This window comes from Pimephales promelas, chromosome 2 (genome assembly GCF_988280905.1).
Source record: "Pimephales promelas chromosome 2, fPimPro1.hap1.1, whole genome shotgun sequence".
NCBI classification, from domain to species: domain Eukaryota; kingdom Metazoa; phylum Chordata; class Actinopteri; order Cypriniformes; family Leuciscidae; genus Pimephales; species Pimephales promelas.
Genome location: NC_142770.1, coordinates 10061686 through 10117165, shown reverse-complemented (window position 1 = coordinate 10117165; position 55480 = coordinate 10061686). Strand labels below are relative to the sequence as shown.

At 37.9% G+C, this 55480-nt stretch overlaps 1 long non-coding RNA gene across 1 annotated transcript; it reads left to right on the top strand.

Annotated features, from left to right (window-relative positions):
- Nucleotides 1-27892: 27892 nt before the first annotated feature.
- On the top strand, nt 27893-55060 carry LOC120486280 (uncharacterized). The gene is made up of 4 exons (XR_005624158.2): nt 27893-28332; nt 43259-43400; nt 54363-54832; nt 54946-55060. It is a non-coding gene; the product is annotated as an uncharacterized LOC120486280 (long non-coding RNA).
- Nucleotides 55061-55480: the final 420 nt, after the last annotated feature.

The window sequence follows — 55480 nt, the reverse complement described above, 5'->3', positions numbered from 1 at the left end:
TACTATTCACTTTCATAAGATAAATGTTGATTCATACAATCTTCTGATCATTTTCCAGCGAAGATGACAGCATTTTAACTTGGAAATGTGACGAAACATGTTGACAGTGATGTTTTAGACCATACATAAAATGGTCATTTTGATTGCGTCATGGACGCACCAGTGAGTGGTGTGGGATTTTTTGCTAATAAAATGGTCATGGCAGAAAATAAAATAGCATGAGAATGTTATGTCTGGGTTCTTTGTGAGCTTTTATTACGTTTTAGGCATGCGAGGCAAGGTGATGTAAGCATTTTCAGAAGTTTCAGTGTGGATGACCAATTTGTGGAAAATGGTTAAAAACATCAACCCACGTTTTCAAATATATCCAGATTAATGTGGATGTAACCTTAGCATGTGTAACACTCAAAAACATCTTGATTCCTGTGGTTTGACTCGATGCACAATGAGTAACAAGTGTGTGAAAGGTGCTTCTGCCCAAGTCAGAAGGTTCATGCAGCTGCGTACCACTTTGGTATCACACACCTGCCACTGCTTACAAAGAATCAGGTCAGTGTTAGCTGCATGCACCGTTGCGGTTTTAGCAGAAGTGCTAACTCAAGTGCTAATGTTGTGGTAACCCCTTGTAAAACAAAAGAACAAGTGTGCATCTGTGCATAAATGTGGTCTGGAAGCCAAACATTGGTACACTTTACCCTGAATTAGGGTGTGGAACTTAACCAGCTCAGTTTCGAAGGGTAACCTGTGATCCGTGGACATCTAGAGTGCAACAGTTTGATAATAAAACTTTCTAGATGTTGTTTTAGGATTGCTCAATTGGGAAATAGCCCTTTGTCCTTTCATTCAACTTTGAAGACAGATACTCTTCGCATGACAAACTTCCCCTTCCAAGAAACTCAGAGAGTTCCTGCTTGATGGAAAATGTGAATCTGATGATGGTTTCAGACAGAATTTCAAGCCTTGTGTGTTGATGCCGTCCAATTCTACATTCCCCCAAACCAACTACCTCAAAAACCCAGAAGGAAATAGTTTTCATTACATTCTTTACAATTAAATCAGTTACTTCAAGTGGCCCTGACCTTTTTACTGTGTTGCCTTGAGGTACACCTCATTATATTTTTAGGAATGTCATTTTAGCGCATGTAAAACGTACGTGCACCACATGTTAGAAATGCTTTGAATAAGAACTGTTGGTAACACTTTAGTTTAGAGTCCAATTCTTAGTGTTAAGTAGTTGGTTATTAGCATAAATGTGATATTGGCTGTTTATTAGTACTTTTAAAGCACATATAAATGCATGACCATATTCTGCATCCCATAATCCTGCCCAATACCCAAACTTAACATAACTAACTAATAAGCAGTAATTAAAGGAGTAGTTCACTTTTAAAAAAAACTTTTGCTGATAATTTACTCACCCCCATGTCATCCAAGATGTCCATGTCTTTCTTTCTTTCTTCAGTCGAAAAGAAATGAAGGTTTTTGATGAAAGCATTGCAGGATTTTCTCCATATAATGGACTTCACTGGGAACCAAACGGTTCAAGGTCCAAATGAGAGTTTCAGTGCAGCTTCGAAGGGCTTTAAACGACACCATACGATGAATAAGGGTCAAGACTCGAAAAAAAGATTTGTTCAATTTGATGAACGAGTTTGAACAGGAGAGTCACGAACGCGCATCACAGAACAGAGCAAGGCGAGCATTTGTGCTTATAGAACGTAAACTTTTTTATTTATTTTTTAAATGACCGATCGTTTCGCTATATAAGACCCTTATTCATCGTCTGGAATCGTTTCCTTTGAACAGTTTGCAGTTTGCACTGAAACTCTCATTTGGACCTTGAACCGTTTGGTTCCCAATGAAGTCCATTATATGGATGTTTTCATCAAAAACCTTCATTTCTTTTCGACTGAAGAAAGAATGACATGGAGTTTTTTTTTTTTTTTTAAACTGAACTACTCCTTTAATGGTTCGTTAATAGTGAGAATTGGACACTAATCTAAAAGTATGACCAAAACGTTACTTTCAGAGCAATTAAAGCATTAAGTTCCATGTTTTTTGCTCCTCTTAAAAACGGTTGCTCATTGATGATTGGCCATGCAATGCTTGTTTTAGCATGATTTAAAGCAATGTCTGTAGATCCGGTTGTCTAGGAAGTGAAAAGTTAAGAAATAGGCATAGGACTTTACAATAACATGTACGTAACTACAGAAATGGCATTTAACACAGATTTAGAATATAAATATTCTAGTTAATTGAAGTTGAAAAAACAATAAATTGATGCAAAGGAAAGAATGTTGTATACGACGACGTCTGGAATATGGTGATGCAACCACAGATGAGACACCCTTAAAAAGACAGGTGTGAAATACCTCATAAAGCTTTCACACAGCTCCCCCCACTTGTAAAAGGCAACAAAACAGGTGGAAAATACCACACAGTGTTAAGCAGGTGGACAGCTATGACACAAGAGGAAAGAATTGGGCACTGGTGTAAACAGATTTTAAGAGAAGAATTGCCTCATCAGATCCATAAACTGGTGATCTCCCAGACCACAAACTGATCAAATCACAGGAACTACTTTGATGGCAGTCCATGAACGAGTGGATACAGTTCCCATGAGTCTTTTGAGTCTCTTGCCTGCATAACCCACATCAGTATTATCTTTATTTATTTTTCCAAACACCCCTTTTGATGTGTCTTTGCTATGGAAAAGCTGACGCATAGCCACAATCTGAGGATTTATTCTGGATACTTTGCATGCTTCCAAAGGCCTGTCAACAATGATGTGATTGAATAAAGTATTTAATGTAACTTAAGCGTGTTATGTAGCCATTTTGACTGATTTTTTTCATAACCATACACTGAAAAAAAGCCTTAAATTCTAAAGTACAATCAACTTGTATCATTTGAGTCATTTCAACCCAAATTACATTATACTGACTTTAAAATTAGTTGAATCTTGTATAGCTTATAAAAATAAGTTGACTTGACTTATTTTGACAAAGTTAAAACTAGGGCTGTCAGTTAAACGCGCTATTAACGGCATTTACGCAAACCCATTTTAACGGCGTCAATTTTTTAACGCGCGATTAACAGCCTTTTTGGTCTAGCAAACTTTGTATTGTGATCTCTGTCAACTACTTCACTTCAGTTCTCGCACATACGTCGTGGAAATCTAAGGAAGTATCGTTTCAGGCCAACAATGAAGAAAAGGAATAGTCGAATAAAGTCGTTATTTTTGTTTGTTTTTTCGCACAAAAAGTATTCTCGTCGCTTGATAAACTTATAGTTGAGCCACTGTAGTCACATGGGATATTTAAACATTTTCGTCATTGACTTTCTGGGCCGTCAAGAGCCAGTCCCTTAGGCAGCCAAAGTGGTAGTGAGACAGCTCTCAAATTTAATCAAAAATATCTTCATTTGTGTTCCGAAGATGAACGAAGGTCTTACGGGGTTGGTACAGCATGGGGGTGAATAATTAATGACTTAATTTTCATTTTTGGGTGAACTAACCCTTTAACTATGACATTAATACGATTGATCGCGAGTTAACTATGACATTAATGCGATTAATCGTGAATTAACTATGAAATTAATGCGATTAATCGCGAGTTAACTATGACATTAATGCGATTAATCGCGAGTTAACTATGACATTAATGCGATTAATTGCGAGTTAGCTATGACATTAATGCGATTAATCACGAGTTAACTATGACATTAATGCGATTAATCACGAGTTAACTATGACATTAATGCGATTTATCTTGAGTTAACTATGCCATTAATGCGATTAATCACGAGTTAACTATGCCATTAATGCGATTAATCACGAGTTAACTATGACATTAATGCGATTAATCGCGAGTTAACTATGACATTAATGCGATTAATCGCGAGTTAACTATGACATTAATGCAATTAATCGCGAGTTAACTATGACATTAATTCGATTAATCGCATGTTAACTATGACATTAATGCGATTAATCGCGAGTTAACTATGACATTAATGCGATTAATCGCGAGTTAACTATGACATTAATGCGATTAATCGCGAGTTAACTATGACATTAATGCGATTAATCACGAGTTAACTATGACATTAATGCGATTAATCGCGAGTTAACTATGACATTAATGTGATTAATCGCGAGTTAACTATGACATTAATGCGATTAATATTTTAATCGTTTGACAGCACTAGTTAAAACATGTGTTGTCATAACGTATTGATCATATATCATTTTTTACAGTGTAGCCCTGGCAGTGGTTGAAACAATTACTATACGGGATTTATGAAGTATTTCAAAACAGTATATTTGTACTACAAATATGAATACTAACTTGAATGTGGCTTAATGCATTATTAGAGAGTGCTATTCTTTTTTTTTACATTCTTACTATCTTTGTCTGACAGATGATAAAACGTGCAGAAATCTTATAAACCTCCTTGAATGAGGGGCTGGAGCCAAATCTTGAGATCACAATGCCATGGCGATTTTACCTGGACTCGTTTGAAGGTAAGCAAACACACATTTTCTCTGGGAAATTGTGATTTGGTTTTGCAGCAAAGATTGGTCACTAGCCCCCTCTTATATCTTATACTCTTATACAAGCCCAGTCGTATTTGCCTGGAAATTTAAGCATGCAAAAATCATGTTTGTTTTACTTCCATGTCACAAAGCTAGCTACCCTTCTCGACAGGCTAAGCTAGGTTTAAGCTGAGCCAGGCTAGTAAAAATTCCTGGGTGCAGGTGTGCAGCAATAAACTAAAAGGGCAAAGCCTATTTTCCACTGCTTTTCCACTACGGCAAACCAACCGTCACTCTCACCAGTAACCATGACTCACACAACTCTCTCAGACAACACTGTAACTTTTCAGCGTTGAGCCGCAGAAACAGGTGTCACAGTAGCCGATGACAAATGCCGTATGTCATTCCTATCAGTAACCACAACACTTACAAAATTCTGTGACTGCTCAATGTGACAAAATAATAGTAGCTCATGGAAAGATATCCATATGTCCAGCAATCACTTGATCGTCATTGTGAAGAAAGACATTTTCCACACAGAAAAACTGTTGCTAACACGCCCAGCGGATTTCATAGACTTCATGGTTTATAGAGAAGCATAAAATGAACTACATAAATCAAATAGCTTTTTGAACTAAATTAGCTTCAACTGTTGGTGTTTGCATTTAGCCTGGGTAGGAATTGGCACATACTGCCATGGAGCGCCAGTAGCCATGTTTTGATTACGGAAACGTTGATAGTTGTTGTTGTAGGCACGCCGTTTGCAGCAACAGGCGCCAAGTAATTGTAACGTGCATTTTCAATAAAAGCTGCTTGTGTGCTCCTGATTTCTCACGATCTATATTTGTATAAGTGTTTTAAGTCAACCCCCGATAAGACGAGCGCTGGATTTCCCAGCACTGATAAAGCATTCCAGGCGTAATCGTGACTCTTAGTAGCTTGCTAATGAAGGGATTTCAAAGCTCATTGCTGGTGTTGTATTTACAATCACTCTCTTGTTGAAAAGCCTTGTGTATACACATTTCACTGTGACGCCTTGAGCTTTTTCTAAGCGCTCTTTGATTGATACCAAGTCTTCCTCACTCTCTACTTCCGAACAAAAACATTTGTGGTGCCATTTGATGAAAATACGTGCTAATTTGGTCGACAAAGTACAAGGAAAAGGCTAATGTTATGTGTGAAATCACTGTTAGTAAAAGCTATATATATCTTCCTAATACCTTATTGTACCTATGTACAACTAAGGTACTAATATCACTGACATGTCTTTATCAGACAGGTGATTTTTTATTTTTTTTTGGATGGTATACTAGTATGTATCCATATTGTACTTGAGATGAAAAAAGTTCATATTTTTTACCTGTTTGGGGCCGGTACCTTAAAAAGTACCCTTGTGTACCTCTAAAATGGTTCTCTCGGGTGCATATTAGTACTTTATATGCACCAATAAAGTAATAACATGCGGTAACACTTAATGCAGATTATATTTGTTTAAATAAACATTGGCTGATTTCATTTTCCTATTTCGGAAACACTTTATTTTAAAGGCCCCTTTTGAACACTCAGTTACTTTGCAACTAGAAGTCAACCAACTTTTATTAGAGTATTAGTAAACCGTCTGCTCAATATCTGCTTTGTGTTGGTCCTCCAAAATACATTATACTGACTATGAGTAAGTTTGCAAGTGAATGTCAACTTATTCTAAACCTAACCCTACAAGTCTACTAATAACACTCGAGATGGTGCAACGTTACTTAAAGTCAACAGAAATGTGTTGAAAAGGTTTGGATGGTATACTAGTAGTTCTCCTTCACATCTTTTGCTTAGGAATTTGAGAAAAGACCAGATTTAGTTTTCGATGAGCAATAAAAGGTCTTGTGCAACACCAACTCTGTGACTGATTTGTCGCCTGTAAGCCTTTTGCAAAATCCCTTTGCATTACTCAGTTCCCACTTTACCAGGGAACTTCTACTACCAACTACCTCATCCAAACTCTGCCGCACTGACTCTAAGCAAGTCTGCTTATATAGCCTCTCCCAAAATAGCTGCGCCCTCATTGGTGGAAAAGCACGTTCTCACTGAATCACTTTGGACCAATTAGAGAGTAGCACTTCCTGTTCTGCGAAAGATGTTTCCTGTTGATAGCCAGGCGCCGAGGGACAAGACATTGGCCGTGTTTTGCTGACCTTTGTGAGGTCTGTAGAAACACTGTTGGTGATAGCAGTGAGCCGTGTGCAGGAACACATGGCTCCGTCAGCTGCGTGAGAGCCAATGTTTTGGTCCGAGTGTAAACACACGCGCTGATGAGGTGCCTCGACTGTAAGCACATGTGTCTACGCTGGCTTCCCGGTGGCTCGCTATGACACTAATGATACATCAAGGTCTTTTCTATTTGAGCTAGTAATGCATTAGCAAATGATTACAAGGACTAAACAGCGTGTGGTTGTATACAATGGAGAGTTTGATTAATTTATTTGTTGGATCTTGATTCCCAAACTTGCTCAAATTTTCCGAAGAGTCTCCAATTAAGGGTTGACGACGCAAGGTTCAAATTTGATGGTTTCATTCGTGATGTTTTTGTACATTTTGTGCGTTAACATCCATTTATTACCTAGAAATTAAAAAGTGTTTAGAAGCTTAGGGTTGTTGATCCAAGGTCTTCAAAAAGGATTGATTTCGAAATGGGTTTTCTAGTTTCACAGCACCAGACACATGGCGTCCCTTTGGGTAGCGATCTACACTCGGCTTTTTCAATGTCATCCAGAGCCAAGCACAAGACGTCCAGGATTCAGGAAACAGAATAGTATCCTGAGACGGATCTCTTGGGGAAAGTTCTCCGCTGTGAAAACATTGCATTTCCTTGTTCTTAAAACAGACAAAATGAATGGCTTAAGCCAACAATGCAACTTTCACAGCACTTTAAAGGGGAACTGCCACTTACAAAGTGCACTTCACACATGCTGAAATGCATGGTCAACTGCGTGGCCTTGTTCACTGGATGTATTAAGCAAGCTTGAGGATTTATAGGATCGCGACAAGCTGTTGAACTGGTTATTTAATATTAGTAAACATTACAATGGCCACTGCCCCTAATATTTATTTTTAAAAAAGCAGATTATATTTTTTTTAAATGTAAACATTGGTTGACAGTTCTGAGCTGTTGATTTTTATTTCAGTAAATGGTCCCTTTTGCACATTCTGTTGACTTTAAGTAACTTTGCAACAACATGTCAACTAACTCTCATTAGAGTATTAGTAAACCGTTTACTTAATATCTGCTGACACTTTATTCTGATGGTCCTCCAACTGACATAACTTTGCAAGTGCATGTCAACTTCTAACCCTAACCCTACCTGTCTACTAGTATTCTACTAACACTCAAAGGAGAGTTAGGCTCAATCCCAATTCATCCATTGGCCCTACCCCTTATTTTCGAATGTACCCCTTGGCCCTTAAAACAGAGTTGCAAGGGCTAAAGGCCAATTTATACTTATGCGTCGAGGGTACGCTGCAGTGTACGGTGTAGGCGATGCCGTCGTGATCATTTATACTTCTGCGTTTAGGTCTTGGTTGCTCTGCAGTACTGCTCCGAAACGCTAGTTGGCGGCGGAGGGTTTTAATGTTCCACTGTGTTTAGATTCCTCGCGGCTAGGTTACTACAAGCAATGACGACTGAAAGAGCGAATCATGTTGAAGTTGGAGCTTATTGAGGTGGAAAAACAGTTAATTTTAGTGAAATCACTAAAACTAAAAGGCAAAAACGAGAGAAGTAGTCGGATGAGATGGTACGTGCGGAAATGCATAGGAGGAAATACGATGCTACCAAGCCGACCAATCACAGATCTTGCGGTCTGCATCGTCGCGACGTGTAGTTAAATTTTTGAGGAGGTGCGCGTCAGGCTACGGCGAAGGGTACGTGGTATTGTACGCGTCTGTGCGTATGCTACGCCGTACCTACTGCGCGCACCCTAAGCAGAAGTATAAATTGGCCTTAAAGGGTTAAAATCGTCATCAGTCGTCGTCGGCGATGGCCTGCCGTTACAGAGTTTTTACAGGATTTCTCCATGACAACAACTTACAATCAGCGCAGCTGCTCTTGACTTTGAGGAAACATGATGATTATAACATCCCTTCCTCAAAATGTATGTCTTTTCTGATTCGAAAAGGTAATTTATTATACAATTTCTTAATTTAAATGACTATAGTATTATTATAAGAGTAAATAAAGTGCATGGTGGTGTCATCTGGTGCTAAATTTACATTTTTAACCGTTTGCGAAGCCATCTCGCTGGTGATGCGAGATGCATTCTGTGAACTTTCTCGTAGCCCTCTGTTAGCAGTGTGCTTCTGAAAAATCTCCGTTTCCAGGGCTATGTAGCCCTACCCCTTCACCCTACCCCTCGATCTCAACAAGAATCGGGACTCCCTACCCCTAGACGTGAACGCGCAAAACGGAGTGGTAGGGGCAAGGGGTGAATTGGGATTGAGCCTTAAGGCCAATTTATACTTCTGCATAGGGTGCGCGCAGTAGGTACGGCGTAGCATACGCACAGATGCGTACAATACCGCGTACCCTTCGCCGTAGCCTGACGTGCACCTCCTCAAAAATGTAACTACACGTCGCGATGACGCGGACCACAAGATCGGTGATTGGTCGGCTTGGTAGCATCGCATTTCCTCCTACACTTTTCCGCATGTACCATCTCCTCCGACGTCTTCTCTCATTTCTGCCTTTCAGTTTTAGTAATTTCACTAAAATTAACTGTTTTTCCACCTCAATGAGCTCCAACTCCAACATGATCTGCTCTCTTTCAGGCTTGTAGTAACCTAGCCGCAACTCAAGGAATCTAAACAGTGGAACATTAAAACCCTCTGCTGCCAACTAGCGTTTCGGAGCAGTACTGCAGAGCAACAAAGACCTGAACGCAGAAGTATAAATGCTCACAAAGGCGTCGGCTACATGCAGAAGTATAAATTGGCCTTTAGTAGACATGATGTCAACAGAATGTGTTAAGGGACCATCAAAATAAAGTGAAACTTTAAAAATGACATTTAAATTGTTTTCAGGAGAAAGCACGTCAATTTCAGTATTTGTTAACTGCCATTGCACATTGACTCAAATTCGTGTCTGAAATTTTCGCACGTTAAAAAATAAATACGACCTCACGTTATGTCAATCACGCTTGCACACTGCCCCCAAAACTTTTGTCCGTCACAAAAAAAATCGAATCAGGTCATTTTCTGCATTTTTCGCATCCGTAGCGAGCAGTTTTTATGGTGTTTGGAAAATTCAGAGCCACCGAATCACGAATACGAAAAAACGCATTTGAAAATTTCGTACTCAGTGTGCAATGGCCTTTAAAGGAGGATTATCTTTGGTATTTTAGCATTGTATACCATAATATAGCATCATAATACTTGCTTTTATACCGTGACATTGTTTAGTTCTTTGGAAGGTATTGATTTAATCTGAAAGTTCGCATTATTGTTCCATATTACTGTACATGGTGGACTTTATGAAGATGAAACGCACATAAATCATTTTCAAAATTTCATCGGCCTGTCATCAAATATACCTCACTTGTTTATCCTGTCTATGATGGCAACAAAAAAGAGTTTTTATTAATGTTAGTAATGATTCACTTATGACTCATTTATGACTGTTGAACTCATCAAACTCTAAAGCTTTTCAGGTTTGAGAAATATTTTTGTTGTTTCCAAAATGAACACACACACATACGTACATAGTTTCACACGCAACTATCACTTGTATCCTAAGCATGTATGCAATGTGCTAATGGCTTCAAAAATGACTACATGAATATTCTGCATAATATTCATGCAGCAGTTTGTGTGTTGTAACTGTACCTGCAAATGAGGCGAATATTAATGAAATGGTCTCCTTTTGCCGCGGTTTGACGTGGGATTGCGTGAAGCAATGACATGCCGCCTTTGTATGCCTTTGACATGCATGCCTCTGTTCTGAAATGAAGCCAAATTAGCGTTAGTCATTGAAGACGGCAGAGCATTCCCGAAAAAGCTACGTTAAGCACAATAGGCCTTCCTTTTTTATCATGCTCACAGGAATCACACACAGAGGCCTTTTCTTTTTGCTCAAACAATGGCTGATTGGCTTGACGTTCTCACATTGTGTCGAGTGTTCATTGAACTCGGGCGGTGAGGTAATATCCTCAGCACAGCAGCACGTTTGATGTTTGTTGCATTGAAACCGAGACTGAGCATTGACATCATGGCTAACTTTGGCTTGCGGTACAATACTTGGTTTTCTAGAGAGCTTACGTGGTGGAATATCATATAATTGGCCGTAACTGTGGCATCCATGTGCAAATTAACCTTTGATAGCACTAGTACACAAACCCACACCACTACTAAAAGTGACAGATGGTAAGTGAAGTATTGAAATAGGCCTTTGAGAAGGAAGGATTGCTATATTGTAAACATACCTGTACTGTTGACCCACACTACATAAAGGCACTTTGGACGGGTACATGTGCCCATAAAAGAGTCCTTTGTGTCAAAAACAAAAGCTTCAGAGCTTTTCTTGCACCTTTACCTACAGCTTTACAGTTATTTGTTAAGATTAATGACTGTAGAAGAAAAGAGTTGTGTTTACCGTAGTTGTGTCCTGCTAAATGGCTAAAAAAAAAGTTTCAGGTTGGGGACAGTATGATATTTTCTTTAGTGTTTTCTAAAAGAAGTCTCTTATGCTCACCAAAGGTACGTTTACAGTATTTGATCAAACGGAATGTTGTAAAATATCATTACCATTTAAAATAACTGTATTTTGAATTCTGATTTGGTGCTTAAGAAACATTTCTTACTATTGTCAATGTTGGGAAACAGTTGCACTGCTTATATTTGTGTGGAATCCATGACACCTTTTTTCAGGATTGCTTGAATTTGAAATGGAAAACATTTGTATCATAAACGAATTTGCTGTCCCTAATGATGAAAAAAAAAATGTATATATACATTTTACAGCATTGTCAGTCTATTTAGCCTGTTACTTAATCTGTCTTGCAACGTTAGTCCTTAAATAACCTAAACTATATAAGACATCCTGTAGTGTACCTTAGGACCGGTTTGGTGAATGCACTTCAAGGCATTCCAGGTAAACACAGAGTACAGGACTAGAATGTAGTAATTATTTTGTTGACAGTTATTCTTAGAATGTTGGAACATTGTTATTCCAACAGATTGTCCTGTCCCAAACTCTTACCATTGGTTTCTCCACTTCCTCTATTATTCTAAGAAAAAATATATGCATCTTTCAACCTGAAGACATACTGTACTTGTACATTAAGACAGGTTTGGACAATGTAGTAGGAATTTCAGATAATCACAGCGTGTGTGCAGGATCAGAATGTATCTGTGCCTTATGTTACTCTAAGCTAACCATCTAGCTTTACCATCTTCTAGGACTTTTATTTTAAAAAATTCAAAAATACAATGTTTTGGAGCATTGTCAGTCCAACGGATTGTCCTGTCCCACTCTCATGCCATCGATTTCTCCGTTCCCATCAATCTTTTTTCATTTTGCAGAATCTTACAACCTGGTTTTCTGGTCTTATGCTGCGTTCACGTGCTATGGAAAATAGAATTTTTTCCACTGGTATTTACCGTGTTGCTTTCAAGTGCTTTTGTTGTCGAGATGTGGTAAAAAGATGGAGATCCAGACCTATTTTAGATTGCTTAAGTCATCTGCAACAGCAAAAAAATGATTTATCAAAACTCAAAAGGTAAATAATATGCTGTATATTTTCTTGATCATGAATAGTACATATTTTTACCATTCACGACTCTCGCGGTGCTCTCCGCCATTTTGAAAAGATCAAAGGTTATTTCATCTCGGCAACTCGTCCATCAAAATATTCTACGAGTTGCCCAGTGGAAAATACCACATGAGGGGGTGTTCATGTGCATTTTCCATGTCGGCTTTTGGTATTTACCATAATTACCATAGCACATGAACGCGGCATTAGCTTTTGCCCAAAACCCCTTAAGCCAACCAAACCTCTTCTTAAACCAAATTTCAAAGTGAACTATCCCTTTAAGCTACTTTTTGACCTTTATTAAAAAACATTGACATTGTAGAACATTGTCAGTCCATTTATCCTGTGAACATCTTGCATCTTTAGTTCTCAAATAACCAAGCCTAAATAAGACGCACTGTACTGAACATTCAAACAAGCTTGGTGAATGCACTTCCAGGCATCAGGTAATTACAGAGGATGGGATAAGAAGGTATCAATTATTTTTTATGGGTGTTTGATCTCAGAATTTTTACGTTTTGGAGCATTGTCAGTCCAACAGATTAATTTGTCCACTTTCTCCAATGTTTGTCCATTTTTCTAAAAAAAAAAAAAAAAGCCTAAGATGGCTTTCGGGCTTTTTAAAACCAGTCAACCAGACCAGCTGTCAAGATCAACTATGAGTTAAACTGATCTTAGGTGGTTTCAAGATACCTTTGGATCTTTGTTTTCAAAAACGTTGACGTTTTTCAGCATTGTCAGTCATTTACCATGTGCTCATTGCCATGTGAATATCTTTCATTTTTAACCCTGCATAACCTAAAGACACACTGTGCTGTACATTAGCACAGGTTTGGAGAATGTAGTTCTTAGAATTCTAGATAATCTACAGGATCACAATGTGATATTGGCCAATCTATGTTACTCTAAGTGGCCATCTTGTAGGACAATTATTTGGGAATGATTCTGTCCATTTAGAAACAAACCAAACCTGAAAAGAATTAGTTTGAAGAATCTTTTTCACTTATAAAAACCCTTTAGTGAGATGGAAAGTTTCCATGAATATTAAAGTTCTTCATTGAACCATCAATGCCAATAAAGAACCTTTATTTTCAAGAATGTAGGCATTTTTAAAGGGTTAGTTATCCCAAAAATGAAAATTATCCCATAAGCTATATGTGTATAGGACTTTCTTCTTTCTTGCTTCGGGTCAGAGGTCACTCCGCCGCTGGAACTAGAGTTGTGTACAGAAAACCAGGGATTATAGTTTATGAAGTTATAAATATGGATATTTTTCTTATAAAAACACATCGCTTCACTTCAGAAGGCCTTTATTAACCTCTGGAGCCGTGTGATTACTTATTTGATAGATGTGGTTTTTTGGGTTTCAAAATCTCATGCAGTATTCACTCCCATTATGAAGAGCCAGGATATAAAAATTAAAAAAAAACTCTGTGTTTGAGTGGAAAAAGAAAGTCACACACACCTAGGGTGGCTTGAGGGTGAGTAAATTATGGGATATTTTTAATTTTTGGGTGAACTAACCCTTCAAGCTACTTGCTTTGTCAAAATATTTGACAAAACAGTCTGTTTTGCACCTAAGACACACATACTTTACTGTACATTGGGACCAGTTTGGTGAATTCAGTTCCAGTTTTTTTTGTAATTTTAATAATTTCAGGTAACGTAAGTGCTCTATTAATGAGAATCGCATAGTTTTCCTTCATCTGCCATCAGTCCTTCAGCTCACACATCGGTTTGCTCCGTCTCCAAAATGTTCGTACGCATGGGTCAGTGTTTGCGTGCAGGTGCGCTCATTTTCGAGATGAGTTTGTTTTTATAAATCACAACTTATGCGTCGGAAGTGACTCAAGCCTCTTTCAGGGCCTGCTTTGTGTGTACGCAACAAGGCCCCAGGTCATCACAGCAAGATTAAAATGTATATTGTAAGTAATTATTTTTTGGACTTATATTCTCAGAATTTTGACATTTGTGGAGCATTGTAATTCCAACAGATTGTTTACTCCCAAACGTTGGTTCCTCCATGTCCTCCAATGTTTGTCTATTATGCTGAAAAAAAGAAACCACCATCCTAAGATGGTAGTCTTAGCTTTTGCCCAAAGCCTTAAAACCAGCAAAAAGAAAACAGCCAAAATTTATCTTCAGTGGTTTTAAGCTAATTTTTTACACTTTAATTCTCAAAAACATTGACTTTTTGCAGTGTCGTGAGTCTGTTTAGCCTATGCACATTATATCTTGTGTCTTTAGACCTCAAATAATATAACCTAAATAAGCAGACTGATCTCATGAAATGGTGTATGTATGACAAGCCAATTCATTTTTGCTGTACTATCAACACGCATACACTCTCAGAAAAAAGGTACAAAAGCTGTCACTGGGGCTGTACCTTTTCAAAAGATAAACTTTTGTCCATTGTAGGTGCTAATAGGTACATTTTAGGTGCTAATATGTACATTTTAGGTGCTGAAATGTACATTTTAGGTGGTAATATTTATATTTTAGGTGGTAATATGTATATTTTATCTACAAATATGTAAATTGTAGGTGCTAATATGTCCATTTGATGAGCTAATATGTCCATTTTAGGTGGTAATATGTACATTTTAGGTGCAAATATGTACCACTTAGGTACCAATATGCAGCCTTTGGGTACAAAAGTGTACCTTTTGAAAAGGTACAGCCCCAGTGACAGCTTTTGCACCTTTTTTCCTGAGAGTGTAATCGCTTTTCACCGTGTTTATGAACGCCGTTGACTTAACGTTACATTACTGTATATATAAATACATGACCTACCCCAACCCCGTCCCTAAACCGACCCGTCACTGGGGTTAATAGCATTTATGAGTCTTCCCCAACCATCCTAGGAAAAAAAAAAATGAGATCTACATTTTGCTTTGTTTCGCTCGGACATTTAACGGCCTTGTACATACAAGCAGAATCACGAACGGAGTACACGTGGATAGCTCAAAATGTGTATAGAATACACGGCACTTGACTTGAAAGTGGTGTGTATGTTGAAACAAAAATCATGATGTCATGTTGCAATAAGACATACTGCACTGTGCATTAGGACAGGTTTGATGAATGATGGCATTCCAGTTCATGTCGGCATATAGGATCAGAATATCTCTCAACCTTAAATACCCTAAAGACACACTGTACTGTAGACCGTTTTGGAGAATGTAATTCTATAAATTCCAGGTTATTACAGAGTACAGGATATCCATTACAGAACAGATAGTACAAATCCATCGTACACTCGTTTTAAAAAAATGAATCTGAAAGGGTACATTAGAAGCCTTTTTGGTTCCCCAACGAACCGAAGCTTTTGCACAATGGAAAGTCTCCATGGATATTAAAGGTTCTTCACTGACCCATCAATGCCAATGAAGAACCTTTATTTTCAAGAACCTAAGTAGCTTTTTTTAACCTAATGACCTTTATTATTTAAATCATTGACATTTTCCAGCGTCGCCAGTCTGTTTACGTCACAGATCTTGTGTCTGTAAACCTTAAATAACCCGACCTAAATAAGACATACTGTACTGTATGTTAGGACAGGTTTGGTGAGTGCAGTGCCAAGAACTGTAGTTCGAGTCTTCTTATAGGATCAGAATGTATCCGTGCTTTGAACTGTTTGTTCTAATAACGTGTAATTGGCTGATCTGTGTTATGCGCCTGCGGCGCTTGCGACTGCTCCACGTGAAGACACTCGATGAGTTCCTTGAAAGTACGAGGTGAACCTGAACACGTTTGTGTTCTATTCCTGTACTAGTCCGACAACTACAGTGCGACTTGATCGTGATTAAAGACCACGTCGGTCAATAAAACGATCAAAACTCAATCAATGCTGCCAAAGCCATATCGAGTTCTTAATATCTAACTTGCTGCATGGCAACCACGTGTTTGTTTGGGTTTTGATCTGAAGCACAATCAATAAGGGAAAGAAAGGAGCGATGGACTGCGAGCTTTGAGCCTGGAAATGTATTTCACCATCCCTGCCGCATTCCTTCAGATCGTTTGATGGGAACCACTCACTGGGAGAAAAAAGAGGCTCTTACTTGCAAGTGTTTGCTGAATGAGTCATTTGCGGTGTAAGTACATATTTGTAAAAGGTCTCATAATGACAACAGTGCGAGTGACCGGCTGAACAGGAAGCCCAGCAGGAACCTTTGCACAAACAGAGTAGCCGTTTTTTTTTTTTTTTAAATATGCTGACCTGATGGCAGGAGGAAAATAATTTTTTTTCAAGTTTATAAGTTAATATTTAAGATTTTGCACTCTTTCTATGGTCACATAGACATTTGTGATTTAGATGAAAATTATATAATAATAATAATTAATAATAATAAAAAGAGCTGCTGTACAGCTGTTTGCATCGTTGAACCATTTCCTGTTGTCACTGTAAAGCATTTCCACTTGTTCTCAGATTTTTAAGGTAGCATTCGAAGACTCCCAGTCGTTCTCACTAACGCCTTGAGGTGAAAAACAACATTCCTTGCTGTCAAATGTCCCTGGGATTCATTTTCACAAGTTTAGGAATAACTTATGTGCCTTGGAAATGGCATTTGGGGTCTTTGTGTTTAACCGAGACCGTTCAAACAGGTCTACGCAACTGGCGGATGTGTGAAGGTCACCGCGAGGGTAGGAGCCCAATGGGCCGCACGTGTTTACCTACTCATCAACAACAAAAGGCAACCATTGCGAGCTTAACCGTGCATGCTAGTTTAATGGAGTGTGCAAAGGATACACTTTTGTCTGACTACAGCCGTCATCAACTGTAAACGCTGTTTTTGCCTTAAATTATAGTGTTATGGCTATGCCAAGTCAACAATTTTGCTACGCAAAGTCTTTGAGGTGTAGTTACAGGCCATAAAACGTAAGACGCAGCTAGGTTTATTGTGTTGGAGCCGAAACGCTTATTCCTTTTGCGCATTAACATGGACCCAGGGTGTGTTCGGACTTATTTTTTTTCCCTCACGTCTTTGTTTATATGATCCCCCCCCCCCCCCCCCCAAAATCTCACGACTGTTTTCGTAGGTGGTTATATTTATAAGCACCCGGCGCAAGCCTTCTAAAAGCACTAATGGAATGAATGTGTTTACATTGTCATAATACATCAGTAAATGGTCCATCCGTGTGCACAGTGCCCACGTGTCGAGTGTGAGTTACCTGTTTTGACTCAAGTTGGGCACTAGATCAACTGAATGGATGACGTATGAGGTCTTATCACCTAGACGAATGTCTGGAGCACATAGTAGTCGAATATTTATGGAAGAAGCCTCCGCGGCTTGTCTTTGAGTGTCTCCGGAGTGCAACCCCGCAGTTAATCTTTGTTTAAGCCCCCGAACGAGTTTCAACCATCTACTTATAAAAACCCACTTTGTCCCTGGCAGTTTATTAGCGCTTTTGGGAGCCGTGGAAAAACTGTGATGTACCTGTAAATTTGATAGCCCACAGGATGAAAAGGAAAATGATTGGAAATTAGCCTAAAGTTGCAGTTAATTTTCCCATAAAAGAACACTGTTAAGCATTTTATGGGGTTTAGCTGTAAAATATGGCTCCCGGTTCTTCCAAGACTTTGAATTCAAAGAACGTCGTGTTTTACACTTGTGTTTGCTGTGTAAATAATTTAATGCTCTGTGAAACATTTTTAGATCCCCGAATGAGTGATTGAGCTGGAAGTGGATTACGGTGCTGATATGCGATACGGAGATGCAGTTGCAAATGCGTCTAACAAGGTTTGAACGATGCTTCACATTTAAACCTATTCGATTTCAAGTTCCAATGCTTTTAGATGCTTTAGACCACCAGGACTTTACTAGATTTTCCCCCCTCAGACACACATGACATGTCTTCAAATTCTGGTAAACCCCTTTGCTTTAATCATCCTACCACGCTTAACCGCACTTAAGGGTTTAACGTTCTGTAGAAACGCTCAGCCGTGGATGTCGCAGTTGGTGTTTTGATCGCTTCATAAAACAAAACGCAGAAACTCGCGAAGAAGATTGGTCTTCTTCCATCTGCTTGTTCTGACAATCTCATTGAGTTTCGCTAATAGCGCCCAGGTAGAGTAAACGTGTAAATGTGTTAGAGGCCGTGTGTGTAAACAAGATTATTCAAATGTCAAAAAGAGATCCAACACCCTGTTAGATAGTGAGCTTGGTTTGTTTACCCTCCTTTGTTTGTCTTGGTCATTTAAGAAAGATATTGCATCGAGCAAATATGGCTCAATTACAGTTTCACGACCACTCGATGAAAAGTGTGTCAAGAAACTACATGTTGTGTTGTTTAATTGAAAAAAAGGAAAACTCATGTCGTTCCAAACTTACTTTCTTGTGTGAAACGGAAAAGAAAATATTTCGAAGAATGTTCCGGCTGCTCTTTTCCATGCATTTACAATGAATGGAGGCTGAGGTTTTAAAGCTTCAAGCATGCAAAAATATAATAAAAATTGTCCACGTTTATAGTACTTTTATGCATACAATAAAGTACTAAAGCCAGACAATTTAAAGGAATAGTTCACTTAAAAAAAAACTTTTGCTGATAATTTACTCACCCCCATGTCATCCAAGATGTCCACGTCTTTCTTTCTTCAGTTGAAAAGAAATTAAGGTTTTTGATGAAAACATTCCAGGATTTTCTCCATATAATGGACTTCATTGGGAACCAAATGGTTTTGTGCAGCTTTAAAGGGCTTTAAACGACATTAGATGATGAATAAGGGTCTTATCTAGGAAAAAGATTTGTTCATTTTGATGAACAAGACTGAACAGGAGTCACGAACGCTCATCACAGAACAGAGCAAGGCGAGCATTTGTGCTTATAAAACTTAAACTTTTTTGTTTATTTTTTAAATGGCCGATCATTTCGCTTGATAAAACCCTTATTCGTCGTCTGGAATCGTTTAAAGCCCTTTGAACAGTTTGCAATGAAACTGTCTTTTGGACCTTGAACCGTTTGGTTACCAGTAAAGTCCATTATATGGAGAAAATCCTGAAATGTTTTCATCAAAAACCTTAATTTATTTTTGACTGAAGAAAGAAAGACATGGACATCTTGGATGATATGGGGGTGAGTAAATTATCAGCAAAAGTTTTTTTGAAAGTGAACTACTCCTTTAAGATGTCGTCATTGAAAATTTCTGTGTGTTCATGAGAGAAGTAACGTCCAATTCTTGAATGAGTCGTTTGATTCGTTTATCCTTCAAACTAATTTGTTCTTAAGTTCAGCTCACTGAATCAATGATCGGTTAAATCGGATAGTGTTAAATATAGCGACTCAAAAATGAGCCTCGAGTCTTTTGAATTTTTTCAATGTATCAGTTTGATAAGATTCAGTTCAGAAAATGTTCTAAACGATTCACTTGATTCAGTTGCAAAATGAGAATATTATAATATATGGATAACTTTATTGCTGCTTTTGCATATTTTTTTTAAGCTTACACATATTTTTTTTAATTTTTATTTAGTTAATTCCATGGAAAAGGGCAACAACTACAATTCAAGGTATCTTGTTTAGTTTTTTTCACAAAAGAAAGAAAGACATACAGGTTTGGTAAGACATGTAAGTACATAACAGAACTTTTAGGTGAGCTATCCCTTTAAAACGTATTAAAAAGACAATTTTTCACAAAAGAAAGTAAGACATGCAGGTTTGGTACGACATGTAAGTAAATGATAACAGAACTTTTAGGTGAGCTATCCCTTTAAAACATATTAAAACGACAATTTTTCACACAAAAAAAGGTAAGATATACAGATTTGGTACGACATGTAAGTAAATGATAACAGAACTTTTAGGTGTGCTATCCATTTAAAACGTATTAAAACGACACTCAACATGAGTCAAAATAAGCGCAAAGTGAGCAGTAGGTATTTGTAGACTCTTCTTTTTCTCATCAGAGGTAATGCTTGTCATTTTGTTGTTTTCAGGCCATCCTTTTCGCATAGTTGAACATCTTATTCGTGAATGTAAAGTTCAAAAGATCACCAAGCACATAATCACGACTGTTATGTCTATCTCGGAGATGTTTTGTTCTCAGAACTGAGCGCTAAGCAAACATTTCCATTCAATTGATCTGTTGCGGTGCATTCTCTGTCAGTTCGACTTGTTACTTTCAGCCGCAACTTTGGTGGGCTCCCGAAGCGCACGCACGCATGCAAACACACACACACACACACCGTCCTCTGTTTCTCTTTCAAGTCAGGTGTAGACGCATAATTATGTGCTTCATTCTGGCCTTTAATACAGGCTCAATTTTCAGAGTTGAAATGGACGTTCAGAAGCTGTTAGTGCTTTTACCGTTTGCATCTGCGAGAGGGGTTGAAAAAGCAACTTGACCCGGGGTAAAACAGACAGTCATCTGACAGGAACAAAGACCAGGTAGACAATATGCCATGATTAGATGACTTTTGTCAAATATTTTGAATAGTGTGCAATCTTTCATCAGATTTACAGTCCAATAAAAATGGATGTGCTGAATAAATATTCTTAAATAACCACAAAAAAGGTGCAAATCTGTCAGTCATCGTAGTCTTGGAAAACATCAAGTCTCTCATGAAGTGCTGTTAAGTAACTTTAGGTGGTTTTACAAAATGTTGCTGATATTGCTTTCATAAGGATAATGCATTCAGACAAGATCGACGTCATTCATGCACATGGTACGTATTTTATCTCCAAGCATTTGTCGATTTGTCTTAATCTAGTTTCTAAATCTCCTGCTAATACTATGCTTTCAATAAACCTCAGTATTCATCCATGAACCTGGTTTTTTGATGGTTTGGCTTAACAAATATCAGGCGTCAATATTTTATGACCAACATACCGTAAAAAAAAAAGCATTACTTGGAAACCCTGCATTTTAAAGGCATAGCTAAGAAACTATTTGTTTTGACTTGATTTTAGTAGTTTCTGAGCCATTTTTTCTTTTGTTAGGGAGTTCTCATGTAGCAGTAAAAGAAAACTCCAGGATTATGAATGTGACGACGCTGTTGGAAGGGGTTGAGTTTCATGGGAATGAGGACAACTAAGGCGCCTGACCCAGTACACATAATCTCAACCAATATAGTATAACCAATAGTTTACTTTAACCAAATTAGCTTGAGTTTTAAATCAAGCTAACATATGACAGCCTGTTCTGTTGTTAATAAACACACAACTTGTTCTTTCAGTGTGTTGAACGCCGTCCCAGATGCAGAGATCCTGTAATAATCATATTGACTGAAAATTTACCCTGAGGGGAAGTTTAGTTGCATGGGAACACAGTGATCCCATGCACGACGTGTCCCTGGTTTGGTCTCGAATGAACATCGGAGAAAGTACACTGGAGTTGTTAAGAATAAAAAACGAACTTAGGTTGAAGCAATTACAGTTGGGGAAATGTGCACGAAAAGCACACTCAGAGGCATCAAAGACGTCTCAGCAGTAGCGCAAAGTTCAAACACCTGTCTTTGAGCATTTGTGCAAGGGTGTACATGTAGTAAAATAGCGTAATTATGACTTATCATTTGTAATCTCACATAAAAGAGTATTGGTTTTGTGATATTAGTAGAGCAGGGGCTGAAGGCGCTAAAACTACAAGTCAGTTTCCTTTTCATGTGGTCAGCAGTGGTTGTTGTACCTTTCGAGTGCCTTGATAACTGTGGGAAACATGTTAGCCTGCAAGAGATGAAAATGATGTTAGCTAGCGTGTGAAAACCTCCTTTCCTTGCCGGTCCAACGATCTGCGCCAACTATATTCGCATATACATGAGCGACTTCCTTTAGCACAGCATTAAGGTCTGCTGATCGATCACGCGGCCCCGTTTGCTCCGCAATGTGGTTATGATTAGCGAGATCAGCGACAGAACCTGGGGGTCGGTATCTACCTTGGAGCCTCTCCTGATGCCCACCTGCACTCACAAGGCAATGTTTTGCTGATGGGGAAGAAAAATTCCCCAAGCTTCTCCATTTCTGCCCCTGTAGATCTTGGCCCGTCAGCAGCTAGGGTGAGCAGGATTTGAATGCTAATGCTAAGGCCTGGGGAGAACAGAGAAGGAGATGGGTTATTGTTGCATGTTCAGGTTAAGACAATAAACTGAAGAAAGACGAGAGAGCAGGCAGCGCATTCCTGCTGCTGTAAGCTCCGGCAGTTTCCCACAGGCTCCCACTGAAAACCTGCGGAGGGGAAAATATTTAGCTTGGAGGTTCACACGGCAGCAAAGGCAGGCCAAGCTAAACCGCACGTATGATGACTACGGTTGGGAAGGTGGAGGCGGAGACGCCGACAGACGGTTGCTACGGTACGCGAGAAAGTCTGGAGCCTGACCTGACATTCCGGCCGCACTGTCAGCATGTCGACTGGAGTAACTTAATAAGTTACGGTGAAACCCTAGTAAGCCGGTTTTCCGCACAAAAATGGCCAAAAAGTTGACCAGAATTGAGTTGTTACAGGAAAATGAAGGTCAACAGGGTGAATCACAGGAGTTTGGGTATTTGGTTTTGGTTGATTTCCCTGTACACGTTCACAGCTGTTTCACAAGGTTTTAGCTACTGTGCACTCAGGACAAAATTGCAAAAATGTTACTGTTTTTAGGATACGGCAGCTTGTCACAAGGGCAGTGCTCTTGAAACACATCTTTGCGCCTTATTTACCCCTAAAGAATTCATTGTAGTACCTTAAGTAGAGATCATAGACTGTAAAAAATAGGTAGAGATCAATATACATCAGCCATCATATCGGTATCAGGTCTCAGCAGAACCGGAAGAGAATACAATGCTGAATAAAGTCGAAGTTTTTGTTATTTTTGAACCAAAATGTATTTTCGATGCTTCAAAAATTTTGTCACATGGACTACTTTGATGATGTCTTTATTACCTTTCTGGACAAGGACAGTATACCGTACACATTTTCAATGGAGGGACAGAAAACTCTCGGACTAAATCTAAAATATCTTAAACTGTGTTTCGAAGACGAATGGAGGTCTTACGGGCTTGAAACGACATTTTTGGGAGAGTCATTAATGACATAATTTTCATTTTTGGGGGAACTAACCCTTTAAGGGTATGTATTAATACTCTAAGGTACTGAAATGCACTTTTTAGGAGTAGATAAGGTACAAAATTGTCATTTTAGAGTACACTGATTGACAAGCTGTTGTACTCCTAAAGGCACAACTTTTACTGTAAAAAATATTTTCAAGATTTGTTATCACAACATTTTTGCTCTTGTCAAATCAACTTAAATGATTTCTTTAGTTGAGATAACTTATTATTTTGAGTTAAGTGTCCTTTTTAAGGGTACTGCCTGAGTGACAAGCTGTTGTACTCCTAAAGGCACAATTTTTACTGTAAAAAAATATTTTCAAGATTTGTTATCACAACATTTTTGCTTTTGTCAAATCAACTTAAATAATTTCTTTAGTTGAGATAACTTATTATTTTGAGTTTCTGATGATTAAATTAATCTCCTTCATTGTATTAACTCACTTTTTCCAGTTCAATCAACCAGGCAACCAGGTTCATTATTATTTTAAGTTAAACCAACAATATTTTGTTTACAGTGTGAGCGTTTAAGGGACAAAAACAGGTTGAGTCAATTGGACGTTCTTTTATAGAGTCAACCGGTTCAGTGCTCCAGTTCTGGTCCATCGTATTTCAAGAACCCAAAATACTGGCTTGTCTTTAGTTCTTGGAAACTCAGATATTTGGAGGGGAAATGATTTGTAAGTGAACTGAAAGCTTGTTGGCGGTCAGGTGCGGGGTCGCTGGAGTCTACGATCCATGACTCCCCCCTTAACCTTGGCAGATAAATTAGGTTTATGTGGATCCGGGGTTCTTCAAAGAATCCTAATGGAGATTAGCAAGCAAGAGTTTGACCTGGTTAATTACCCCTACAACTACTGCAGGTATAAATGCAACCCCCCTTTTCTTTTTGTCCACCCCCGACGCATTGATAACATCTCCCTCCGTCATGGGCCTTCAGACTAGCTTTAACATTGTACCGCTTCCCTAAAGAAGGCATTCAGACAGGCTGGAGACAGCGCTCACTAAAAATGCCTCTGTAGAGCAGAAGCCTTCTTTTATTAAGCTAATTACACCTTGTGGAATAAGGAGGCATGGTGGAAAGTGCACCCAGCTGCTAATAAACTCAGCGCCCTGACATCTTTAAACACCCAAATGCTATGTTTATCCTTTTTCTTTAATTTATACACTAAAAGAAGTAATGCAGAAAGGATTTAGCATTAGAAAACAAGCCAATTGCAGATTGTCGCGACCAGTCTGAAAGTCCAACACTATGCGAGACTGTTAAGGTATAAATAAATAAATAAAAAATCCTATACTGGACAACTTTTCTTTTGAAAATTGTTTTTGAATATCAGCCGCTCTGCTTTCTACATCAAACACTAGCAACATTCACTAGTGAATAATTTAAAACAAGGCCAAGAATGTGCATTGAGAAAGTAAATGGAGAACAATTTATATTATCACTATAACATTTAACAATTCTACAATTCAACTTTACTTCTCCCTGTTCCATTCTTTAGATTCACACTCTTAGAAGAAAAGGTTCTATATAGAACCTTAAAAGGTTCTATCAGTGCTATGTATTTGGAACCCCTGAAAGGTTCTATACACTCTAAAAAAGGGTTCCTCTGGGTTCTATATAGAACCCTGGGGTTCCATACTTGGACAATAGAACCTTTTACCAAAAAAAATAAAAAATGGTTACGTCTGGAGATGTTGCATCAGTGTCTCTTGGAGATTGACTAGCTTTGCAAAGCTCATTGCAAAAGATTTAATGAGAAGGATTTAGTCAACCTCAAGCGATGGAGTTGAATTTTCCTATATTGTTTATGGAAAACAATTGTCTTGACATGTTTGAGTCATCCAAGTGATGTACACAGGATTGTATTATTGTTTCATGTAATGCAAGAAATGCAATGCAATGAATTTAAGCAATTAGTTGTGGTTTCAAAGTTTATATTTATAACAATTTATATTATCACTATAACATTTAACAATTCTACAATTCAACTCTACTTCTCCCTGTTCCATTCTTTAGATTCACACTCTTAGAAGAAAAGGTTCTATCAGCGCTACGTATTTGGAACCTCTAAAAGGTTCTATACACTCTTAAAAAAGGGTTCCTCTGGGTTCTATATAGAACCTTGGGGTTCCATACTTGGCCAATAGAAACTTTTACCAAAAATGGTTCTATATAGAACCATTTTGGAGTTCCATATATGAAGCGGGGGATGGAACCATTTCTGGTTCTAAATGGAACCATTTCTTCTAAGAGAAGCCGAACAATTGCTGAGAGCGCAAGGTCTGTATTCTTTATCGTCCTTCATATTTTCCCCTCTCAGCGTTAAGGAAAACCATTTGGTAATGTTTGAGACCGTCCGTTGAAGAGTGTAACTGAGGACTCTTCTTAAATCTGTCAGCATCTAATTTCAGCCATGAGACCCCAATTAAACCCTGTGCCAAAACATTTACTGCATACGGCGCAAGCACCTGCTTGATTGTTAATATGTCCAGTTGTATATCGGAGGATGTGTGTCTGAGGAATTCATTCCCTGTGGACTTCAGGAGCAGACAGGTGCTTCACAGCTGTAACAATGGAATTCCAACAACTCTGACAAAAGAACTTCTTTAGATCACAGACGAATGGAATCGCTGCTTTTAGTTCTGACCTACTCAGCTTAAAATTTACACCCCATGATTCCCATGTAGCTCTGAAGGAATCCCATTGTTTTCTGTCGTAAGAGATTTGAATAGACCTTTCTTAGGGACCGAGCTCTTGGCCGTTTTCCCAAACCCATTGTTGTGTGTTTTTTCATTAGATGTTTCTTCATGCCGTCTTGGATTTCAATTTGGAAAAAAAATAATCAGCATATGACTAAGAAATAAATGAAATATTTCATTAATTTCAATAAACCTCTAAGTGATGGGACCTGAAACGGCATCCAGAGCTCAAGTGTGGCTGAACGTGACACGGGTGTGAGGCCTGAATCCATTACGACAACTTTCCTGCTGTTGACGCTTGTTTGCTGGCAGTCAACACTGAAGTGTTTTGGCAGTCTGATGGTCTCAGGTTGCACTTATTTTCTGTGTGAGGTCTACAGATGGTTTTGAAACGTTGCCCGAATCCTCCCCCGTTGAAAAGCAGCGATATTATTTCGGCAAAACACAATTCATCCCATTCCTTACGTCTGGAGATGTTGCATCAGTGTCTCTTGGGGATTGACAAGCTTTGCAAAGCTCATTGCAAAAGATTTAATGAGAAGGATTTAGTTAACCTCAAACGATGGAGTTGAATTTTCCTATATTGTTTATGGAAAACAATTGTCTTGACATGTTAGAGTCATCCAAGTGATGTACACAGGATTGTATTATTGTTTCATGTAACGCAAGAAATACAATGCAATGAATTTGAGCAATTAGTTGTGGTTTAATGTGTGAGTTAAACCAAATTGTGTTTTACTTTGCTTAATAGTCCAAGTGCCTTTGTTATATAGCTATTGATGCATGTACAGATATATTTTCGACTAATATCTTTCTCAAACCCTGCGGATGCTTTACATGTATGCTAGTAATTATTTCCTTGGAGATCAGGCAGGTAGCATTTTTAAGAGCAGAAATGATCTGGTTTTGATATAACGGATTAATATTGTGTAAGTGTATGAGGCATAAAATTACATTATAAACATTAAATTAAATAAAACATTAAAATTAAATATAATCAAATAAATTTAATTTAAAAATATATGTATAATTGACATTGAAATCATAAAAAATAAATAAAAATTATATATATATATATATATATATATATTAAAGTTATTAATATTTAAGTACTGAGTAATATTAATTAACTAAATGTACTTACTATAGGGTTAGGGTATGATTAGGATCTGGTTTAGGGTTAGTTAGCATGTAATTATGCATACTGTTATTACTATGGTATGTACATGTAACGTGTAACAAGGACACTGTAAAATAAAGTGTTACCATTTTATTTTATTCATTTTAATTTTGATTTGAAAATGTATTTGTGATTTGAACAGTATGAGGCAGTATGACAAAATTTAAATGGATAGTTCACCCCAAAATGAACTTTTAGTTTTTGTGTTCATCTTAAGACTTAAAACTTAATACACATTTGGAAGAACTTTAGGGTGAGTAAATGATGACAGAACTTTTATTTTTGAGTGAACTATTGGGTGAGCTCTATTGTGTCGTATAAATGTACATACTTCACTCTATTGTTTATATTTTACATTGTATAGGCGTTATGTAGCCCTGCCCCTTTTCAGCACTGCGCTCATTGGGTCAAGGTAAGATCTTACAGATTTATGAATGAAGTGCTCGTTTTTAAATCTTCTAGTTATACTGAGATTTATTACATGATAACTTCCGTTAACTCTACAATGAGTAAATCCAATTCACTAGCTAATTCTTCGACAGTGATGCCATAGAAATATACAGAGGTACCGCAAAATTAGAATTTCAAAGACAAAAATCTAAAGATAGATACGTGCTTGTTTCTCTGGCGCATAAAGTATAAAGCATTCAAACAATGTTTCAGCATAGAGTAATTAACCTCAGCAAATTCCTTATTCGGCTGATAAGTGGCTTTACTATTTCCGTTCAGATTCCCACAGCTGTAGGATGGCGTGTCTAGTCCTGACTCATCTTTTGACGAGACTCTGATTTCCTGGTTATCATGGCCTACAGGAACTTCGGTCTCTGCTCAGTCCATAGTAAGTCGCCATTTCCTTCCATCTACAGCTTGGCCTCGGGGTCTTGAAGAGCCAATGGGCCGTCACCACAGGATATGTGTAATCAGCTGATAGGGGAACCATCAGAAGGTCTGGGCATGGAGGAGAGATGGCACATCTGTCCCTGGCACCCTCAAACCCAAACAAATGTCACTGGAAATGAACACTGATGACAGCCGTTGATTCATCCGAAGAAGGGAAAATGAAAGTTTTACAGCAGATCATGTAGCAGTTCAAGGTGAGCCATTGAGTTATTTTTATCTACATTTCCAAGTTTCGACAGCACTGTGGCATTAATGTTGATGACCACAAAAATTAAATTCCACTTTTTCTTAAAAAAATGATTTTATTGTTAAAACGTTATGGGCCAACCCTTTTCTGTGCGAATTTGTATCCTGTTTTACATTTTAGCCAGCATGACGACCAGTGTTGTGCAAGTTACTTCCAAACTGTAATACATTAGGTATTACTTGTTACTGTTATTTAAAAGTAATTCATTACCTTACAATATTACTGTCTCAGAATTGTAATGCGTTACATTACTCATGTATTACTTTTGAGTTACTTTCACCAAAATAACTAAGTAGAACAACTTTGGGGCTGTAACGATATGCAATATGAAACCGAAATCGCGATTCGCCACACGACTCAGATCCACGAACAGAATTGCGACACAACTCCCAGCATTATTCTCCTTACCGTCCAGATCCAATGCTGCCTTATCTTTATTTTATTTTTTAAAAATTAGGCTATTAGTATTATTTGAAGTTAACATTATAAAATACGTAGACCTACACCACAAAACTAGTTAAGGAGCATTATGGACATGACATTTGCAGTCAAAACTTGAAATAAAAATTCTCAGAAAATACATGTATTGAAACGTCTAGGCTTCCTCAAAGGACTCCAGACATTAGACAAATATCAGTCTATGTTTTATTTTTAATATTAGGGAAAAGACACACATTCATGCGTGACAAAAAAAAAATAGGAGGCAAAATATATTTTTTGCAATTCTGTTAATTACACTGCGCAAATCGGATGAGGAAGGGTTGGCTCTCCAGTCTCCATAGAACTTAAAATATTCATTTTATTTTAGTTTTCGTGTTCGCATTTATGAGGAAAAAACAATGTTACAGACACGACCGCTCTGAACTGGCACTAAAAGACTGCTTTAAAACTTTCACACAGTTTGTTGCCTTTAAGAAGTAAAAGCAGACAATACACTGTAATACAACTGTAATACAAGCCTCACTGAACAAGTAACGAGTAAAATATTACTGAAAATTGATTAGTAATGCCTTACACTACTGCGTTACAGCAAAAAGTAATATGTTACTGTAATGTATTACTTTTGTAATGCGTTACTCCCAACACTGATGACGACACTTTAAACCCCAAAACACTTGTTAACAATATTATGTAAGCAGCTTTACATTGCTAAAGCTGTCAACTGAGATTTTACTTGTATCGAACCTGAAATATTCCTTTAAATTACAATTATTTGCACATTCGTATGTAATTTCAACATTTTACATCCTACAGTTTCTTGTAATTTTGAGTTGAAGTGAATCCTACACCAATTAGTTTGTCAGTGAGAATGCTATTAATTCCGATCATAAAACATTTAGCACACATTTCCCCTTCAGCTCTTTTCTTATAATCTCGGGTGCTTTGGTCGGATGGGAAAACAAGCTTGTTTCATGGTTGCCACGGAGAGAGGGGCCCAAACAGAGGAGATGTGATCCGATACACGTTTATTTTCTCCCTCCTCAACAGGGGCGCGCTTTCGAGCGGACGTCTTGCGAAGGACAGGCGTGTCCGTGACTCTCTTCCAGGGTATTTTCCAGCCGCCATGTTAATTTGGCTTGACGACAGCAGAGTCGACAGCAAAATGAATTTAGAGCTTGTTACGGGCCAGCAATAATCACTGGCATGTTCGGATTTCTGTCTCTCGAACCGCAGAGAAAACACTCCGGCTGATCAAGAAAGAAAACAGGGAGAGGATTCCCGCCTGACGGACGTCAGAGATGGCGTAACCTTGGCGTGCGTTTTTGTGCATGCAGAGTGTCGTCAAGATGACTGAGGCTCATTTGGAGACGCTCCAGGCCTGGCCCAGAGCTCCAAGTTGGTGGAGAACGCGGGAATGTGTTTGGATGGCGACCACACCAGAGTGTTGCCAAAGTCCACCTGCAGGTTGTCCTCGTGGTCTTTAGGGCCCGGCGGGACAATAGGCCGCCCCCCGTCAGCGAGAAAACGCTGATCTAGTCCAATGGGGGTCACCACAGTCAGCCGAATGCCGTAATGAAGCCCATATGTGCACGCCACAAGCATCTTGATCAAATTGGCAGCCTTTCTCTCTGGCTTTCTCTTCTTCCCCCTTTCTGTCAGGCTGCTGAGAGCAATTATCTTTCCCCCACCTTTCCAATGCAGCACTCTCAGAAAAGACATCACTTCCTGTCTCATCTCACAGAGGTCTTAGGGGCCGTTTAAACAACACCGTTTTCAACTAAAAATGGGAATTTTTTGGAGTTTTGGCCCTTCATTTAAACTGCGTTTTAGGGCCTGAAAATGTGACCGTTTGAAAATAAGTTCCAAAGTGCAAGTTTTTGCAAATATACCGTTAACGTCTCCATTACCAAAAAACGAATTTGTGAAAACAGTCAAATAATACGCACGTTGTCGTCTGTGCTCAAAAAAGGAAAAGGAAAATGTTTCTGTTTTTAGTACATCATTGTTGTGTAAATGACTATGACAAATGAGAATACGGGAGAATTACGATCTCCTTCAGTTCAGTTCTCGCGCATGGGTCGTGGAAATCTCTTGAACTCTTGTCTCAGGCCTAAAGGAAGAAATGGAGTAGTCGAATAAAGTCGTTATTTTTGTTTGTTTTTTTGCACAAAAAGTATTCTCGTCGCTTGATAAACTTATAGTTGAGCCAATGAAGTCACATGGGATATTTAAACATTTTCTTCATTGACTTTCTGGGCCGTCAAGTTTCAATCCCTTAGGAGCCTATGTAGCAGTGGTCCACCTCTCAAATTTAATCAAAAATTTCTTCATTTGTGTTCCGAAGATGTCGTGAACGAAGGTCTTACAGGGTTGGTACAGCATGGGGGTGAGTAAGTAATTACTTAATTTTCATTTTTGGGTGAACTAACCCTTTAAAAAGGTCGAATTATATATTTTTTTTTACTTTTTGACCTTGACACGCAGTCATGAAGGTGACATATGATGTCACTTCCTGTTTTATGTTTTGCTTTGGTTTTATTCTGCATGTTTCTGCATCACATGGTCTTGATTTGCTGGGCTTTGTTTAGAGAGAGAGAGAGAGAGAGAGAGATTGGGACATCTAATTTTTTAAAATAAATTCCATGCATGTGTTATTTAAAGAAATAGATTTGGACAAATATAATTGTCATGTTATTGTCCCATTATCCCAAAACAGACCATCCTAACTAAGCAGATTTCCATAGCCTTCAAATCCCAATCCAAACTCAACTCATTCACCTCAAACTCGAATTTGTGAAGTTTCAACTCTGTAAACAGAACCCGTGTACCTGTATAAAAGTGTCCAAAAGTCAACAATGAAAATCATTGTGAATGTTTCTCCAACTCCATGTACGACCAACCTTGCGGAGTAAGTTCTGTAAGCTAGCTCGTTCTGTAATTGACGTTAACTAACCTCGTCTCTTACCAGGCTCTCTTCCAGGAATACAATCATAAGTCCTGCTGGAGGAATCGCTCCTTTTCTTTCACTGGAATGTATCGTTCCTTGAATATGGGTCCTGGGGGAGTAATGGAAAAATATGGGCATATTTCAATAAACAATTGCAGCAGATGCCGAGCACTGGCCAACTTTATTCCAGCCCCTTGTTTCATGGATGACGTGAGACATTAATAAAAAACAGAAAGACTTGACGAGCCACCATTCAGAATTGTTTTCAGGTGGTCTGTTTGGGCACTTAACCTTTAAATGTTATTGTACTGTTCTGTCCGTTGCTCGGCAATTGCTATTGCTATACAAGACAGCGAAATCCCCTTACTAGTTCCGCGGCAATAAAACTTCCTACGACTTAAGTGACGTGATGCGCTTGATATTGTTTTAGAGGCCATCGTAAAAAAATCCCATCATTTTATTGCGCGAGAGTATCATTTCAACCGGACTTCTAAAAGAAATTCAAGACCTTTTTTTTTTCCATGTCTGACAAGAGGTTTGCATCTTCGGAAAAAGTGTGGCTTGCCAAATATGTGGATATGTTTCTTAATACCCCTTTTAATATAATCCCTGTTGGCTGCCTGTTTGCTTTAGTTGGATTACAGTAAATGAGCTTCAGGCTGCTATCAGGTAATAACAAGCTTTAACATCTAATAAGCACCTCATGGAGAGCCTTGGCTCACTGTTCATGCGGGTAAATTATTAATGATTTCATGTCATAACAACTGTTTTTACATTTCAGAGAGGTCATAATGCCATGATCTGAGAGGTCATGCTAAAAATGCTCATTTTAAAATGGTTGGTTAATGGGACACTGTCATTTTGTGTAGAAATCATCTTGTTAAAAGATAAAAAGTTTTAAATATATTTCAGGTGTTTTTCTTACATAAAATGTGATTTGATAAATATATACAATACCATTCAAGCGTTTGGCTTCTGTAAGATTTGTCTTTGTTTATGAGTCTCTTGAGGCTCACCGGGTCTGCATTTATTGGATAAAAAATACAGTAAAACAGCAATATTGTAAAATATTAAGAGATGCAAATCTATCCATTATCTATCCATCCATTTATCTAACTATCCATCCATCCACCCAACCATCCATCCATCCATCCATCCACCCACCCAACCATCCATCCATCCATCCATCCACCTACTCATTTGACCATGCATATAGTACCTATCCACCTACACATTTTCCATCCATTTATCCACATACCCATTTGTCCATCCATCCACCTACTTATTCATCTATCATCCAATCATTTGACCATCCATCATCCATCCATTTGTCCATCCATCCATCCATCCATCCATCCATCCACTCATTTGACCATCGATGCATCCACTCATTTAACGATCCATCGTCTATCCACTCATTTGACCATCCATAAATCCACTCATTTGTCCATCCATCATCTATCCACTCATTTGACCATCCATGAATCCACTCATTTGACCATCCATCATCTATCCACTCATTTGACCATCCATAAATCCACTCATTTGACCATCCATCCATCCACTCATTTGTCCATCCATCCACTCATTTGACCATCCATGCATCCACTCATTTGACCATCCATCCACTCATCTGACCATCCATTCATCCATCCACTCATTTGTCCATCCATCCATTCATCTATCCACTCATTTGACCATCCACGAATCCACTCATTTGACCATCCATGTATCCACTTATTTGACCATCCATGTATCCACTTATTTGACCATCCATGCTTCCACTCATTTGACCATCCATCATCCATCCACTCATTTGACCATCCATTCATCCATCCACTCATTTGTCCATCCATCCATCCATCCATCCATCCATCCACTCATTGACCATCCATGAATCCACTCATTGACCATCCATGAATCCACTCATTTGACCATCCATGCATCCACTCATTTGACCATCCATTCATCCATCCACTCAATTGTCCATCCATCCACTCATCCATCCACTCACTCACTCATCCATCCACTCACTCATCCATCCAACCATCTATCCATCCATTTTTATCAGATAAGCCTAAAAGCCATAAAAAGCTACATTAAGGTGTACTAACTATATTAGTATACATTTACTAGTTAAATTTAGTTGGATTAATCAAACTTATTCATATATATATATATATATATATATATATATATATATATATATATATATATATACATAGTGTGTGTGTGTGTGTGTGTGTTGTGATTTGCATCTCTGATGTGTGTTTTTATAGGCCACAAGATGTTAATAAGGTGTGGCAGTGGTTCAGGATGTGGGCTTACAGCTCAAAGATGGTAAATTCAAACCCAGGTAGAAACGACTCATAAACAAGAGAACTACAGAGATTTAACACATTTTTTTTTGTTGCTATTTAACTACATGTGTTCTGCTGAGACTCGCCTCTCTCTTTCGCGTGTAGCTAAGTTTACTTCTCCACAAAGTATATGTGAAGCAGCCTTGAAATTTAGCATAATTATTTTGGCCCATAAGCAGCATATAACTAATTACATTTTGTTTGACTTGACGTCTGTTATTCCACCATCTTAACCTGCTACCAGACTGTTTAAATTTCATCAATAAAGTCTTGAGGGTTTTTTTTACAACACATGTCCTGTAACAATGACACCTTAAAATCAAGTGTAACCTTTTTCAAATAAAGACCCAGTTACGTTCTTGTTGGATCCAAGAAGCCATGTTTCCAAGTTTTTCTCATTTCCATGGCAACATCACAAAGCATATCAAATGAGGTACAAAGGGATGGGCATATGCACTCCATTTCAAAGTTTACCACAAAGTAAACATACAGTAATCTCCATTGTACAGGCCTAGCAGTTGTGGCGGCCTTTGTTGCTAATGTGTCTCAATGCAGGTAAGCTTGACACCGTAGCGAATGCAGTGAGAACGTTTAGCGTGACAGCTGCCTGTTTCCTCAAACAGTTCAATATGCTAGCGGCTGTATGATCTTTAGCATGTTATCATGGTGAAAACACATCCTCTTCGTGCATTTTAGCGAACAGATGTGAGACTGGACTTGCTTGGAGGAGTGCACTGCATTTACAGCTCTGAGAGAAGAACGGTGCCAAAATCTGCATTCGGCATGAGGTTCTTGTGAGTCTTTGCGTGCAAGTGGTTGCATAGCTGTAGTTTATTCTGCTTTAGTTCTTTTTTAAAAGTCCGGCACGAATGTATCTCAAATGTACTTTTTTCTGACACACTGATTTGATTTTCATTGCCTGCAAGTTTTGGAGCATGCGAGCCTGAAAATAAAGTTCCAAGGAGTTGTTTAACAAAGCAGATGGAAACAATGTCACATCTAAGTTTAATCTATATTTTTAAAACTAGAGGCAAAAACACTGTAATGCACAACTTGGAGTGACTTAGTGACAACAGCAAGGAAAAATATTTCAAAGTTCATCCACCTTTCTTTTAGGGCCATAATTATATTTTAAGAGCTCGAAGAATTAAGAAATTTAATTAGCATTGAATTTCGATATATTAACCACAAGTTTCGTCAGTCCAACGGACACATGAACACAATCGCTGAGAAGAAATTGGGTTATGACTGCTATCACTAAATTAATATTCATGTACCTGGCTAATAAGGTTTATAATCACTTCTCAAATCGTTTCCATGCATCAGTGATAATTACAAAAGGATAGTTCTGGTCCTTGATTCTGATTGGTTGAGCCACGTTCGAAGTCGTAGTAAATTAATCAACAAACACACACCTGTGACCGCATTACGTTAGTATTACTGCGCAACTGCCGTTTGTGATTTCTCAGTTGTTGCATGTGTTGCTTGGCAACCTATTTGGAACTACATTGCTTGGCGGAGGAATAAATGTGTTTTAACTTTCTATTTTTGGTTGCTGGTGTTTATTTTATGAATAAAATAGATATTCAAATTGAATATTTTTATGGAGTAACCGTTTTATAAAAGCAATAAGCCCCTTGAAGCCATGTTTTACAGTGAAACCATGTAACCAACTAGTAAGCATAATTTATTTAGTACAGTTTGGATGCAGTTTGGGTTGTTTTAACCCAATTTGGGGTAAAATATGGACAAACCCAAACTTTGGGTTAACAATTTTATTTAATGTGCTAATTACTGGGTTTGTCAATATTTGATCCAAATTTGGGTTGAAATAACTCAGTATTTTTAGAGTGTGGATAAATGGATGTACGGATAAAGGAAAGGATTAACAGATGAATGGATGGAAGGGTAAAAGGATGGAAGAAAAGATAAAGGGATAGAAGGATAAACAGATGGATGGACATTTGTCCTTCCATCATCTATCCCACTCATTTGACCATCCATTCATCCATCATCCACTCATTTTTCCATCCATCATCTATCCACTCATTTGACCATCCATTTATCCATCCACTCATTTAACCATTCATTCATCCATCATCCACTCATTTTTCCATCCATCATCTATCCACTCATTTGACCATCCATTCATCCATCCACTCATTTGTCCATCCATCAATCTATCCATCAATCCATTTTTATTGGATAAGCCTAACAGCCATTTAGCTGTACTAACTATATTAGAATAAACGTACTTGTTAAATTTAGTTGGATAAAGGAATGGAAGGATAAATGGATGGATGGTTGGGAGGATAAATGGATGGAAGGATGAATGAATGGATGGAAGGATAAACTGAGGAATGGATGAACGGATTGATGGAAGGATAAACAGATGGATGAACAGATTGATGGATGGATAAAGGGATTGATGGCTGGAAGGATAAATGGATGGATGGATGAACAGATGGATGGATGAATGAATGGATGGAAGGATAAACTGAGGGATGGATGAACGGATTGATGGAAGGATAAACAGATGGATGGATGGATGAACAGATTGATGGATGGATAAAGGGATTGATGGCTGGAAGGATAAATGTATGGATGGATGGATGGATTGATGGAAGGATAAACGAATGGATGGATGAACGTTTAGATAGACAAACAGTCAAAAGGGTGGATGGATGGATAAATAGATAAGACAGTCATTCAAGATGTGAAATTCAATCTGTTTGATGTGATCTGTCAAGGTGTGTGAAATGTGATATTGAACGATGTTATTGTTATTTACACGCTCGAGTTGTGCTCATCTTGGAAGAATCGTTGCATAAAAAGCTCCGCAGGCGATGTATTTTACATATCACATTATTACCACTCAATTACACCGCTGACAAGAGATGATTCAAAGTCGTGCGGATAAACACAAACCTTTCTATCACACGCCAAACCACCGTAGAGTCGAAAGCTGAATGTTTATTTCGGAATCAATCCTTCAAAGCTCTTGCTGAAAGACGGTTCTGTCACACATTTCTCACGGTTACCAAGCGGAGCGCTATTGTTGTTGAAGAGCCAGCTTTTATTCCACTGAGTCACAGACAGGTGGACACAGCTACTCACACAACAAACCTGTTGCTCTATTGGCCCCTACACACACACACACACACACTCAAATCTCTGCTACTGCCAGCAACAGGGGGCCGCTAAGGTGTATTCAGGTGCGTCTGGGTCTTACTGAAGATAATACATGGTAAAAGACACGTGGGATGAATGATTAGGACTCCCACAATCCCCTGCAGTGCGCCTGTCTCAGGTGTGTTTAGGGATAAACAAACACACTCTTTGTTTCCCAGCAAACGTTTATTTGGCTAAATCAAAGTCTGGACCTGCATGACAATGCCAGTATCGGTAGCGCGCTGATATTCTCAATTCGGCTGCAACAAAAGCAAAACAAAACAAATAATAACATGAATTTAAATTAAGGATTTCAGATAGATTTCGCAATGCTAAAGATTTTTTTTCCATTAACATTACTCCTTTTTTTCCCCAGTTAATTTGTGTTATTTGCATAGTTCACCTTAGTCGTTTTTTATTTTCGTCCCAGTTTTAAATTTTTTTCTTTAAATTCGGTTTGTACAATAACGCTGGAAACTAGAACAAATCTGCTATTATTTTTATTTCTTTCTAATTTGTTTGTTGTTGAAAATTCTGAATTACATTATTTTCTTCATTTTTATTAATGTTTATATTTATTTGTGTATTGTAGTTTAATTGACAGTGGTAGACTCTTTGTTTAAAGCAATGGTTGAATTTGTTATTTTATCTTTGAATTTAAAGTTATTTTATGTTAAAGTATGAATAATTTGCATTTTGGGGTGTAATCTAGAAACTTCTCTTTGTTATTTTATTCATTTCACTATTTTTTTGTAAAGTCACAGTAACAGTTTTTCTCTTTTTATCAATTTTGGTCTAAACCTTTCTCTAAAACAATCACTAAATCTATTGTTCTATCTATTAATTTTATGTTTTTTAATGAAAATTCTCTTAATTTTTTATCAACATTTAATTTTCAGTGTAATCAAATAGTCTCTTATTCCATTTTATGCTAAAGTCTTAATTACATAATTGTATACTTTTTTATTAATATTTTTATTTTGTGTAATCTAGAAGCAATTTTCTCTAAAGTTATCGCTAAATATGTTATTTTATTTATTCATTAAACTCGTAATTTTTTATTATTCCTTGTTTATTTTTAACAGAAGTTTTCTTCTCTAAATCAAGCACTGAATCTGTTATGCTATTTATTTTTTGCTGAACAGTCTCAATAATTATTGTTTAGGACCCTCTTATTTAAGTTATCAATTACTTCATGCTTTTTGTTGTGATCAAGACACCCTTTAGCACCTCTTTTAGTGTAACCGAGAAGCTTCTCACTCCAAGGCAATCGCTGAATCTCTGCGATGCCTGAAAATAACCCAAAACCCCTTTGATTAAATCGTTTGGACCACCATCGTCTCTGATTCATCTCCAGAGTCATCCGCCGGCCTATAAATCTCCCAGAACCCCTTCATATGTTCCCGATGTATTAAGCAGTTACTGTTAACCTTTGCAAAATGAATGGTTTCAATGTTTCAGTGTGATTTACTCCTTTGTGATGCAATGTTTTGCAATTGTGAAAGGTTAAAAACTTCGCAAATCATGTACACGGTAAGTGCTCATCAGGGACTGCCTCGTCCTAAAAAAACACTGGTGTGATAAAGACGGTTGGCAAGGCAAGGTGAGTTATATCAGCATTTATCCTGCGCAAATGTTGCAGAAAGCTCACGTTTCGAAGGAACGGCCTGGTGTTTCTTGGCTCGGAGGAGTTTAAAGTGCTTCTCGATCTCCAAATAAGATCGAAAGGCTTCACCAAACGTCTTTAAAAACCGACACATGAAGAATTACCCACAAGTTAAACAGCCAGCCTTTTCATCTCCGCTCCTGACCTGCTTTAACCCGTTTTTTTAAAGCCCAAAGTACGCAGGCCAGGCTTTTCATTTCTTGCCTCACGACGGCCCTCAACTCGCGCCTGTGACGTCAGCTAGCCTTTTCATTTTAGCCTAGCGCAGCACGGCCTAAATGCACCGACAGCAGCGCTCGTATGTGATTTTCCTTCAAATTGCAGACTCCGTCGACTCTTCAATGGCGAGTTACTAACCTAAAATGACATGCTTGTCTCAAATAGTGTAATTAGATGATTGGGGGGTTTGCGTGTGGTGTTTAACGTGTGGCCTATGAGTGTGACAGGATAGAGGGGGACGCTGGGGGGTTTGTGGTCGGCCGATGTTGACATGTGGCGCTCCAGTGTGGAGATCGACCATCTGCCGGGGCCTGCCGGAGCGAGAGCACTCGTGTCGAATCTCTGATTCACTCCCACATGTCTTGCTCAACGGCGACCTTAAGCCCGCTGGGATGAGTCGCTCTGGAAGGAATGCAGGTACGGCACCTTCGTCTAGACGCCAGGTTCTGCTGATCCCACGTCTGCTGCTTTCCCAGATCTCCTGCAAGGTTTCCATTCCCGGGTCAGCTCGATCCTCCAAGGGCTCGCAGACAGGTGTAGCTATTACAGCCTCTAGCTAAGATTGGGACCCACTAGCAGACCAAAATAGCTTTCAAATAATGTTAAACTGAATTTCTTAAGTTTTGATTATTTTAGATTAGCATGTGCAGTATATAAGAAGATATTGTGAAGAAATGTTGATATCCAGACAGTTTCCCAAAAAAATGCTATGGAAGGCAATGGGGTCCATCAACTGTTTGGTTACTGACAATTTTAAAAAAAATATCTTCTTTTGTGTTCAGCAGATTCGGTTTGGAACAACTTGAGGCAATGATGACAGAATTTTCATGTTTGGGTGAACTATCCCTTTAAGTTAGGAAGTTTTGTAATGATGATGTTGCATTAAGCATGATCAATTATTTTAATGTTTTAAGAACCCTAAGTTTACGTTAATAAAATTTTTTTGTCATTTCCGCAGACGTACAAGAGGAGAAATCACGTGTATTGTTGGGGCCATCAAATATTGACAAGTTTGAACTGCGTAACTAGTGTAAAAAGTGTTCACGCACGGTCATAATTATTGTAATTACGAGATTTCAACTTGTAAAAGTGTTCACGTCCTCGTAGACCTTGTAATTACAACTTGTAAACTTGGAATTTTCAGAAAGCTCCTACTTGTACCATGTGACCGCTGTACCACCTGACGTTATAGATTCATTTAGGCGTTGATTATGTTTCCATTGAAACGCGTAATTGAACAGCTCAGAGTAGAACGTGGCAATTACGGGATGTGTCAGAAATCACCCCTCATTCACTATTCCCTACATTAGTCCACGAATGTAGTTCACTTGAGGGAGTGAATGAAAACGAGTGAGTGAATTGGAACACTGAATGTGCGGGAAGGGTTTTGCGTAGTTTGTGCTTGGTGTTTAATAATAATTTGAAACTAGTAGCAGTAGTCAGCGCAGTCTCACCCCAAAAAGTCATATAACTGACGTTTTGGGACGTCTTTTGACCATACGTCAATATTCGCCTTTTTAGGGCCCCCTTAAACGTCGGTAGATGAGGTTAAGGGATCCTAACTCTACCCCAGACCTAAACCTAACCCGTCACCTAACTGACGTTAAAGGTAAAGCGTCAGTTGTATGACGGCCCGGGATCGCCATCTACCGACGATAAAGGGGGCCCTAAAAAGGCGAATATTGACGTATGGTCAAAAGACGTCCCAAAACGTCAGTTATATGACTTTTTGGGATGAGAATGTGTTGCAGTAGTTGTAAGATGAAAATATTTATCTTAAACTCTGTCATGGAAAAATGTAATAATCAATTAAAAAGGAATTTATGCCTGTATGATATTATGCTGTAGCCACATTGGACCAGCGGTCTGGAAAATGAATTGATGAATTGATGGTCAGACATGGGTATTTATTTTGACTCTCACAGTGCATTATGGGTATTCTCTAGCAGTTGAGCGTCCATCGGTTGTAGTTATTGTGGTGCATTATGGGATTGAATGAATGCTCTCGATAACATCCACTATGGTTTCGGACACACTACGAATGGCTGTCCCCTCAAATAGTGCCATATTTAAGGGTATGGGGCAATTTTGGACATTTTTTGACTAATTCATCACTGTCCAATGGGTTATTATTGGATTTAAAGTGGAACCATTAAGCTCTGTAGTTTGGGACTTTCATGACGTAAATTAGGCTACCTTTGCATATAGTTTCATTTTCAAATCAGAAATGTTCTGAGCTGTTGCGCATCACTGAAAACTGATATCTGCTACACACTATTCATTCAAGGCCTTTGTGTAAAAATACTTTGTTGATCTATGACAAGCTAACACGCCTGGAGTAATTCCAGACCAGGTGTTTGACGTAGCAAGACGTTCTGAGGGTTAATGGCATGACAAAAGTCAACAGGATGACAAAACAAGCGAAATGGTATGAATATTTTGTAAGTGTATGTTTTGGTCGGTGGCCCATGTGATTCATGTACACTTTCACTGGAAGAACCAGAACAAGAACAAACAAACGTAACAGGTTCTCGTGGGAATCTTCAACACGGCGGCTGTACATTCTGGTCTGTCCTCTCAGTTGAAAATTGTACTAATACAGTTATTGGTTTGTGCTGAGGAAATAATATTATTTTTTTGGCTCAATAAAAATCAGTTTGTTATGTCAGCGATATAAGGTGAGGTCTTTTCGGTAAGATTATGTCCCGTTCGTCGTAGAGCGTTCCTTTGAAGCGCGCAATTTTCTGAGGGAAAATCAAACATGCGCGGAATGCTCCTCGCCGGGCCGTGTTATTTTTTCGATGTTCTTAGCGAGAGCTCATGTGTAGATCAAACTGGAGCTAATTCGCAGCTTCAGATCGTAGCAGAATTTGGAAAAACAAACAGAACGTATTCAGGCCCCCTCGTGCCGACTGTTATATTCCTGGTAGCGGGTCAAATGCCCACTGAGAGCCGCTGGATGTTGAGGGCTTTGTGTTGTTGCTGTAACTGTAGAAGCAACAGACCTCCGACATACAGGTGCAAGATGTGTCCATCTTTAACATCCATTTATTTTCGGCAGCCTGTACCCAGTCGTGCTGGTATCTGGAGTGAATCAAACGCAGATCGCAGCTATTACAGGAAAGACGGAAAACATGCTAACTGGATTACTCAATGTCAACATGATTTTATCTTTTTTGATGTCTGAGATTGATTATGGTGCATAAAAAGAAGATGCCATTCCAAGCTGACGCTCAGACATCTGGTAAACAAAACATGCAAAACTAATCCGAGACAAAGCTCCACGGGGAACATCAATTTGCAATATTTGAGCGTTTGCCTTTCTCTGATTTTCACCCAGCCGTGTGTATGAATTTCATTGTTAACCGTGTTACCAACTACAAAAACATGATTTCTTCATGAATATGGGCCTTCTCTCTTGCTCAAAATACTTCCTGGACTTCTCTGTTATGTTGAGAAAATATTAAGAAAATTAGTCAATTTATACAATAATATTATTGAGCATTTTTATATATATATATATATATATATATATATATATAATATATTTTATATATAATAATTTTATATATGTATATTTTATAAATATTTAATTTAATATTAAAATATATTTATTCCATATTACTTATATGCATGCATATCATATCAACATACACATAAAAATACATGTATTTTAATGTTTGTATATTTCATATATATATATATATATATGTTCATATATTTGATTATATTTAAAAACTATATGTATATATTCTTATGTATTTATATATATAGTACTATATGCATAGTAAGTCTATAGTATGTATATATATAAAATGTTATACAAGTTATTTTTTAAAATATATATGCACACACATGCATTTATTACTTTTAAATTATATTCATACAATTTATATTCATAAATGTTTGCAAAGTTATTTCTTTACATAGATTTATATATTATAAATATATGTATTTATTATTATTACCAGTTTAACTACAACCCAAAAAGCTGAAAAAATTAATGCAACTAGAAAGTTTTGTTAGCAATACTGTTTAATTCTTTGCATTTTCTGTGATTTTTTTTCAGATTAATCATTCCAAGACAAGCATCTCTGCAGAGAACCGTGAGAGTTTTGTCGTATTTTGTGCACCTTACAGCTTTGACAGCTGCTCGCCCAGAGGGAGGGAAAGACCTGCTTTCATCCATGGATGTTCACCTGACCCTTTTGGTAATGTAATAAAGCCCCGTAATGTTTACAGTATTGGTTTTGCTTCAGAGAATCCTAGAAATTTGTCTACCAAGCAGGAGGTTGCACTTTTGACCTCATATAAGGTAATATGCTATGATCAGTTTCACATGTGCTCGCTTTTTTTTGTTTTTTTTGTTCTCTCTTTCTGTTTGGGAACAGAATAAGTGAAGAACTTTCAGAAACTTTTAAACTATTAAAAACAGTCTGTTTCAGGCTGTATTTTCTAACAGGTGTTTTTTGTAGCAATAACGCTGGTGCTATTTATAATGGTATAACTATCTGGTTTATTTTGTCATTTCTGAGTTATAAAGGACCAGAGGTTTTCCTAAAAGCTGTGCAAGCAAAACATATGGACCACAAGAGCAAACTTAACAGTGAACATTGGTTTGGCTCTTAAAGCCGTGGTGTCTGTTAAATAGCTGAGGAGACCCATTTCTCCTATTCTCATGATATTTTTGAAACAGACATTCCCTTAACGTTATCAGGATGTCTGACTTTCTATAACACCGCATGTTTGGATTAAAACAAGCCTTAGTTGTTATCTGTTTTGGTTGAGATTCGGCCTACTTCACAGTTTATCACATCCAATCTCTAGCTCTCATTCAAATTGGGGGTTTAAAACAAATCAGGCCTAAGGGAAGATGCTCTTGTTTTCAACTGTCCCAGTTTAGTGGGAAAACAGTGGGAAAATGTAAGCCGTTAATCCCTGCCAAGGGCTCATTTGTAGCTGGGATTCACCTGTTCCTGATCTAGTTGTTACAAATCTGGAGTCCAGCTCAGGCAAGAATTAAAAAAAAAACTAAGTAAATTCCATATCAGTACTTCATTCAAGCGAGCAGAAATGAAAGTGTAAATATCAACTCAATAAAATTACTGATACTGGGGTTCCCATCATGCACTGGACCTTGAATAATTAATGAGGTTCATTTCTCACTGGTTTCCAGCTGTATTTACAATGTTTTATCATAGATTTTTGTTGTCAGTATTAGTAACTTGCCATTTTGTGACATTTCGAGTAAATTTAAAACGACCCATCAAATGTTACAACCGCCATTGTGTATTGTCTACCAAGTATTGAGATCTTTGCATTCACATAATACTTAACATCTGACATGATGATGATCTAAGTAAAGCACATACTATAAATGACTAATAAAATTCAATATTATTGTTTTAGTGAAATGTAATGCAAAGGCAAAGGAAATTTCAACTAAATCAATGTTACTCAACCTTTTACTAGCCAAGTTAAAATGACTTATTTTCTGTAAAGTTTACTTAAATCCATATTCCAAGTAAATTTAACTTAAAGATTTGTAATTAAATCTATTGATAAATATGTTTAATCTTTTACTTTACTTTTACTTTTACTTTACCTTTACAAATCTTTGTAAATTTACTAGCATTTTCTTAGTGAAAAAAGTTGTAAATCCTACTCCAAGTTTTTTTTCAGTGTATATATGTGTATGTATATATACACATTATATACCTATATAAATATAATTATATATATAAAAATACATGTATACATAGAAAGAGTGTGTTTAAATATGTAAATATGAATTTACATAAGTAAATATGCTTTGGGAGATGCAAAGTCACAATTACAAGATACAAAGTCAAAGTTTAAGATTATGAGTGAATACTTATTAGTCCATTTTGGACAAAAGCATTTGTAACGGCTTCAAAATATCTCCTTTAGTTTTCCACAGAAAATAGAAAGTCATTATGGGTTTGGAATGACATGAAGGTGAGTAAATGATGACACGATTTAAATTTTTGGGTGAACTAATCCTTTAAGAGCCAAAGTTTGCTTTCATCTAGCTACTATAAGCCAACACGACTGGTTGTCCAAGATGGACAGTGTTCCTATTCGAGTGTGTGGATAAAAGCTGCACCTTTAATGAACTGCACACTTTGTCTTTTGATTGTTCCCAACCTCTTAAAACTTGTTTGGCGAGAGAGTTAAGATTAGAACAGGAATTGGCACACGGCTGCTGCGATTACCTGTCTCAGGTAAAAAACTGTCTGCACGCAGATTCCACAATGCCCCGCGGCATCCGTGGCATGGCCTCGCATGATCTCTGCTTAAAACAAAAACTGTACGGAACAGGATGTCCTTGCTTTCTTTAGGCCGAATACATGAATGAGCATGTCAGACATTATGCAAACAAGTTCATCTAGTTTTGTCCAGAACTTTTGTAGTCCGCATATTTGGAGTTCGCATGCCAAACATCCAATGCTACTTTGCTCTTATATGCATTTAAAGTTTAGAGGTTGCATATTTTAAAAGAAAATATACTTATTAAATTTCCATAGTGGTTTAAGAATTTTTTTTTGTGAATCGAACATACAGGAATGTTGTTCCGGATTATTCTTAATTTAACCCCTGACCATATGTCAGTGATGTTTACACACCATTTGTTGAATGGTAATCACATTTATTGTAGTGCATCAGATGGGAAACAGTGTCTTTCCTTTAGAATCACATAAAGATTAATCATTAGTAGTTAGGTGGAAGCAACTATCATATGTTGTCTTAAATATTATCTCTAAATCCCCTAGTTGGCGTATAGCTTAAAGATAAGGCTTGTTCCCTCCTTAGTCCAAGGATATTGATTAAACACTTAGTTTCTTTATTTGAACACTGAGTCACTCATGGCCAAGATAAATGGTTAAAGCAACAATGTCTATATGCACTGCAACATTTGACTTGAACATGAGATAGCAGTGTTTTGAAAGATTAATCGATTAGCAATCCCTAATGGCATTTCATAGGATCTTATCATAAGTGGCGCTTGCTAATGCGCTAATAGTGTTGTTGACACTTACAGTGCTAAACTTTGTTGTCTAACTTACTGTGATCAGACTGTGGTGATTTTAATGTGGATGATAAAACTGGTGGAAAAAATCCACTTGCAATAGAGTAAGCAATTGCTGAGAACACTCTTGCAAATAGCAAGAGTGGCCTTAGCATAATAATGTGCTAAAAACACTCACAATTTCTTAGAAACCACCTAGCAATCACTAAGAAGTTAGCAAAATGCTAACAGACATAAAGAATAGTCTTAACATAATAATGTGCTAAAAACACTCAGAACTTCTTAGAAACCACCTAGCAATCACTGAGAAGTTAGCAACATGCTAGCAGACATAAAGAACAGTCTTAGCATAATAATGTGTTAAAAACACTCAGAACTTCTTAGAAACCACCTAGCAATCACTAAGAAGTTAGCAACATGCTAGCAAACATAAAGAACAGTCTTAGCATAATAATGTGCTAAAAACACTCAGAACTTCTTAGAAACCACCTAGCAATCACTAAGAAGTTAGCAACATGCTAGCAAACATAAAGAACAGTCTTAGCATAATAATGTGCTAAAAACACTCAGAACTTCTAAGAAACCACCTAGCAATCACTAAGAAGTTAGCAAAATGCTAGCAGACATAAAGAACAGTCTTAGCATAATAATGTGCTAAAACATTCAGAACTTAACCACCTAGCAATCACTCAGAACGCAGACATCAAGAACAGTCAGAGCATAATAATGTGCTAAATATCATTCAGAATTTCTTCGGCGAATGGCGATTGCTCAGAACACCTTTCCACAACTCTAGCAAACAACAGAACACACTTAGCATGCTAAAAACACAGAATATTCTAAAGCAATCACAGAGAACACTAGCATAATAATGTGCTAAAACTATTTAAATCTCTTAACCACCTAACAGTCACTCAGAACATGCTAGCAACTAAACATAATCTTAGCATAATGATGTGCTAAAAACACTCAGAAACCCTCACAATCACCTAGCTCAGAACGCGCTAAAAACACTCTAGCGAACAACTACACGTTTAGAACAGCAACATGCTAAAAACAAACACTCAAGGCGCATCCCAATTCTATTTATGCACTATCCTTTGCCGTTTTGTAAAATAAGTAGTGCGGACCGAAAATGTGTGGAATATTGAACATGCTCTTCATGCACTTTCTTTTATGAGCGGGAGGCGCTATCATAATATTTAGTTGGATGACAAAATAGCCTTATAACATTCCTACAGTACACTAGATGGTTAAGGACATAGTACATAGTGTATAGTGTGTTGTTTATGACACAACTTGAGAACCCACTAGCATTGTGGCGAGAGTTTTGCACAGGCAAGCACCACTTATTTTCTTTGGAAAATGTAAACGTTTTTATATATATTTATTTGGTGGGCTTTTATTTTAAAATCTAAATTATGGTTATATTCTACATTGTGTGTGTGATATTTATAGGGATGTCAAGAGGGTGCATTTCAATTAGCATGTCATTTCAATCTTTTGACAGAAGTTAAACATACGTATGCCTTCCATATGATGTGCTATACCATTGGTTTATACGCTATTTTGGGCTATCTTCATGTGGCATGGGTTATATTTAAATTTTCTTTCATTGAAAAAAAAAAACCACTCCCCCCCTCATTCACTCATCTCGGGCCCTTTCTTGTGTCGAGCGTACCCTCTTATTTAAAGGGAATAATCTGTAAATTGCATGCTGGTTTAGACTTAATCATAACAACTCAAAGTAAATAGGTCACAATGAGTGCTTCTTTCTTTCTTTACCACCCCCCCTCACCTCCTCCTTTGAGTCAAATGGAAAGCACATGTGTCTCCAGGGTTTATTTTTACTCCCCTTTAAAGCAGTTAGAAGGCCTAGAAACCACTTCATGGCTTTAAAGGAGAGTGGTCGCTACGCAGAGGGGCCGAAATTATGGGACGGAGCGCACATGTCACCCTGGCGGTTTTCCTGCATTCCACCGAGGGAAGTATTAAAAAAGGCAGATGGGGACGTGGAGCTGCAAAAGCATGAGGATTTGCATTAGCATTAGTGACATCCTCCAGGTGTGCACCTGGACCGTGACCTTTTACCTGAGCCAAGCTATGGGAACTGCAGTCACACAAACACAGATCACAACTAGAAAACTTTCTGGCTGCTTAGGGAAAGACAATAAAGATTGGCTTCACTAAACATTCCTAGCATGCAATGACATTCATCTGTTTGTTCTAAATGCTTGCTGTCAAACCTTTTCATTTCTCAGAATAAACCTATTTATCTGTTAAACGGACAGCATTCGCTGCAGGGCTTATGATTACACAACATCAAATGATAATTGATACGCCGCATAATGATGCTGATCTCCAACACGTGAGACACATTTACAAAACTTAAAGGCTCAATTGAATGTACTTAGTTCTTGTCTAAAGAACACCATGTTTACCAGCTATTAAAAGCAAGCTGTACGAGCTGTACAAGCTGTAATTGCTTTTAACTTATCATTTGATGAGAATTAAAGTATTTATCAGACCCTAAGAGACATACTTATTTCATATGTGTAATTGCAGATGCAATTACTTTGATCTGGTGGTGGTAACAAACCTCAGTATTCAAGGGGGTAAATAAAGTTTCCTTCAAATCACGCCGCTGTGTTTTTTAGCTAGCTTAAAACGTGTTGACTTTTAACTAACTTGTTTAGCAAATGTGGTTGCTAAGATGTTCCGAGTTTTTGAGAATGTTAATATGCAAAAGGTGTTTTTTTTTGGTGTTTACTAAACTGGTTGATAAGGTGTTTTTATTAGCATGAAGCTATTGGTGTTCTTTGTGTTTGCAGGTGTGTGCTGAGAAATCGCTAAGTGGTTGATTCGGACGTTTGATTGGTAGCATGTTGCTATAATATTGCATAGATCATCTACATGCAATATTATAGCAACATGCTATGCAAAAACATCTACAGTAGATGTTTTTGCTAGTGTGTTCTGAGTGATTGCTAGGTGATTAGCCTACTAGCATTTACACATAGATTCCTTATAAGCAGCTGTTTCTATAGGCCGCTATTCATAAGCCATCCACCATACGAAGAAGATATTTTGAACAGTTGACCGAAACCATTGACTCACATAGTATTTTTTACCATCAACATCACCCTTGAAAAGTGTTTTCTTGTCACAGGTTGACATCAATTGCAGTCACCCGAGGTGAAAAAGTCGATGACTGATGGCATAACTTGACTGTGTCTGAGATTGCGTCATTATTGCTGTGAGACATAGAATGCGGTTTATGCATCAGTATGAACCCAAGGGCACAGCAAGCTTGGGACATGTACAGATATTTCCCAGCAATGAGCTTCAGACTGAATTATCTAGCCTTTTCTTCACAATACATTGTAGACTCACCCACACATCTATGAGGTATTCAAATAGGATCTGTTTTCACCAACCCTACACTCCATAAACTTAAGCCTCTCTGCGTATTACTTATATGTTTGTGGCTGGCATCCAACTGTCCCACATCAGACAATCCCACTGTGCTGCTCTCGTCTCATTGAGGATTGACTGCCTGCTCACGTCACAAAACCAGGTGTGCTCACACACACACAAGGATTTCCCTAAAAAAAAGCTGGTTGCTAGGCGACAGTGTCAGAATAACAAACAGCAGGACTCCCAAGCACGCAACACACCTATAGAGAGTCAACTTGAGATGTACTAGATGTCCTGTGTAACTCATTACGTCGGTAAATATATCACGTCAAAAGCAAACACGGGACCACGAGAAATACCAGCACATTCGTAATTGGTATTTTATAATTTTCTTGGTTACTAAAACAGGCTGTTGTTTTCTAAAGGGCAGGGTTACATCAGCTAGCCAAAATTATATATGCTAACAAAAACAATGAAAGCTGATATCGCTGCAAAAGTTGTTGATTTTGTACTATTACCTCAAAGGTAAAGAAACAAAAAGGATGGACTTAAAAACATTTTATAACCATTCTTTAACACTCAATCTAGCCTCTAGCTCAAGGCCCGTGATGTTAACATGCTAGTAATAAAATATTTCAAGTGGTACGCTTGGCTTACTAGTGTGCTGCAATATATAAATTAAGAAACAAGCAAACTGCTTTAGCATAGCTTATTTATTTAGTTTGTGCTAATCTCACTTGTTTGGGCTAAACTAGAAAAGCCGTAATTTAGAGTTTTCAGTAATTTCATTCACATAAACATTTTTCTTGGGGTCTAATGTGCCTTTTTTTAAAGGCTAATCTTGCCGCTAGCTGCTTGTCGCACCAACCTGAATTGGAGGGAGATTTCAAGTAGTGTGTGGGGAACAGTGACCTCTACAGGATTGTTTTGGTTATGACATGTTACTCCAAAAGCTAGTTTTGCAGTTTGTCTTCCCAGATTTTGTACATAAAGTGCACAAACCCTAAACTTTTGGTGCTAAAGTAAGGCTAATGCTTTGTTTACTACCAAAAATGACACATTGCTATTGTCTTATGTTGGGAAACTAAACGTGTCTCACCGTAATCCTCTCATTACTCCGAAGTGTCAGACAAGGTGTTTACTGAAATCCCCTCATCCTGTCTCTCTTGTGAAGAAACACGGCTAGATATCTGTGCATGTGCACTACAGCCGCATTGACCACAAGCACCTCACATACCGAAGTGAGCCGCTGAGATTAGATAACCACACAATACTTGGGGGAAATGTCTGCTTGACAAAGTCTACTCAAACAATCATAATACCAGTATCAGACAGGCAAACACTGGGTCCTGACTTCTGAGATTTCTTCAGTGCTGCTCCTTGGGGAGTATTTTCACAAGTTCAAAGCATCAAGTGCAACTTTGGCTGCTTTTAAAGGGATAGTTGAGACAAAAATTAAAATTATGCCATTATGGATTATCTCAGTATTTCTCAATATTGGATATTTAATTGCACTGTTTTCACATTTAGATTGGATCTAATGCTGATTTAAGATATACGTCAAAATGGATACGTTATAATGTTGTGATGCATAAATTGATTCACGTAAAACTTGCAGCATTTTGAAATTAAGTTCTTAGTGATTATTTTTAATTTAGTTAGATTTGGGAGTTAATAAATAAAATAAATTGTAATACATTTTAATGTCTTGATTGGTTAAACTATCGTTTTATGGAAAATAGCTCTGAGCTGTAACCATAGGTTAATTTTTTTTTAACGAAAACATAGCATGTTTTTTAGCATGACATGAAGGTAAGTAAATTGGTAGTAAATCGAACGTTTTTCAAGGATTTTTTTTTCAGGTTACTGCTCCACATGCTAGCTAGAACCAAACTCTTGGAAATTCTCAAAAATTCTACTATATTATAGTAGAAGAAAGTTTAATTTGTTCGCAATAGCATATGCAGAAGATTAATTCACATAGAAACATGCTAATTTCAAACCCTTTGTGTCTGGACAGTAGACCCCCATTCATTGTGTCCTGTCCATATTTTGAGTCCGAGAAGAGTCTGGTAGACAGTAGCTTTAAACCACTTCCTCAACCACATTCCAGCGCTCCTAAATAATACCCCACTTCAGAGCGCAGGAGGTGACATCAACGAGGCCTGCTGACCTCAGCTCCTGAAATAGCCTTCGATGGTTAGCTGAAAGGAAAGGCGCTCGTAGGTCATTTTCCCCCAATTCATTCTTGCACATTTTAGTTTGGATTCTCTCAGACTAAAACAAACCACCTTACGGATGTGCTAACGTTTAGCCGATTTGCCCATACAGAAAATATTTTTATTGGGGGAAAAATGTGCTTTAATCATAATCAACAGATTAACTCGCTTAAGATCCACTTTATGGTCTTGGCGACATATTGCATAGAACTGCCACAGCTGGCTAACTAACGCTTTTGGACGCAATGTGAATTGCAGTAGAAGGATAGATTAGGGAGAATCAGAACATTATTTTGGATCCAAAACATATGTAAATAAGAAATTAACGTGTACAGCACCTCCTCGGAGCCCAAAGCAACAATCAATCTCTCAGCAATCAAGCCAAGATGAAACAAGGCCCAGATGGAGCGTAGCACAGGGTATTCATCATGTAGTTAAAATCCAAACTTGTCATTAGCAGAGACAATAGCTGGAAGCGTCAAAACAACTTGAATAGTTATAAATGACACATTTTGTGGTAGTAACTAGTTAAGATGGGAAATTTATATAGCTTTAGCCAAAGGAAGTAAGAAAATCTTCTGTAAGGCTTATCTAATTTGCTGATTGTAAAGAGATTTTAGGGACTTTTTTTTTATTATTGTTCGTTTACTTGTTTTTGGCTTACCAACTGAACAGCAGCTAGCTAGCGAAGACCATTAAACCTCATTTGTCTACTTGAAGATGTCCTTTTCAACATGTTTTATTTATTTATTTATTTTTTTTTTTTTAGCAGAACCCCAATCTAAAACCTGGATGGATGGATGTCTTGGTTAACCAGATAACCATTAGAAAACTTTTAGGTTAACAAAGGCTATTGCATCCATGTCTAAACTCAAAAACGTAGGCCTACCTGCAGTTTCCAGCTCAATGCACATTTTTTGTCAGTAAAAGACCAACAACTTTTATTCCTTTTCACATAAATCATTAAAATAAGAATTAATACTTTTCATGTTATTTCTTGCACAATACTATGTTTTTGTGACCTCAAAACACTTTTGCCATGATGCATGATTTGTCAACGAGTACATTTTGATGTAGCATCACAACTAACGTTCGCTCCATATGCCTGTTAGTAAACTTGTTAACTCACCTCTCGGTTACTTCAAGTCACATTAAAATACTTCACCTCAAAGACTTGTAGAAACAAACTAAAATGGCAGGGTGCATCAGCAAATACATTTTATCTCGTGTTTGTTCTTGTTAACACTATCAGTTAGGTTTGGGTACGGTTTATTGTGGCAGCCGTTATTTTTAAACGCGAAAGAGCGCTAATCTTTTAGCGCCACTGACCGGACTGTCGCGATAATTAGGCTACCAAGCATCGCGAGATTCACGTTCATCTGTTTCGGATAACACTGAACCCATAGCTCTACTCAACTTGACATTTTTATTCGAAAATTTCGCGAAATGTGAAAGAAGCAACTTAACAGTTTGCTAGTGTGTCCAGCTGCATTATTATTATCTGTATTGAGCAGGATATAGTGTTGATACACTCTTAAAAATAAAGCTTTCGATTTTCACATGATGCCATAAGAACTATTTAGTTTCCCCCAAGAACCTTTCACTGAAAATTTCATTTCTTAAAAGAATTATTTGTTCTTGAATGGTGTGAAGAACGTTTTTAACAGGCTAATCCAAAGAACCTTTTTTCACTATAAAGATCTTTTGTGCAATGGAAAGTCTCCATGCATGTTAAAGGTTCTTCATGGAACCATCAATGTTAATAAAGAAACGTTATTTTAAGAGTATATGCCTACAGTATCCACGTTTAATGCCAAGTTTTCTTAGTATAAACTTATCAGGCTAACCACATAAACCATGTCTGGAGATTTTCCAAAGACGGCTTTTGTTTTGTATCATGTAATCATACTTCAGGTCGAGGCCATGTTAGCAAGATCTGCTCATAAGAGCTCGGAAGGAACAGCTGTATTGAGTTTCAGGCGTTACGTTCGAGCCAAGTTGTTAGCTCTATCTGCACTGGGATCTGGAGACCAGCAGTGGAGGTGAACCTGATGTCCGGCCCAGGCTCAAACAATGGGCCGCGTGCGCATGTTTGCCATTGGATTTGTCACAGTGAGAACAAACCAGCTGTTGGACGAGAGCATATGGAGAAGGTTATACTTCAAGAATGTGACGATTTCTGTATAACAATAACAACGAAAGGTTGCCATTAGGTTTTATTAGCGCTGTAGTGTGGAGGATTATGTGTTGACAGTTAGCCATTCCTGGATAACTGGCTCTCGTTTGCTTTCAAAACACATGTTTGAGAACAATTAAGGACATATGTGTATTCTAATGCAATGGAGATTTTAAAAACGACTCATAAATTCATCATGTTCGTAGAGTTACATCAGTGATTGCGTACATTTCTTGATTTTTAAACGAGGCATTTCTCCTCATTAATGTCTAGACAATGGGTCTAAATTGCTGTTTCCTCTTTCCCAAAGGATCCTCTAAAATGACTGTCTGCTGAGCCATCAGAGCCATCAAACAATCCGGCTTCCTGGAGGGGTTGCGAGACAAGAACATTAAAAAGGCTGAAACAGGATGGTTTAGCGTTCAGGGGGTTTGTAGCTGTAATTGGTAGGTAGAGTTTAGCTGCCTCAACTAGATGATGGAGGAAGGTTTGTAATTTGGCCCAGTACCACAACCCTCCCCTCAACTCATTACAAAGCTTTTATGGGGAAAATGAGAGATGGGCCAGAAAATGCACATGCAGATGATGATACTTTGGTCCAGATGCATATTGTGTTTTTGTAGTTTATTATTAGGTGGGGCTAGTACAAATAAAAATGAAGATTCTGTCATTATTGACTCGGTTCTACACTTGTATGACTGACTTCTGTTTAAACCTCTTGTAACCACAGCCACAAAGCGCCTGCGCCCTCAGATCACTTGGACGTGGCTGTTACAAGAGGTAAAAATGATATAAATACTGCTCGTTTCGTGTCTTAGGCCATTAATGTGTACTTACATTTACGAGTCATTAAATCATGTTTAATTTGGACTTCTCTGTGCATGCTCTTTGAGGTGGACCCCATAGACCTCCATTATATGACTGGCAGACAAGAACGGTTTGACCTAAAAATATCAAAATTGAAAATACTGTGGAAACAAAGACACCTACATCTTGGATGCCCTTGAGGTAAGCTAAAACATACCAAAAATGAATTTCAAAGTGAACTATCCCTTTAAATAACTTACACATCAAAGTTACTTAAAAATGTAAGGCGGCAACCTCACGTTTTCACATGTTTTAAGCACCAAATATTACCTCTAAAAACTCATAAGCATTGTCCATATAGCCTAACTCATGCGCCAAGTCCTTTCTGTGAGGAACAGATGGTAATTTAAGTCATTATTTACGGATAAACTCCCAATCCAGGGATCTGTTTACTCAACAACAGCTGGGATTGGAACAATCAACAATCAGTACAATTTGTAATTTATGAACGAATTATTGTCATTCATAAACCGGATCAAAGGATCGTTGAAATGAACCCGTTCAACGGTATTTTTTTCATTGATTGATCTGTTTCTTGAAATTAACTCGTAAATAATGACT